At 39.9% G+C, this 61,957-nt stretch overlaps 3 protein-coding genes across 4 annotated transcripts; 2 read left to right on the forward strand and 1 right to left on the reverse strand.

Moving 5' to 3' along the window:
* Nucleotides 1-32,093: 32,093 nt before the first annotated feature.
* On the forward strand, nt 32,094-34,744 carry LOC110736244 (phospholipase A1-Igamma3, chloroplastic-like). The gene is made up of 2 exons (XM_021916416.1): nt 32,094-32,755; nt 33,233-34,744. The coding sequence occupies exons 1-2, from the start codon at nt 32,238-32,240 to the stop codon at nt 34,299-34,301; spliced, it is 1,587 nt and encodes a 528-aa protein (XP_021772108.1). The 5' UTR covers nt 32,094-32,237; the 3' UTR covers nt 34,302-34,744.
* A 7,111-nt stretch (nt 34,745-41,855) lies between these two features.
* On the forward strand, nt 41,856-46,928 carry LOC110736245 (protein RETICULATA-RELATED 4, chloroplastic-like). 2 transcript variants are annotated; one of them, XR_002514223.1, is made up of 9 exons: nt 41,856-42,484; nt 43,844-43,912; nt 44,652-44,783; nt 44,902-44,955; nt 45,086-45,130; nt 45,587-45,726; nt 46,006-46,131; nt 46,256-46,379; nt 46,478-46,928. XR_002514223.1 is itself a non-coding variant. In XM_021916417.1 (8 exons), the coding sequence occupies exons 1-8, from the start codon at nt 41,942-41,944 to the stop codon at nt 46,314-46,316; spliced, it is 1,170 nt and encodes a 389-aa protein (XP_021772109.1). In that variant the 5' UTR covers nt 41,856-41,941; the 3' UTR covers nt 46,317-46,928. The 2 variants fall into 2 exon arrangements, 1 of the variants encoding a protein (XP_021772109.1); XM_021916417.1 differs by having other exon boundaries at nt 46,256-46,928.
* An 869-nt stretch (nt 46,929-47,797) lies between these two features.
* On the reverse strand, nt 47,798-53,559 carry LOC110736246 (NAD(H) kinase 1-like). The gene is made up of 11 exons (XM_021916418.1): nt 53,226-53,559; nt 52,150-52,300; nt 51,920-52,039; nt 51,144-51,340; nt 50,822-50,935; nt 50,520-50,614; nt 50,240-50,346; nt 49,975-50,048; nt 49,247-49,325; nt 48,564-48,871; nt 47,798-48,351 (listed from the first exon to the last, which is right to left on the reverse strand). The coding sequence occupies exons 1-11, from the start codon at nt 53,241-53,243 to the stop codon at nt 48,040-48,042; spliced, it is 1,575 nt and encodes a 524-aa protein (XP_021772110.1). The 5' UTR covers nt 53,244-53,559; the 3' UTR covers nt 47,798-48,039.
* Between the last annotated feature and the right edge of the window lie 8,398 nt (nt 53,560-61,957).

A 61,957-nucleotide genomic window follows, 5' to 3' on the forward strand; every position in this document is an offset into this window, starting at 1 on the left:
AATTAGAAACATTCATAAATAGTAAATGAGACAAGTAATTTGAGATGGTGTGAACAATTTTTTTTTTAAATGCCCCTGGCCTATCATATGTATACTTGTATCTGTATCTATTTCAATAAATATATACGTAGTAGTATCCAATCCTAATGTGTAACCTTTTTGCTTATGATGTTTGTTGAAGGATTATAATGTTTGTTACACGCATTCAATTATTCAAGGACAAGGATCAGCCGAGCACAAGCGTAGTGCAGATTAAAGGCTTAAATCCTGCTAATATCAGGTGTTTGGGTCCAATTTAGTCCAAATTGGGCCTAAGCACTAAATGATCCAATTAAAAGCCCAAGGTCAAGGTTCAACTCTCCAATTGTGCAAAAGTCAAAGGTCAGCCCACAAAGCAAGCCAATTGGGCTAAGGCCCAACCTCTCCATGTATGATGAGGTATAAAAGCCATCATATTGACACATTCACACATTCACGTTCATATTCAGATTCTGATTCATATGCTCATTGAGATATTCTGATATATTCCATAAAAGCCTCAAGCTACAAACTCTCTTGCATAGTGTCTTCTTCTTACACATTGTACTGACTTTAGCATCGGAGGGGCCTTCCTCGGCAACACCCCCGAGGCTAGTTTACGTGTGTTTACTGTGCAGGAAACCTTCGGCCCAGCATAACTTGGACCGAATCCAGTCTTCTCCATCTCAGCGGACCTTCGGCAAGGTCCCATTGTTTTCACCCGAAACAATTTGGCGCCGTCTGTGGGGAAGACTTTCAAAAATCTTTAAGCCAAATTCCTAACCAAGATCATCTTGCAATTATCTTAGCAGCCATGGCTAAGAACCGCAAGAGCAAAAGCCTCCGTCAAGGAGCGGGCGAAAAGCCTAAAACCCCTGCACCATCGCCCTCGCCGGACCGGAACTCTCCCAAGGGTGCCGGCTCGGGGGGAGGATCATACAAGGAGGATTCCCTATCTCCCGTAATTCATGACTCTCAATATAGGCCGGACCACTCTCGGTCTAGCAGGGGTCAGTCTGATCATAGGACATATTCAGTGTCCCAAAGCCAACCATCGGCTGCGCGGCCTCATTCCCACACTCGGCCGAGGACCCCTTTGACGGGGCCCAGTTCGGAAGAGGTGGCAAGAGCGCTAGCAGTACTCATGGAGGCAATGAGGGCACAAAATATGCCACCGCCTCGTGATCGAACTCCTCCGCATACCCGGCATCAGCGGAGGAAGTTAGACCATGACGGTGGGAAGCTTCCTTCCTTCCGGGAACTGGAAGAGTGGGAGGAGGATTCTTGGAAAAATGAAAAACAGAGGAAAAAGAACCCTCAATTATTAAAAGGATCCTCATCCTCAAGACCAGAAGCGCATAAGAGCAGCAGCTCAGCTTCTCGGCCAGAATCTACTCACCGAGAACCTGAGACTGTTCGCAGAAGCGTCCTTGACCGACTCGGCGGCCAGGAACCGAGCGTGCGTAGTCGCCTCTCGTTCCCTGCAGCCGAGGCCCAGACTTCCCAGCCAGGGACGAAAACCACTCCTACCTCTCTAAGAGGGCGGAGCGCGGTCCCTTCGGCCAGGAACAAGGGCAAGGCCGTTATGCTACCCGCTAGTTCACCATTCGAGCAATGGATACTGGAAGAGCGCGTACCCACGGTTAAAATACCGTCGCATATCACATATGACGGGACCACGGATCCGAAGGACCACGTGGCCTCGTATGAGACTCATATGCATCTTTGCCCCAGATCCGAGGCGACTTGGTGCAAATATTTCCCAACCACTCTCAAGGGGGTCGCGCAAGCGTGGATCTCCAAGGGAGTAAGGCAAGGCTCCATAACAGGTTGGGATGATCTGTCCTCCAAGTTCAGGAGCAAGTTTTCCACGGCAAACCGCCGAGAGAAGACTACCGCAGAGCTCATGAGTCTGCAACAGGGGGAAACCGAAAGCCTCCGAGACTACCTGACCCGTTTCAGTAACGAGTCATCAAGCGTCTCCCAGCTGGACCAGGGGTTAGCCGTTTTTGCAATGCAGAATGGCCTTCAGCCAGGAAAGTTCCTAGACTTCATGGTCATGCATACCCCGCAGACCTTGGAGGAAGCTCTTAGTGCTTCGGATAAGTTCATCCGAGCCGAAGAATGGAATAAAGCAAAAACCCAACCTCAATCCGGGGGAGGGAAACAGAGGCAAATACCCTTGTCTGAAGGCCAAGGCCATAAGGCAAAGGGAAAATCAAAGGCCCCGGAGCAATCTTTGGCCAACGACCCAAAGAAGGACAGATTTGCCTCATACACAGGCAGATACGAGTCCTACACTCCGCTCTCTCTTCCACGCGCCAAAATTTACAGTGTGACGAAGGAAGAGCAGAATTACCGAAAGCCGCGACCACTCCCAGAGTGGTATCAGCGAAAAAATAAAAATCAGTGGTGTGAGTTCCACGAGTCTTCGGGCCACAACACTGAGGAGTGTATCCAACTGAAGGACCAGATAGAGGACATGGTCCGGAAGGGATACTTGAAAAAATACATCGCGGATCACCGCGAGAAAAAAGAATCCGAGAGGTCAGCAAAGGACCCTCGGCAGGACCTTGATTTCCCCCGGAAAAACAGTAAAAAGCCGGAGGGGAAATTCCCTCCGATCAATGTTATCTCGGGAGGAATATACTCGCGGAGGGAGCACAAGCGCCACCTTAGAGCTTTGACTCACCAGGTGAACAACGCTGACATTCAATCTCCCCAGTCGCCGGTGCCGAACATGACGTTCACAGCCGCCGACTGCCGGGGGATTACGTTCCCTCACGAGGATCCGTTGGTGATCATCGCCACGGTGGCCAACCACGACGTCAGTAAGGTCCTTGTTGACGGTGGCAGTGGAGCAAACATTCTGTTCCGAAAGGCCTACAATCAAATTAAGCTGAAGCCCAAGCACCTTACGCCGGTACCCTATCCGGTATCCGGGTTCAATGGGGCTTCAACTTATCCAGATGGGAAGGTGACACTTCCTGTCACCATCGGTTGCGATGAGGCAGCCCGGAACGTCATGATTGAATTTTTGGTCATCGACGCTCCTTCAGTGTACAACGTGATTTTGGGGAGACCCATAATTCACGAGATCCAAGGGGTCGTCTCAACTTATCATCAGCTGATGATTTACGTCTCAGACGCCGGCTTCCCCGAAAGGATACAGGGCAACCAAAAGGACGCCCGAAGGTGCAACTACCTCAAGCCATCCAGTAGTCGCCCAGATGACGACAAGGATGAGGAGGGGAAAGAAAAAGAAAGAGAGCCAAGCACAAAAAAGCCGAAAGGCCTAAGTGCTTCGGCCCAAGGATCCGTGCCCAGAGAAAAAGGGCCCGAAAGGGAAAAGGCTAGCTCTTCAGCTGAGCCGCAAGACTCAGAGAGCCAGCCGAAGAACACAAAGACTGGGACACCTGCTGACATTGGCAGCAGACCAGATTCTGAAGAGTCCAGTCCATCGGCAATGGACATGGACCAACAGACTGAAACAGTTGAGTTGGCCGAAGGAGACGCTGAGAAATGTGTAACAATCGGGATGGACCTTGATCCGAACACCCGTTGTGAACTTATTCAGCTCCTTCGGGATAACAGAGATGTGTTTGCTTTCTCGGCAGCTGATATGCCCGGGATAAGTTCAGACCTCATCTCCCATAAGCTTAATGTTGACCCAACGTGTCGACCAGTTAAGCAAAAGAAGCGGAATTACTCCGCCAATAAGAACCGAGACATCGCAGCCGAAGTCAAAAAATTATTGGAGGCAGGATTCATTGAACCTTTCCAATATCCAGAATGGCTGGCAAATGTGGTGATGGTTCAGAAGCCCAATGGTACCTGGAGGATGTGCGTTGACTTCACGGACCTAAATAAGGCTTGTCCAAAGGATTTCTATCCCTTGCCGAGAATCGATCAGCTAGTCGATTCGACAAGTGGCCATGCCTTGCTTAGCTTCATGGACGCATTCTCGGGGTATCATCAGATCTTTATGCACCCCGACGATCGAGCCAAGACAGCATTCGTCACGAACGCTGGGGTGTACAATTACAAAATGATGCCCTTCGGATTGAAAAATGCGGGGGCAACCTATCAAAGGCTGGTGGATCAAGTTTTCGCCGATCAAAAGGGCCGAAACATGGAAGTCTATGTTGACGATTCAATCGTCAAAAGCAAAAAACTAGAGGACCATGTAAAGGACCTGGCTGAAACTTTCGCCACCTTGAGAAAGCATCAAATGAAGCTGAATCCGAAGAAGTGTGTCTTCGGCGTGAAGTCAGGGAAATTCCTGGGGTTCATGGTCAGCAAAAGGGGGATTGATGCCAATCCCTCTAAAGTCAAAGCGGCGCTCGACCTTCCTGAGCCGAAAACGAAGCGGGATGTTCAGCGGCTCACCGGAAGAATGGCAGCCCTCTCGAGGTTCATTTCCAGAGCTTCGGATAAGGGGTTACCTTTCTTCAAAGCCCTGAAACTCCCGAAAACAAAAGAGCTTGTTTGGGAGGAAGAGCAAAAAGACGCCTTTCAACAGCTTCGGGAGCATCTGGCTCGACTCCCAACGCTGGCTAGCCCAGCTGAAGGAGAAACTTTATACCTATATGTGGCCGTTAGCCCGGCCACCATCAGCGCAGTATTGCTGAGGGAAGAGAGTAAGAGTCAACAACCGATCTATTTCGTCAGTCATACACTGACGGATGCCGAGACCCGCTATCCTCTACTCGAGAAAGTTGCTTTCGCGGTAGTAGTAGCTGCTCGGAAGCTGAGGCCCTATTTTGATTGCCATCAGATAGTGGTCTTAACTGATCAGCCGTTGGAAAAAGTTCTCGGCAAGGTTGAAAAATCCGGTAGGCTAGCCAAGTGGGCTTTTGAGCTCACCGAATTCAGCATCAGCTACCGTCCGAGGGCTGCCATTAAGGCTCAAGCCCTAGCGGATTTCTTGGCCGAATGCTCATACCAAGAAGCGCTGGACAGTGAAAAGAAAGTCTGGACCGTGTTTACGGATGGGTCTTCCACCGAAAACGGTTCGTGGGCAGGAGTAGTGATAACTTCTCCCGAAGGCAAATCCTTTGAGTATGCACTAAAATTTTCTTTTAAGGCCTCGAACAATGAAGCCGAATATGAGGCAGCAATCGCCGGCCTACAGTTATGCATCTCCTTGGAAGCCGATCATGTCTGCTTAAAAACAGACTCTCAGCTAGTTGCATATCAGATCAGTGGCAGCTACGAAGCCAAAGAGCCCTCCATGATAGCTTATCTTGCCAAGATCAAATCAGTCATTGCAGAGCTGAAAACTTTTGAGGTTCAGCTGATCCCAAGGGGTCAGAATACTCAAGCCGATGCACTCTCCAAACTTGCTAGTTCATCTTTTACCGAGCTGAACAGATCTGTATATGTAGAAGTGCGTCGAGAGAGAAGTGTCGACGAAGCACCTGAAGTGTGCTGCGCTGACCCAGAGCCTAGTTGGATGGACCCCATCCTAGCTTTCAAGCTTCGGGGAGAAACTCCTGAGGATAAAGCTTTGGCCTCCAAGATGAAGAGAACCAGTTCTAGGTTCATTGTCTTCAGGGGGGAACTTCTGAAAAAGTCCTTCTCAGCCCCATTGCTGAAATGCGTGGGACCAACAGATGCAGATTATATCCTGCGGGAGATTCACCTCGGCATCTGTGGGAACCACATTGGGGGAAGAACCTTAGCCCACAAGGCATTGAGGGCTGGATATTACTGGCCCACCATGATCGCAGATGCTAAGGAGCTGGTTCGGAAATGCGAAAAATGTCAAAAATATGCTCCAGTTATCCATCAGCCAGCAAGGGATCTTCAGCCGATCCTTAATCCACTCCCATTTGCCCAATGGGGACTGGATATACTGGGACCATTTCCAGAGGCTGTGTACCAGAAAAAATGGCTGATAGTTGGTGTCGACTACTTCAGTAAATGGATCGAGGCCGAAGCAGCCTCGAACATTACAGAGCAAACTGTCAGAAAATTTATCTGGCAGAATATCATCACTCGCTTTGGCATCCCGAGAGTATTTGTCTTCGATCATGGGAGGCAATTTGATAACTTACCGCTGAAGCGATATACAGATCAGTTCGGCATCAGACTGGCATATTCAGCGGTATGCCACCCGCAAAGTAACGGACAAGCCGAAGCAGCAAATAAACAGATCTTAAATGCCCTCAAGAAGAGGGTGGAAGATCAAAAGTCCAAATGGCTAGAGGAGCTCCCTGGAACCCTTTGGTCCCTTCGGACAACTGAAAAAGAGGCAACGGGCCACTCACCTTTTGAACTGGTGTATGGTGCCGAAGCCGTCCTTCCAGTGGAAATTGGCTCTGAGAGCCTTCGAGTGCACCATTTCTCGGCTGAGAATGAGCGACTGATGAGGGAATCTCTTGATTTCCTCGACGAAGTAAGAGACTCAGCCCGAGATAAAATGGCCGCCTATAAGTAGAGAGTCAGCAAATTTTATAACCGAAGGGTCCATGCAAGGCCTCTCAAAATTGGAGACCTTGTCCTTCGGAATGCTGCTGCAGTTCAGAAAGGCCGAATCCATGGGAAACTCTCAGCTGCATGGGAAGGACCTTATGAAATTTATGATGAGCTTCAGCCAGGGACATACCGACTTCGGCAGTTGGATGGAACTGAGTTGAAAAATCACTGGAACGCTGATGTACTGAAAAAATACCATGTGTAAACCCTTCGGGGCAGAACAATCTTTGTAAGTACATTTTGAACTAATGAAAGGCCTTGGAGCCGCCATTTATATAAATATTTACAACTTTTTATCCTTTCAAAATTTTCTTTGTTCTATCTACTCTTTAAGGGTTTTTTATTCAGCCTCGTCTGAAACCTTCGCCTTCAGGTAACTGGGTTTCAGATTGCTGACAAAACTCGTCTTTTTAAAGAACACTGGTCTTTCAGCTGAAGTCAAACTTCAGTAAGACTTGTTCTCCAAAGACATGAGTCCATGGACAATTCTGGGATATTGCCTTAACTGAGCCTTGTATCCCAGAGAGCCATTATCCGAAACATTGCCTTAAGTTGGCCCTGTGTTTCGGGTATCCATTTTTCAAAGATAGACAGAAAATCAAGGATAACAGCAACAGTTGAAAGTTTTTAAATCAGCCTCGTCTGAAACCTTCGCCTTCGGGTAACTGGGTTTCAGATGGCTGACAGAACTCGTCTTTTTAAAGAACACTGGTCTTTCAGCTGAAGTCAAACTTCAGTAAGACTTGTTCTCCAAAGACATGAGTCCATGGACAATTCTGGGATATTGCCTTAACTGAGCCTTGTATCCCAGAGAGCCATTATCCGAAACATTGCCTTAAGTTGGCCCTGTGTTTCGGGTATCCATTTTTCAAAGATAGACAGAAAATCAAGGATAACAGCAACAGTTGAAAGTTTTTAAATCAGCCTCGTCTGAAACCTTCGCCTTCGGGTAACTGGGTTTCAGATGGCTGACAGAACTCGTCTTTTTAAAGAACACTGGTCTTTCAGCTGAAGTCAAACTTCAGTAAGACCTGTTCTCCAAAGACATTAGTCCATGGACAACTCTGGGATATTGCCTTAACTGAGCCTTGTATCCCAGAAAGCCATTATTCGAAACATTGCCTTCAGTTGGCCCTGTGTTTCGGATATGCGTCTTCTTTAAGAACACTGGTCTTTCAGCTGAAGTCAAACTTCAGTAAGACTTGTTCCAAAGAGGTTAGTCCATGGACAATTCTGGGATATTGCCTTAACTGAGCCTTGTATCCCAGAAAGCTAATATCCAAAGCATTGCCTTCAGTTGGCCCTGTGTTTCGGATATCCAACTTTCAGATGAAGTCAATCTTCAGTAACACTTGTATCCCAGAAGCATTGCCTTCAGTTGGCCCTGTGTTTCGGATATCCAACTTTCGGACGAAGTCAATCTTCAGTAAGACTTGTATCCCAGAAGCATTGCCTTCAGTTGGCCCTGTGTTTCGGATACCCATTTTGAAGAAGTGAAGAAATTGCTTATTCAGCTGAAGTCATACTTCAATTTCTGGGGGGGCAAGAAGCACTCAGTGCAAGTATGTTCGGCAGAATTGAAGAAAAGAAACAGTAAAGCATTCAAAAATAAAGCAACTGAAGAAAAGAGCATCAGATTAATATTTCATGCTCAAAAATTGAGCTACAAGTTCAATAATTCAGTATCGGCAGCCGCCCACAAGCGGAAAATAACAGCTGCCGAAATACGTACATAAGCAAAAAAAAATAAAACTGTTGTACGACAAGGCAAGCTGAAGCAAAAAACAAGGCAAAAAACTCAGAAAGCGGCAAGTCTAAAGTTAAGCACATGATGAACCGCAAGATTCTGAAGACGACTGCCCGAGTTCCTATGCTTCAGCTTGAGGATCAGACTGATCAGCGTTGAGCCCCATGGTGGCCTCAGCCCCAGCAGCAGAAGAAGCGGGCTTTGCACTCTGCCGAGCCTCCCTTTCCCTCTGCTCAGCTTCCAACTCCAGTCTCTCAGCTTCCTCTTCGGCTTCCTCAGCCTTAAGAATTTCAGCTTCGGCTGGAGTTGCATACTTCATATGAGGGTCTTCGGGATTCTGGACCCACTCAGCACATTTAGACCAGTCCAGCTTCGGCTCAGCATGAAGGCAGACTCTTCGGCATACTCGGAACCCGTTTCTGAAACCCATCTCATATTCCTCTTGGGTATAGACACGGACTTTGAGTAAAGCCTCAGCATCAGCCAGCTTCTTCTGGGTCTCCTCCAAGTCTTCCTTGGATTTCTTCAGCTCATCAGCGAGCTTGGAGGAGGAACCTTTCAGCTCGTTCAGCTCCTGCTGAATTTGGGAAGCCTTTGTCTTGGCTTGGGCCACTTCAACTTTCTGGATCATCAGTTGATCCTCAGCCTCTTGGAATTTAGCTCTTTGGGCTTCAGCAGCAACAGCAGCCTCTGAGAGTTGGACATCTTTGGCCAGGAGCAGCTCTTCAGCAGCCATTCGGCTGGCTTCAAGAGCCTCTAGACGTTGCTGCACTTCAGCTTGTGCAGCAGTTCCTTCCTGAATTCGGCTCTCAACAGCAGCCTTGAATTTGGAGACGTCCACTCCCATGTGCTCCTGGAGGAATTTTTCCCCTTCCATCAGTGGGGGAAAAACTTCCTTCTCCATAGCATCGCAGAAGGTTTTGAGGGCTTCAGCAGCTCTTTTCTCATACTCCTCAACCTCCTGCTGCTTCTCTTCAGCTGCTACTTGCTTCAGCTTAGCAAGATTAACTTCCACTTCAGCCACCTTCTTGTCGTGCACAGCAGCGTCTACCCTATCTTGTAGGGTATCTATCAGCTCTACAGTGAGAGTCTGATTGTGCACGAACTGAAAGCAGGAAGACAAAAATAAATAAGTAAATAAAAAAAATATATATATAAAGAGTTGAATTTCAGAGGAAATGAAGACAAGGAAAATTACCTGCATCATCAGCAGTTGGTTAGACCTGGCTGGGTCAGGAACTGATCTGCTGGATTCGCCCATCCCAGCAGTGGCCTTCAGCGACCAGATCCTTGCCCTGTCTACTTCGGACATGCCAGCAAAATTGCCGAAGTAGGCTGCAGCTCCTTCTCGGTTCTGACCCCATATGAGGTCCCAGATGTGGTCTGGGATTGGAATTCGGGGGGCCGAGAAACCCATTTCTCCAGAATGCAGAGTCTGGAAAGAAGGGAAGGATGACGATGGAGCTTGATTAGCTTTGGTTGTCTCAGCATCATCCTTCTCAGAGGAGTCAATTACTATGACCTCCTCTTCTTCAGGGGTGAGGACGAAAGCCTCAACCTCTCTTGCGATGTCTGCCGTGAAGCCCTCAGCACTGGACATCACGGCATCCTTATTTTCGTGCTCAGCAGCACTCTTCTTGATTTCTTCTTGGACCCCTCCCTTAGGTTCGGGAGTTCTCTGATCCACCTCCGTCTCAGGAGGTGGCGGAGGGGTCTTTTGAGGTGATTGGGGTGGTGGCTGGGGAACCCTCGGCGATCCGTTGCCTTCCCCGGGTTCCCTTATTGCGACGCCGATGGTCATCGGCCTCCGCTGAAAGTCATGAGGGCCGATGATGGCCATCCTTCGGCGCCTTTTCAGAAGGGGCTGCTCGTCCATATCTGAGTCTGAAGACTCTTGTATTTGGTCTTCGGGACGAACAGGAGCTTTGCCTTCTCTGTGTCTGTTACTCTCTTCAGACTATAACAGACAGGGGGGAAGAAGAATGTGAGTAAAAAAAAAAAAAAAAAAAAAAAAAAAAAAAAAAAAGAAAAGAAAAAAGAAAAAGTTGTCTGAAAGCTCACCGAGGTCTTCAGCAAAGCCTCGTCTTCTTCAGCTGCTCTAGCTGCAGCTTCGGCTTCAGCAGCTCTGGAGGACCCTTCTCCTCCTTCGCAAGCTTCGAGTACCCGTGCAACCTCTTCGGCTGTGCGGGCAGCTTCAGCTTCTTCGTCCAGCAGCTGAAACCAAGGGTCTCTCTTCTTCCACCAAGGCTTCTGCCTCTGATACAGAGCAACAGCCTCAATTTGGAAGTGGGAAGAGTCTAGATGAACTTCCCTATGCCTCGGCTCAGTGATAGACGGGGCCCGTTCAGTTACAACTCGTTCTCGGTTGACACCAAGACGAGCGTAGTTAATGCCAACGTTGGTCTCGTCCCGCTCTGAAAAAAGGAAAGGGGAAAGGTTAGCTCAGATAGATCGGCACAGCATAAAAAAGCAAAGCGAGAGAAGAAAAAGAGGTAGTTAAAAAGCCTCGGCCCCAGCCGAAGAAGCTTACCATCCTTAAACTTTCGGCTGAGGCCAACAGCTGCTAGCATGTTCTCTTGGAAAACGTAATGCGTATCGGGGAGCCAAGTCTCCGGGATATGCTGCATTCGACCACTGCCCCCCCGGTTCGGCAGCTTGCCGAAGATATGTTGCTGATCCAGGTTCGGATCCGCCCCGTTATCTGCGGGGGGACCTAGACTTCCCATTTCGGGATCAGGCTCAACGAGGTACCGGGGAGCGCTGAAGACGCAAGGGTGGCCCGGATCTGTGGGTGCCCTAACCCAAATCCATTGACCTCTCCAGTCCTTGTCTGAAGAGTCATTTGGCCACATGGTCAGGTATTGGGGCCGGGACTCAATCCGGTACCACCCAGAACCATGGCTTCCGTGCCCACTTTGAATATTTGGCACTAGCCGATGGAGCTTTTTGAAGCAGTGCAGGTTCGGCACGTACTTGAAGAACTTGCAGACCCATAAGTACGTCATCACCCTTCAGATGCTGGTGGGGGTTAGCTGACATAGAGAGATGTTGTAATGGATCAGCAGGTCTCGGACGAATACGTCCAAAGGGAACCTCAGCCCGTACTGAAGCTGTCTCGTGTACACCCCCACATACCCCGGGGGTGGACGATGGATTCTATCGGATGTCGAGGGCATTCGGCACCAATACCCATCAGCTTCAAAAATGCCGTAATGCAACTCAATTTGCTCGGCAAATCGATATTGATCAGCGTTCTCTACCCACCATGAGTAGGGGCGGTTCTTTATCATGGCCGAAGCGACTTCGGCATTCTCCCATTCTGAAAACCCAGGGAGGATATCCCAAAGGACAGCGGGAACTTCATCATCCCGTCCAGAAGCGCTCGGCTCCTCCGTTCTTTGAGGAGGAGCCGAGGAAAGGGGAGTCGCCCTAATCCCTTCGGCAGGGTCAGACTCCGGCCTTTGACCATTCCAGGTCCCAATCCTGTTCCTAGGATCGGGAATCGGCCTTGCTCTTCTTGGAGCACGGGCTCTACCTCTAACTCCTCTTGCCATTGATTATTTCGAAGAGAAAAGTCGAAAGAAAAGGGGAAGGAGTTCGAATTCGAAGAAAAATAAACTGAAATCAAAGGAATTTACCTTAATCTGAAGCGAAAGTTGCCGATTTACGAGTTCGTAGTGGCAAGTCTCAGTTTCTAAGCTTAATGCTCGGGGAATTTGCGAAGTTTTGATGCGGGTTCTTGGTGTCTCTCTTGAGAATTCTGGGTTTGTGTTGGTGAATAAGTGAGGAGAATGACGCGCCTCTGTTTATATCTCCAGGTACGGGATACGAGGAGTCTGCGTTTTAATTTCTCTTAAATACCCACTAAGTAACCATTAAACACATGATCTTGCGATTAAACTGCCCATTATCCGTCCAACTTCCGCAATCATTAACCGTTGTTATCTCATTAATTACGGTTTAAATTCAAATTTTTGGATCAATTAAATCATTTACTTCCCTCCTTTTCTGAATTAAATCAAACCCGACCCGTCATCCTTCCAAATCGGGTCTGGGGGGCAAGTTGTTTGGGTCCAATTTAGTCCAAATTGGGCCTAAGCACTAAATGATCCAATTAAAAGCCCAAGGTCAAGGTTTAACTCTCCAATTGTGCAAAAGTCAAAGGTCAGCCCACAAAGCAAGCCAATTGGGCTAAGGCCCAACCTCTCCATGTATGATGAGGTATAAAAGCCATCATATTGACACATTCACACATTCACGTTCATATTCAGATTCTGATTCATATGCTCATTGAGATATTCTGATATATTCCATAAAAGCCTCAAGCTACAAACTCTCTTGCATAGTGTCTTCTTCTTACACATTGTACTGACTTTAGCATCGGAGGGGCCTTCCTCGGCAACACCCCCGAGGCTAGTTTACGTGTGTTTACTGTGCAGGAAACCTTCGGCCCAGCATAACTTGGACCGAATCCAGTCTTCTCCATCTCAGCGGACCTTCGGCAAGGTCCCATTGTTTTCACCCGAAACATCAGGTAAACATTTGTACCGTGGTCCTAGTGTTCGTCAATAGTTGGTGCTTGAGCTTCATATTTGGTTTGGATCTAGATACCAGGTAGAATTTTTGGGGATTGTAGTTTCTAGGATAAAATATGCTTCTTGTATTTTGTAAAACAGTTCACAGAAAATGTATTGTAGGCTTTGCACGTTGGGGAATTAGGATTGTCCTTTTGTGTCGAATGTCTTAGCTTGATAGTCTTTTACTTCGTATTTTAAATTCAAAAGCACAAACAAAGCAAACATGTACGTTTGGAGAAAAAATCCAATTTCTTTTGTCAAGGGGAGTGCTGTTGGTTCAATCCTGCAATTAGCACTGTCAAAAACCGAACCGAACCAGTGAAACCGAACCGATTCAAACCGATCCGAATGAGAACCGAACCGATTAAAAACCGATTTTTTGAAACCGAAAACCGACCCGAACCGCATTTTAGTAAACCCGAAACCGAACCGATCCGAATAACGTTAAACCGTTTAAGAACCGAACCAAATCTAAACCGAACCGGAAAGGAAACCGAACCGAAAATAAACCGAACCGTTTACAAACCGAAACCGTTTAAACCGTCATAAAAACCGTTATAAACCGAACCGTTATAAACCGAACCGTTTACAAACCGAACCGTTTACAAACCGAACTGTTTACAAACCGAACCGTTTATAAACCGAACTGCTTATAAACCGAACTGTTTATGAACCGAATTCTTATAAATCGAACCGTTTACAAACTACTTACTACTAAGAGTGGTTATTGGGCGTGTCAGTGTGGGTCGATGCAAATCATTTAAGGGGCGAGTCGGTTGCAGGTCAAGATGAATATTTAGCGGGACAGAAATAATAACCAATAATTCGAGACAAATAAGGAACAACATATCAATATGTAATGTGACTAAAACTATTAATACTTGTTCTATGAAATTAAAACATTTTAACAATGAAGCAACACAATATATATTAAACATCACTAGTTCACTACAATACAACATCACGTCTTCTTAATTAGATGCAACACTTTCATCTATCACTTGTTTACCAATTTCAAAGACGTCTTCTTCAATATCACAATCATAACCACGTAACCAGCAATCAACTCACCAGAGGTGGAAAAGGCAATAGAACATGCACAGCCAAACGTACAAATTTGGCACTGAGAGCTTCAAAATCCTTTCAATTGCATACAATAAGTTTGCTTTCAGAGGATGCTGTGAATTTTGTACAATTGGATTGATATACTACAAAAATAGCAACAACAAAAAACAAAAAACAAAATGTCAAGATAACGTCTGAGATAGGAAAGCAGGGGGATAACCTTAGGTTACAATAAGGGTTTGGTGGAATCTTAAGCTAAGAGTAATATGTTTGACTTATAATTTTTTATTAAAAAAGAAGTGCAATTTGTTTTGAAGTTATATATATTGTCATAATGAAATTTGAATGGATATCAGGCAATGTTGTAAAAGATAGTGGCAGTTTGATTCTGTGATGATCATACAACATCAGGGAAGCATGGCTTGAAATCTTCTCTGTTTTAAAAAGGTACGCTCCACTTGTTCTCTTTTTAATGCTTACAGACAAATTTTGACTCTTACTGGCAGAAAAAATTACAAATACACACACATGATAGTAGAGTAAGCTTGAAATCATCATTGTCCTCTGCTGACATTAGAACAGCAAATCCTTTTCAAGTTATGAACACATATCAAAAACTTATAACTTGGAAATGTTTTCTAACTATTTGTGAGTGGTTTTTTGTGGGGATTCTTGTTAGCGAATCTCAAATCTTTTGGGACTATGGCTTTGTTGTTGTATTATGGTAGGGTATTTACATAGTGAAAAGTGAAAGATGAGAAAACATTAGGTAGAATAATTAAAGTATTGCAATGCAAAGTATAGTAATTGAGAATACATAAGAATTTTATTAGCCAGTATTAGCCAAACTGAAGGTTGGTGGAAGAATATTGTAGTGTTACGATTAATGATAGCAATGCAACATGGTAGAAGTACAACCGTTGATGGAAGGTGGTCCGGATGGAAGCATTTTGCACCTATGTGTATGGTTTTAGCAATCATGAGATTGGTTGATTTTCTTTAGTGTTACCAAAGTATAGATAGAGATTTAGTGATCTTCCTTTATGGTGTTCTTTAGTGATTTTCTTTATAAGCATGGTTCAAATGCAAAGATATGAGCCAAAAAAAAATCTTTTTTTCATTTTTTTATTTTATTTTATTTTATTTTTTATTTTAATTTGGATTAATGCATTGCATAAAAAAGAATGTAGAGTAAAGGCCTTAATATCTTTAACTAAAGCAAAAACTTTTGTAAATATCTAAAGTCAAAAAGCTAGGTGTGCAGTCATTTCATTTGTGTGAAAATACACCACTACTCTTTTATGTTTATGTGGGATATAGAATAACACCCAAAAAAACCACCAATTTTGATAATAACACTACACACAAAAAAAAAATTTATTATAACACCACCAAAAATCCCAAAATTTTGGTTTCACCACCACTAACGGATTTTTGGATGGAAAACGTTAGTGGGGCCCACAACAGACACTTGTCAAGTGGATATTGGTTTAAATGAATAAACTAAAAAAATAAATAAATAAAATAAAATAAAAAATAAACCTAACCCCTAACCCAACCAGCCCCACTACCAGCACCACCTGCCCTAGCCACCGGAACCTCCTGCCCCCACAAAAACCGGCGAACCAGCCCAATTAACACCCTATAACCGCCGACTCCACCGCTTCCTCCCTTCCCCCTACCCGAAAACCACCCTAAGCCCATCAAACCACCGCAAAAACCAACCTGACCACCGCGCACCCCCCCTTTTCCTCCACCCTTGAAACGGCCCAATCGGCCATGGAAATCGACCATTCTGGGTTTCCATGCTCGATTTTGGTCGTTTGAGGGTGAAGGGTTCCCATGGTCCGTTTTCTTGGTCGTTTCCATGGTCGATTTCGGTGGTTTTCGATTGTTAGTTTGCGTGGTTTTCGGCCGTTGTCGGTTTTCGTTGGTGGATGGGTGGCGTGTTTCAAGTTTAGGGCTGGGTTTCGTTGGTGGTGGCGTGTTTCAAGGCTGGGCTGGATTTCGTTGGTGGTTGGGCGTGTTTCTGGCGGTGCCGACGGTCGGGATGGGAAAGGGGTTGTCGGCGGCGGGTGTTAGAGTTGTCGGCGGCAGCGGTTGCTGGGGCAGGTGGTGCCGGTGGGGTGGCTGGCTGGTTTAGGGGGTTAGGTTTTTTATTTTTATTTTTAATTTTTCTTTTTTTTAAACCAATAAACAACTGACACATGTACATAGCGTGCCCCACTAACGGTTTCCATTCAAAAATCCGTTAGTGGGTGGTGAAACCAAATTTTTGGGATTTTTGGTGGTGTTATAATAACTTTTTTTTTGTGTGGTGTTATTATCATAATCGGGGGGTTTTTTTGGTGTTATTTTTTAATTTGGGCTAATTCATATAAATTGGTAATAATACAAACAAGATTTGACTTTAAACCTTGGAAACCACTTAGATTTTACCAAGCAAGTTAGCACCCCCGCAAAAGAGTTATTTAGTGTTTTATCTGTATCGTCATTCCTTTTCACTTTTTTTTTCCCCTATTAACCAGTAATAGGCAATAGCTAGAGTTACATTCCCATTTTTAAGCTTGTCAAGAGAAAAGCTAAACTCCGTTGGCTGTTTGGAATCTTTGGTTGGATGATCATGAAATGCAACAAGGACTTCATAAAAAGTAATTGTTGGGGCCAACTAGATTGTAACTTGGTGAGAGACCTCTTCATTGCGTGTGAATTATGGATTGTCCAAATCTGAGCAGTGTACCATATGAAGTCTTACCATAAAATCTGACTTGTATGCTCAATTAATTTTAGCATGTGAAGTTTGATTTTCTTAGAATTAGAACGTCTCTTTTTTGGTATAGATAGTAGCATTTTTTTTTTTTTTTTTTTAAGATTGGAAATCGTTGTTTGGGTCAGTAACAAAACTTGCTGTAATCAAGAATAAATCCAAGATTCCAAAGAATCATTAAATGAAAACAAGTGTCAAAAATTCAAGATGCAAAGGCTTGATTATTACGTGAGAAACTTGTGCAATGTGAATGTTTCAAATCACCATAATATATTTTTGGAAGCTAAAAATAAACGAATTTCAAGAAGATTCAGTTTATTTCTTCACATTCAAAATTTTTTTGAGGCCATCTCATATAAGATGGTTTTCACATTAAATTTACCATGAAGTCCAGAACTCCGGATAACTTTTTTCCCCTTATTTTAAGGGCAACATTTTCCTTACATTAGATTGTTCTAAAATAACTTCTAAAATATTTCACTCAACAATATGACCCCAGTATAGTCCATTACATTAATTAGTGTTGGGGTTGTTCATTCGAAGTCTCACATGGAAAGAATAAGAAAGTGGAGCTCTTTATAAGTAAGTGCACATTCCATTAGTATGAGGCATTTAGGGAAGGTGCCAAGAACAAATCCGTACGGGGTTGGCCCAAAGCGGACAATATCACACGAGCGTTATGTATGTGGGACACTCCCTCAAATGTGGTCCCTCGCGATTGTTGGTGCCTTGCGTCGAAAGTCCTCTTGGTATTGTGGCTCAGGCGACGTGTCCCGTGGTGATAGCGGTAGTGCAAGGTCAGAGGGGAGGTGGCCTAAGGTGCCCAAAATCAAATTTGTGCGGGCTTGGCCCAAAGCGGATCATATCATACTAATGTGAAGTGAAGTGTGTGTGCAGCCCGACAAGGTGGGGTGCCCGGGCCCAACAATTAGATTGAGGCTTATATATTACGTCACTCTAAAATCCTGATATGAATCACACATAGTGACATAACACAAATTTCTCTAAAATAGGCATTTAAACAAAAATTTACTAATGCATATATTTAAAGGGGAATAGATGTGTTCATGCAATACAAAGTAATAGATTGTTTTTGCTGTTTGTATGCTTCTGTATTACGGTATCTATCAAGCTACATGATGTGTTTTGTGAGATATTATTATTTCTTATTGTACATGTTTGGGTCCAATTTAGTCCAATTGGGCCTAAGCACTAAATGATCCAATTAAAAGCCCAAGGTCAAGGTTCAACTCTCCAATTGTGCAAAAGTCAAAGGTCAGCCCACAAAGCAAGCCAATTGGGCTAAGGCCCAACCTCTCCATATATGATGAGGTATAAAAGCCATCATATATACACATTCATATTCATATTCTGAATAGATTCATACATTCTGATATATTCCATAAAAGCCTCAAGCTACAAACTCTCTTGCATAGTGTCTTCTTCTTACACATTGTACTGACTTTAGCATCGGAGGGGCCTTCCTCGGCAACACCCCCGAGGCTAGTTTACGTGTGTTTACTGTGCAGGAAACCTTCGGCCCAACACAACTTGGACAGAATCCAGTCTTCTCCATTTCAGCGGACCTTCGGCAAGGTCCCATTGTTTTCACCCGAAACAATTTGGCGCCGTCTGTGGGGAAGACTTTCAAAAAATCTTTAAGCCAAATTCCTAACCAAGATCATCTTGCAATTATCTTAGCAGCAATGGCTAAGAACCGCAAGAGCAAAAGCCTCCGTCAAGGAGCGGGCGAAAAGCCAAAAACCCCTACACCATCGCCCTCGCCGGACCGGAACTCTCCCAAGGGTGCCGGCTCGGAGGGAGGATCATACAAGGAGGATTCCCTATCTCCCGTAATTCATGACTCTCAATATAGGCCGGGCCACTCTCGGTCTAGCAGGGGTCAGTCCGATCATATGACATATTCAGTGTCCCAAAGCCAACCATCGGCTGCGCGGCCTCATTCCCACACTCGGCCGAGGACCCCTTTGACGGGTCCCAGTTCGGAAGAGGTGGCAAGAGCGCTGGCAGTACTCATGGAGGCGATGAGGGCACAAAATATGCCACCACCTCGTGATCGAACTCCTCCGCATACCCGGCATCAGCGGAGGAAGTTAGACCATGATGGTGGGAAGCTTCCTTCCTTCCGGGAACTGGAAGAGTGGGAGGAGGATTCTTGGAAAAATGAAAAACAGAGGAAAAAGAACCCTCAATTATTAAAAGGATCCTCATCCTCAAGACCAGAAGCGCATAAGAGCAGCAGCTCAGCTTCTCGGCCAGAATCTACTCACCGAGAACCTGAGACTGTTCGCAGAAGCGTCCTTGACCGACTCGGCGGCCAGGAACCGAGCGTGCGTAGTCGCCTCTCGTTCCCTGCAGCCGAGGCCCAGACTTCCCAGCCAGGGACGAAAACCACTCCTACCTCTCTAAGAGGGCGGAGCGCGGTCCCTTCGGCCGGGAACAAGGGCAAGGCCGTTATGCTACCCGCTAGTTCACCATTCGAGCAATGGATACTGGAAGAGCGCGTACCCACGGTTAAAATACCGTCGCATATCACATATGACGGGACCACGGATCCGAAGGACCACGTGGCCTCGTATGAGACTCATATGCATCTTTGCCCCAGATCCGAGGCGACTTGGTGCAAATATTTCCCAACCACTCTCAAGGGGGTCGCGCAAGCGTGGATCTCCAAGGGAGTAAGGCAAGGCTCCGTAACAGGGTGGGATGATCTGTCCTCCAAGTTCAGGAGCAAGTTTTCCACGGCAAACCGCCGAGAGAAGACTACCGCAGAGCTCATGAGTCTGCAACAGGGGGAAACCGAAAGCCTTCGAGACTACCTGACCCGTTTCAGTAACGATTCATCAAGCGTCTCCCAGCTGGACCAGGGGCTAGCCGTTTTCGCAATGCAGAATGGCCTTCAGCCAGGAAAGTTCCTAGACTTCATGGTCATGCATACCCCGCAGACCTTGGAGGAAGCTCTTAGTGCTTCGGATAAGTTCATCCGAGCCGAAGAATGGAACAAAGCGAAAACCCAACCTCAATCCGGGGGAGGGAAACAGAGGCAAATACCCTTGTCTGAAGGCCAAGGCCATAAGGCAAAGTCAAAGGCCCCGGAGCAATCTTTGGCCAACGACCCAAAGAAGGAAAGATTTGCCTCATACACAGGCAGATACGAGTCCTACACTCCGCTCTCTCTTCCACGCGCCAAAATTTACAGTGTGACGAAGGAGGAGCAGAGTTACCGAAAGCCGAGACCACTCCCAGAGTGGTATCAGCGAAAAAATAAAAATCAGTGGTGTGAGTTCCACGAGTCTTCGGGCCACAACACTGAGGAGTGTATCCAACTGAAGGACCAGATAGAGGACATGGTCCGGAAGGGATACTTGAAAAAATACATCGCGGATCACCGCGAGAAAAAAGAATCCGAGAGGTCAGCAAAGGACCCTCGGCAGGACCTTGATTTCCCCCGGAAAAACAGTAAAAAGCCGGAGGGGAAATTCCCTCCGATCAATGTTATCTCGGGAGGAATATACTCTCGGAGGGAGCACAAGCGCCACCTTAGAGCTTTGTCTCACCAGGTGAACAACGCTGACATTCAATCTCCCCAATCGCCGGTGCCGAACATGACGTTCACAGCCGCCGACTGCCGGGGGATTACGTTCCCTCACGAGGATCCGTTGGTGATCATCGCCACGGTGGCCAACCACGACGTCAGTAAGGTCCTTGTTGACGGTGGCAGTGGAGCAAACATTCTGTTCCGAAAGGCCTACAATCAAATTAAGCTGAAGCCCAAGCACCTTACGCCGGTACCCTATCCGGTATCCGGGTTCAATGGGGCTTCAACTTATCCAGATGGGAAGGTGACACTTCCTGTCACCATCGGTTGCGATGAGGCAGCCCGGAACGTCATGATTGAATTTTTGGTCATCGACGCTCCTTCAGTGTACAACGTGATTTTGGGGAGACCCATAATTCACGAGATCCAAGGGGTCGTCTCAACTTATCATCAGCTGATGATTTACGTCTCAGACGCCGGCTTCCCCGAAAGGATACAGGGCAACCAAAAGGACGCCCGAAGGTGCAACTACCTCAAGCCATCCAGTAGTCGCCCAGATGACGACAAGGATGAGGAAGAGAAAGAAAAAGAAAGAGAGCCAAGCACAAAAAAGCCGAAAGGCCTAAGTGCTTCGGCCCAAGGATCCGTGCCCAGAGAAAAAGGGCCCGAAAGGGAAAAGGCTAGCTCTTCAGCTGAGCCGCAAGACTCAGAGAGCCAGCCGAAGAACACAAAGACTTGGACACCTGCTGACATTGGCAGCAGACCAGATTCTGAAGAGTCCAGTCCATCGGCAATGGACATGGACCAACAGACTGAAACAGTTGAGTTGGCCGAAGGAGACGCTGAGAAATGTGTAACAATCGGGATGGACCTTGATCCGAACACCCGTTGCGAACTTATTCAGCTCCTTCGGGATAACAGAGATGTGTTTGCTTTCTCGGCAGCTGATATGCCCGGGATAAGTTCAGACCTCATCTCCCATAAGCTTAATGTTGACCCAACGTGTCGACCAGTTAAGCAAAAGAAGCGGAATTACTCCGCCAATAAGAACCGAGACATCGCAGCCGAGGTCAAAAAATTATTGGAGGCAGGATTCATTGAACCTTGCCAATATCCAGAATGGTTGGCAAATGTGGTGATGGTTCAGAAGCCCAATGGTACCTGGAGGATGTGCGTTGACTTCACGGACCTAAATAAGGCTTGTCCAATGGATTTCTATCCCTTGCCGAGAATCGATCAGCTAGTCGATTCGACAGGTGGCCATGCCTTGCTTAGCTTCATGGACGCATTCTCGGGGTATCATCAGATCTTTATGCACCCCGACGATCGAGCCAAGACAGCATTCGTCACGAACGCTGGGGTGTACAATTACAAAATGATGCCCTTCGGATTGAAAAATGCGGGGGCAACCTATCAAAGGCTGGTGGATCAAGTTTTCGCCGATCAAAAGGGCCGAAACATGGAAGTCTATGTTGACGATTCAATCGTCAAAAGCAAAAAACTAGAGGACCATGTAAAGGACCTGGCTGAAACTTTCGCCACCTTGAGAAAGCATCAAATGAAGCTGAATCCGAAGAAGTGTGTCTTCGGCGTGAAGTCAGGGAAATTCCTGGGGTTCATGGTCAGCAAAAGGGGGATTGATGCCAATCCCTCCAAAGTCAAAGCGGCGCTCGACCTTCCTGAGCCGAAAACGAAGCGGGATGTTCAGCGGCTCACCGGAAGAATGGCAGCCCTCTCGAGGTTCATTTCCAGAGCTTCGGATAAGGGGTTACCTTTCTTCAAAGCCCTGAAACTCCCGAAAACAAAAGAGCTTGTTTGGGAGGAAGAGCAAAAAGACGCCTTTCAACAGCTTCGGGAGCATCTGGCTCGACTCCCAACGCTGGCTAGCCCAGCTGAAGGAGAAACTTTATACCTATATGTGGCTGTTAGCCCGGCCACCATCAGCGCAGTATTGCTGAGGGAAGAGAGTAAGAGTCAGCAACCGATCTACTTCGTCAGTCATACACTGACGGATGCCGAGACTCGCTACCCTCTACTCGAGAAAGTTGCTTTCGCGGTAGTAGTAGCTGCTCGGAAGCTGAGGCCCTATTTTGATTGCCATCAGATAGTGGTCTTAACTGATCAGCCGTTGGAAAAAGTTCTCGGCAAGGTTGAAAAATCCAGTAGGCTAGCCAAGTGGGCTTTTGAGCTCACCGAATTCAGCATCAGCTACCGTCCGAGGGCTGCCATTAAGGCTCAAGCCCTAGCGGATTTCTTGGCCGAATGCTCATACCAAGAAGCGCTAGACAGTGAAAAGAAAGTCTGGACCGTGTTTACGGATGGGTCTTCCACCGAAAACGGTTCGGGGGCTGGAGTAGTGATAACTTCTCCCGAAGGCAAATCCTTTGAGTATGCACTAAAGTTTTCTTTTAAGGCCTCGAACAATGAAGTCGAGTATGAGGCAGCAATCGCCGGCCTACAATTATGCATCTCCTTGGAAGCCGATCATGTCTGCTTAAAAACAGACTCTCAGCTAGTTGCATATTAGATCAGTGGCAGCTACGAGGCCAAAGAGCCCTCCATGATAGCTTATCTTGCCAAGATCAAATCAGTCATTGCAGAGCTGAAAACTTTTGAGGTTCAGCTGATCCCAAGGGGTCAGAATACTCAAGCCGATGCACTCTCCAAACTTGCTAGTTCATCTTTTACCGAGCTGAACAGATCTGTATATGTAGAAGTGCGTCGAGAGAGAAGTGTCGACGAAGCACCTGAAGTGTGCTGCGCTGACCCAGAGCCTAGTTGGATGGACCCCATCCTAGCTTTCAAGCTTCGGGGAGAAACTCCTGAGGATAAAGCTTTGGCCTCCAAGATGAAGAGAACCAGTTCTAGGTTCATTGTCTTCAGGGGGGAACTTCTGAAAAAGTCCTTCTCAGCCCCATTGCTGAAATGCGTGGGACCAACAGATGCAGATTATATCCTGCGGGAGATTCACCTCGACATCTGTGGGAACCACATTGGGGGAAGAACCTTAGCCCACAAGGCATTGAGGGCTGGATATTACTGGCCCACCATGATCGCAGATGCTAAGGAGCTGGTTCGGAAATGCGAAAAATGTCAAAAATATGCTCCAGTTATCCATCAGCCAGCAAGGGATCTTCAGCCGATCCTTAATCCACTCCCATTTGCCCAATGAGGACTGGATATACTAAGACCATTTCCAGAGGCTGTGTACCAGAAAAAATGGCTGATAGTTGGTGTCGACTACTTCAGTAAATGGATCGAGGCCGAAGCAGCCTCGAACATTACAGAGCAAACTGTCAGAAAATTTATCTGGCAGAATATCATCACTCGCTTTGGCATCCCGAGAGTATTTGTCTTCGATCATGGGAGGCAATTTGATAACTTACCGCTGAAGCGATATACAGATCAGTTCGGCATCAGACTGGCATATTCAGCGGTATGCCACCCGCAAAGTAACGGACAAGCCGAAGCAGCAAATAAACAGATCTTAAATGCCCTCAAGAAGAGGGTGGAAGATCAAAAGTCCAAATGGCTAGAGGAGCTCCCTGGAACCCTTTGGTCCCTTCGGACAACTGAAAAAGAGGCAACGGGCCACTCACCTTTTGAACTGGTGTATGGTGCCGAAGCCGTCCTTCCAGTGGAAATTGGCTCTGAGAGCCTTCGAGTGCACCATTTCTCGGCTGAGAATGAGCGACTGATGAGGGAATCTCTTGATTTCCTCGACGAAGTAAGAGACTCAGCCCGAGATAAAATGGCCGCCTATAAGTAGAGAGTCAGCAAATTTTATAACCGAAGGGTCCATGCAAGGCCTCTCAAAATTGGAGACCTTGTCCTTCGGAATGCTGCTGCAGTTCAGAAAGGCCGAATCCATGGGAAACTCTCAGCTGCATGGGAAGGACCTTATGAAATTTATGATGAGCTTCAGCCAGGGACATACCGACTTCGGCAGTTGGATGGAACTGAGTTGAAAAATCACTGGAACGCTGATGTACTGAAAAAATACCATGTGTAAACCCTTCGGGGCAGAACAATCTTTGTAAGTACATTTTGAACTAACGAAAGGCCTTGGAGCCGCCATTTATATAAATGTTTGCAACTTTTTATCCTTTCAAAATTTTCTTTGTTCTATCTACTCTTTAAGGGTTTTTTATTCAGCCTCGTCTGAAACCTTCGCCTTCGGGTAACTGGGTTTCAGATTGCTGACAAAACTCGTCTTTTTAAAGAACACTGGTCTTTCAGCTGAAGTCAAACTTCAGTAAGACTTGTTCTCCAAAGACATGAGTCCATGGACAATTCTGGGATATTGCCTTAACTGAGCCTTGTATCCCAGAGAGCCATTATCCGAAACATTGCCTTAAGTTGGCCCTGTGTTTCGGGTATCCATTTTTCAAAGATAGACAGAAAATCAAGGATAACAGCAACAGTTGAAAATTTTTAAATCAGCCTCGTCTGAAACCTTCGCCTTCGGGTAACTGGGTTTCAGATGGCTGACAGAACTCGTCTTTTTAAAGAACACTGGTCTTTCAGCTGAAGTCAAACTTCAGTAAGACCTGTTCTCCAAAGACATTAATCCATGGACAATTCTGGGATATTGCCTTAACTGAGCCTTGTATCCCAGAAAGCCATTATTCGAAACATTGCCTTTAGTTGGCCATGTGTTTCGGATATGCGTCTTCTTTAAGAACACTGGTCTTTCAGCTGAAGTCAAACTTCAGTAAGACTTATTCCAAAGAGGTTAGTCCATGGACAATTCTGGGATATTGCCTTAACTGAGCCTTGTATCCCAGAAAGCTAATATCCAAAGCATTGCCTTCAGTTGGCCCTGTGTTTCGGATATCCAACTTTCAGATGAAGTCAATCTTCAGTAAGACTTGTATCCCAGAAGCATTGCCTTCAGTTGGCCCTGTGTTTCGGATACCCATTTTGAAGAAGTGAAGAAATTGCTTATTCAGCTGAAGTCATACTTCAATTTTTGGGGGGCAAGAAGCACTCTCAGTGCAAGTATGTACGGCAGAATTGAAGAAACAGAAACAGTAAAGCATTCAAAAACAAAGCAACTGAAGAAAAGAGCATCAGATATATAATTCATGCTCAAAAATTGAGCTACAAGTTCAATTTAACAGTATCGGCAGCCGCCCACAAGCGGAAAATAACAGCTGCCGAAATACGTACATAAGCAAAAAAAAATAAAACTGCTGTACGACAAGGCAAGCTGAAGCAAAAAACAAGGCAAAAAACTTAGAAAGCGGCAAGTCTAAAGTTAAGCACATGATGAACCGCAAGATTCTGAAGACGACTGCCCGAGTTCCTATGCTTCAGCCTGAGGATCAGACTGATCAGCGTTGAGCCCCATGGTGGCCTCAGCCCCAGCAGCAGAAGAAGCGGGCTTTGCACTCTGCCGAGCCTCCCTTTCCCTCTGTTCAGCTTCCAACTCCATTCTCTCAGCTTCCTCTTCGGCTTCCTCAGCCTTAAGGATTTCAGCTTCGGCTGGAGTTGCATACTTCATATGAGGGTCTTCGGGATTCTGGACCCACTCAGCACATTTAGACCAGTCCAGCTTCGGCTCAGCATGAAGGCAGACTCTTCGGCATACTCGGAACCCGTTTTTGAAACCCATCTCATATTCCTCTTGGGTATAGACACGGACTTTGACCAGATCCTGCATCATCAGCAGTTGGTTAGACCTGGCTGGGTCAGGAACTGATCTGCTGGATTCGCCCATCCCAGCAGTGGCCTTCAGCGACCAGATCCTTGCCCTGTCTACTTCGGACATGCCAACAAAATCGCCGAAGTAGGCTGCAGCTCCTTTTCGGTTCTGACCCCATATGAGGTCCCAGATGTGGTCTGGGATTGGAATTCGGGGGGCCGAGAAACCCATTTCTCCAGAATGCAGAGTCTGGAAAGAAGGGAAGGATGACGATGGAGCTTGATTAGCTTTGGTTGTCTCAGCATCATCCTTCTCAGAGGAGTCAATTACTATGACCTCCTCTTCTTCAGGGGTGAGGACGAAAGCCTCAACCTCTCTTGCGATGTCTGCCGTGAAGCCCTCAGCACTGGACATCACGGCATCCTTGTTTTGGTGCTCAGCAGCACTCTTCTTGATTTCTTCTTGGACCCCTCCCTTAGATTCGGGAGTTCTCTGATCCACCTCCATCTCAGGAGGTGGCGGAGGGGTCTTTTGAGGTGATTGGGGTGGTGGCTGGGGAACCCTCGGCGATCCGTTGCCTTCCTCGGGTTCCCTTATTGCGACGCCGATGGTCATCGGCCTCCGCTGAAAGTCATGAGGGCCGATGATGGCCATCCTTCGGCGCCTTTTCAGAAGGGGCTGCTCGTCCATATCTGAGTCTGAAGACTCTTGTATTTGGTCTTCGGGACGAACAGGAGCTTTGCCTTTTCTGTGTCTGTTACTCTCTTCAGACTGTAACAGACGGGGGAAGAAGAATGTGAGTAAAAAAAAAAAAAAAAAAAAAAAAGAAAAGAAAAAAGAAAAAGTTGTCTGAAAGCTCACCGAGGTCTTCAGCAAAGCCTCGTCTTCTTCAGCTGCTCTAGCTGCAGCTTCGGCTTCAGCAGCTCTGGAGGACCCTTCTCCTCCTTCGCAAGCTTCGAGAACCCGTGCAACCTCTTCGGCTGTGCGGGCAGCTTCAGCTTCTTCGTCCAGCAGCTGAAACCAGGGGTCTCTCTTCTTCCACCAAGGCTTCTGCCTCTGATATAGAGCAACAGCCTCAATTTGGAAGTGGGAAGAGTCTAGATGAACTTCCCTATGCCTCGGCTCAGTGATAGACGGGGCCCGTTCAGTTACAACTCGTTCTCGGTTGACACCAAGACGAGCGTAGTTAATGCCAACGTTGGTCTCGTCCCGCTCTGAAAAAAGGAAAAGGGAAAGATTAGCTCAGATAGGTTGGCACAGCATAAAAAAGCAAAGCGAGAGAAGAAAAAGAGGTAGTTAAAAAGCCTCGGCCCCAGCCGAAGAAGCTTACCATCCTTAAACTTTCGGCTGAGGCCAACAGCTGCTAGCATGTTCTCTTGGAAAACGTAATGCGTATCGGGGAGCCAAGTCTCCGGGATATGCTGCATTCGGCCACTGCCCCCCCGGTTCGGCAGCTTGCCGAAGATATGTTGCTGATCCAGGTTCGGATCCGCCCCGTTATCTGCGGGGGGACCTAAACTTCCCATTTCGGGATCAGGCTCAGCGAGGTACCGGGGAGCGCTGAAGACGCAAGGGTGGCCCGGATCTGTGGGTGCCCTAACCCAAATCCATTGACCTCTCCAGTCCTTGTCTGAAGAGTCGTTTGGCCACATGGTTAGGTATTGGGGCCGGGACTCAATCCGGTACCACCCAGAACCATGGCTTCCGTGCCCACTTTGAATATTTGGCACTAGCCGATGGAGCTTTTTGAAGCAGTGCAGGTTCGGCACGTACTTGAAGAACTTGCAGACCCATAAGTATGTCATCACCCTTCGGATGCTGGTGGGAGTTAACTGACATAGAGAGATGTTGTAATGGATCAGCAAGTCTCGGACGAATACGTCCAAAGGGAACCTCAGCCCGTACTGAAGCTGTCTCGTGTACACCCCCACATACCCCGGGGGTGGACGATGGATTCTATCGGATGCCGAGGGCATTCGGCACCAATACCCATCAGCTTCAAAAATGCCGTAATGCAACTCAATTTGCTCGGCAAATCGATATTGATCGGCATTCTCCACCCACCATGAGTAGGGGCGGTTCTTTATCATGGCCGAAGCAACTTCGGCATTCTCCCATTCTGAAAACCCGGGGAGGATATCCCAAAGGACAGCGGGAACTTCATCATCCCGTCCAGAAGCGCTCGGCTCCTCCGTTCTCTGAGGAGGAGCCGAGGAAAGGGGAGTCGCCCTAATCCCTTCAGCAGGGTCAGACTCCGGCCTTTGACCATTCCAGGTCCCAATCCTGTTCCTAGGATCGGGAATCGGCCTTGCTCTTCTTGGAGCACGGGCTCTACCTCTAACTCCTCTTGCCATTGATTATTTCGAAGAGAAAAGTCGAAAGAAAAGGGGAAGGAGTTTGAATTCGAAGAAAAATAAACTGAAATCAAAGGAATTTACCTTAATCTGAAGCGAAAGTTGCCGATTTACGAGTTCGTAGTGGCAAGTCTCAGTTTCTAAGCTTAATGCTCGGGGAATTTGCGAAGTTTTGATGCGGGTTCTTGGTTTCTCTCTCGAGAATTCTGGGTTTGTGTTGGTGAATAAGTGAGGAGAAATGACGCGCCTCTGTTTATATCTCCAGGTACGGGATACGAGGAGTCTGCGTTTTAATTTCTCTTAAGTACTCCACTAAGTAACCGTTAAACACATGATCTTGTGATTAAACTGCCCATTATCCGTCCAACTTCCACAATCATTAACCGTTGTTATCTCATTAATTACGGTTTAAATTCAAATTTTTGGATTAATTAAATCATTTACTTCCCTCCTTTTCTGAATTAAATCAAACCCGACCCGTCATCCTTCCAAATCGGGTCTGGGGGGCAAGTTGTTTGGGTCCAATTTAGTCCAATTGGGCCTAAGCACTAAATGATCCAATTAAAAGCCCAAGGTCAAGGTTCAACTCTCCAATTGTGCAAAAGTCAAAGGTCAGCCCACAAAGCAAGCCAATTGGGCTAAGGCCCAACCTCTCCATATATGATGAGGTATAAAAGCCATCATATATACACATTCATATTCATATTCTGAATAGATTCATACATTCTGATATATTCCATAAAAGTCTCAAGCTACAAACTCTCTTGCATAGTGTCTTCTTCTTACACATTGTACTGACTTTAGCATCGGAGGGGCCTTCCTCGGCAACACCCCCGAGGCTAGTTTACGTGTGTTTACTGTGCAGGAAACCTTCGGCCCAACACAACTTGGACCGAATCCAGTCTTCTCCATTTCAGCGGACCTTCGGCAAGGTCCCATTGTTTTCACCCGAAACAGTACACATATATATATACTCCTTGTACAGTACATATCACTTGTAACATTTTACATATATCTTCAATAATAGATTTTCCCTTTTTTCTCTGTTTTCTCTCGTTCCTTCTTTTCTTCTTCTAAAGTTCATATGGTATCAGAGATTGCGATTTTTTGGTTTCGATCAATTGATTTCGTTAGATTCTTGCCCCAATTCTCAATTTAAGGAGTAGTCCATTGTTTTTTGCAGTTTGCTATCATTAAACGTGAAGAATTATTAAACTACATGTTTTTGTGTTGTTAACATCGACGACCATGTCTATGTTAACTTTGATTGTTACTTTAAAATTGGGAAAGATGAAAAACATATAGCCACTCATTTTTTGGATAATAACTTACTTAATATATAGAGTATGAAGTATAGTTTATCTAAATTTATTCATATTTTACCATGGTTGAAATAAGAGGAATTGAATACTGTCTTTTTGTGGTATAGTAACCAATTCCTAGTCTCCTACCATCTTACTTGAATTGTGTGAAGCTTCAATAATGGATGTACCTTATACATATATGCCAGACCAAGTGAAGACAACCTAAGAGTTGGCATTCATTGTATCTGGTTGTTTGGGTACTCCTAAGTCCTAACTAAATGAAATTGGACCATTTTCCTTGTTCACATGACCATCCCTCCTATTAGTGACAGTTTGACTTTTCATACGTTTTCATTCTAGCCTTCATAATCTAGAATATGATATGATCTTAAATTATACTGCGTAGATGTGCTAATATGATTTTCTGTAATTTCAATTTATTTAAAACGTGATATTTAGAAAAATAGTATAGTAAATTGTTACTTCTTTCGCTCCTAAGTTTCGTTTGGCTTAATTTTTGGCTTAATTTTAATCATTTCTGGACTATTCCGTAGCTTTTACATACTCTGTATGATTTTAATCAATCAAACCTCATTATTTTATTTTTTATTGTATTCATCTTTAATCAACCAGGCCAAACTCTACTTTCTTCTTTTTTGATTCATCTTTAATCAATTAAACTTAATTACTCTGTATCTTTTTTTGTTTTTAATTCACTTATCTACAAATGTTTATTTTTTTTTTATTTGCCTATCTAAAAATGTGTAAACATGACTTATATTTGAAGAAAGATGATATATTATTTTAGAAAATCTAGCAAACTTTTGAAAGTTTATAGAATGATATATGTGACAATTGTTCGCTACCAAAGGAGCAAGTGTTTATTAATACACGGATGGATTCATAAGCTTTGTTTTACTGTAGTTGTTAAGCATTACTTCCTTTGCCTCTTTTTGAAGGGGACACCCCACAATAATATACGTGACAATCTTTAAGAGAGATGATCGATTTTATGTTTTTTAAATTTTGAGGATCTCAGTTAAACAGTATTACCAAGTACCAGGCTGAACCGGCAAAATCTCTGTCCCAAACTCCGAGTCATAAACTGACACATTTAACATGAGGATCACATTTTCATGTACGTAGGTAAATTTCTAAGTGATGTAATATTTTGAGCAGGTAAAATAATGAAAGGAAAACGAAATAATTATGTTACAGTAATAGATTACAGATGATTTTTTTTTTGCAAGAATCAGGTGAAAATCATCTTAGAAAATTAGCTTCGCCAATTTAAGAACTATGCAGGACGTTATATTAAACATCTATTATTCAACAGTGGACTGGTTTATGTAGGTAAGGCTTGATATATAGCAATTTTATCTGTCTACATAGAGATGATTACTGATTAATACTCATAACTCTTTCTCATAAGTTTTGTGCATAGTGCATTAGTGCATACCTCGTCATGTACTAGGCAATGTGTTGTTTGGCTGAATGATTGAGCCTTTTTGTGTAGCCTGGCCAAAAAGCACTTGCCCAACTTTTTTAGTCTTTGGTCTGCTCGGCCTACCAGATCGTTTTATTTAGATGTGTTCCGACCCATAATCAACTCTACATAGTTATCACTCTCTTCGTATATGGTTTCAAACTTTAAAGACGTAATTGAATTTTTCAGGGAATGTCAGTTAGACTAGGATGTGCGCCTTTTTATATTATTTTTCTTGTATTGTTGGCTATGAATCCTATGATGCCTCTGAATCTCTGATTTATGAGACGGTTATTCCACTCTCCAAAACAATATTGAATTTCAACAAAAATGTTACAAACTTGACACTTCTTGGAAATGGACTTGACTAAAATGTGATGGCATTTGAAGATTAAGATGTTATAGTTAGACAAAAGTTTGTTTTATCTTTGTATATTTTATTGTGCCTTGAAGAACTAATATAGTATTTAGTTACTTCAAAAAAATACAGTATTTGGTATTTCACTTCTTTAGAGAATTACCCTAATAATCATCCAAAGTACCATCACAATTACTTTTGTCTGTGATTAATCAAATTAGATATCATCTTCACAATTCCAGATGCCATCATGGGTAAATAAATTTCTACTCCATATTGTTTGGCAACATTCTAGAAAAGGAGAAAAATCAAAGGATAGTGAAAAAATCCTCTGACAAGACATTACTATTATGGGTAGTAGTTTTTTTTTCCTTTCTATTTTTGGGATATCCTTATCTCATTGAGTGGCTAGTTTTTAAGGACTTTTCACAAAATTCAGCTTGAATCATTTACATATGCAACCCTACCCTGCTAAAGTTTTCTTCAAGAAATTTCTTCAACTCATTATGAAATTATTTTGTACATCTTATATGTTGTCCTTTTTTATTTCGATATTTACCTTAATAATAATGGCGTGAAATTTTTGACAGTGTGAGATATTATTATGTTGCTTGTGAATAATTTCTATATTCCATGTTGCTATTAATGTTGGACCACTTTTTCTAGACCTAAAATATGTGGCACTCTTTCGGTCTATCCTCTCCATCTTATATAATAGGCCAAAATATTCATAAATTAATGTTAAGAGATCCAATTAAGCTACACTGTATAATATTTGTACAACATTATTAGAGCTCTTAGTTGTTATAAAACACTTGTTTAAGCTAGTATAAACTCACATATTTTCCTATTCTTTAGCTATATTTTATCCTTTCATGGCTTGTCTAATATCCTCTCCTAACCTTGTTCAAGGCATGCTAGTAGAACAACCTTCCCACAATCAATCATTCTCTCATGCATGGAACCTAAACAAAACCTCAAATCATGCCTTGTTTTCTAAAAGATGCCGCTTAACAAAAAACCGTTCCTTCAAGTCTAGTAGAACGGTAAGAAGTGCATTAGTCGAAAGGTTACAAGGATCGTCGTCTGTAGAGGAAGAAATAGAGAGTGAGTTTATTCGCGAGCTGAAGCAAGACCTTCAAGCAGAGGAAGGTCCAAGGTTTTTGCGAGAAATATGGAGGGAAGTTCAAGGACTCAACGATTGGGAGGGGCTACTAGACCCCTTGAACTCCCATCTGCGGCAAGAGATACTTCGATATGGGGAGTTTGCTCAATCTTCCTATGACTCCTTCGACTTCGACCCTCACTCAAAGTATTGTGGGTCTTGCAAGTATGGACGTGCAGAGCTCTTTGAGAGGATGGACATGGCACATTATGGCTATCACATCTGCCGGTATGTGTAGTAATAGAATCTTTTTGACATAAACAGGTAAAAATTGTTTTATTTTAGTACTTGTATTAAACTAAAAATCATCTTAAGAATGTTTTGCACATAAATATGGCTTAATTCTTTGCCTGCATCAATCTTTCAAATTATTACTGTATCAGTAAAAATATATCCCAAATATATTTAAAACTCTTTTTCCTTGAGATGTTGGTTGTCCATCAATTGAAATATAAAAGGGTTGAATTATTCTTGTATGAAATTATAATTGTAGGGTTGAAATTATTCTTGGAAGTTTGTATGAAATGATTATTGTAGGATGTCTAAAGGGCCAATTATAATGTGTAGAAGGTGGTTGTAACTTAATTATCCTAGCTAAGCATGTTGATTAATATGTTGGTTTCTGTTTCATCTTGTTTACATATGAATAAAATGATTTTGTGGATGTCATATAGTTCTAACCTCTAACTTATTTGCAACAAACAGATACCTTTACGCAACCTCAAACATCAACTTAGAGAAATTTTTCCGGAAATCATCAAGCATCAGGAGCATATGGAGCCCCCATGCAAATTGGATGGGGTATGTTGCAGTCACCAGTGATGAAGAGGAGATCGAGAGGCTTGGGCGCCGAGACATACTCATCGTGTGGCGGGGCACAGTCACGTATTTAGAGTGGATCCATGATCTTAAGAACATACTCCGCCCTGCCCACTTTAGAGATAACCCACTTGTCCAAATTGAATCAGGGTTTAATGATCTATACACCACCAAGGAAGAAAACTGCAAATTTTGCTCATTTTCAGCTCGTGAGCAAGTCCTTGCAGAGGTAAAACGGCTTGTAGAGCGATTCAAAGGTGAGAAGCTCAGCATAACAGTGACAGGGCACAGCTTAGGGGGAGCTCTCGCGCTACTAAGTGCATATGACATAGCCGAGATGAGGCTCAACATCGTTCGAGATGAGAAGAAAAAAACTAAGAAAATACCAGTCACGGTATATTCCTTTGCAAGCCCTAGAGTCGGAAACCTTAAGTTCAAGGAAAGGTGTGATGAGCTAGAAGTTAAACAGTTGAGAGTCGTCAATGTCCATGATAAAGTCCCTACTATGCCTGGCCTCATTGCCAATGAGAAGAACAAGCTACAAAAGTATCTCGAGGACACGGTCCATTTCCCTTGGAGCTATGCTCATGTTGGGACCGAGTTCGCATTGGACCAAACCCATTCACCTTTCCTCAAGCCCTCCGCAGACCTAAGTTGCGCCCACAACCTTGAGGCGCACTTGCACCTTGTCGATGGCTACCGTGGAAAGGGAAGGAAATTTAGTCTGGCCAACAAGAGGGATATTGCCCTTGTTAACAAAGATTCCGACTTCTTAAAGAGTGAGTATGGCATCCCACCTAGATGGAGGCAAGATCACAACAAGGGAATGGTGAGGAACAGTGAAGGCCGGTGGGTAGTGCCGGATCGAGCCAGGGTCGAGCACCACCCACCCGATACAGCCCATCACTTTGCCCTTGCCATGAAGGTTGCCCATGACCCACAATTCAACGTCTAAGGGGCCTACAATATGGTGTATAATGCATGCTAATTTGGTGTTACACCGTTACGTATACCTTAATTATGGTTTGTGGTTCTTATTATAGGGACAATATTACATTGATGATGGACATGGACATGCACATGCTACCTACTGAATGAAATACTGACAAACTATGGCTTCGGAATTTCTGATGTATAGATAATAATAAAACTAATAACGTTGTCAAATGTCAAGTTGTATTAGGTTGATGGTCCTTAATTTTGAAATGTTGTCTGTTGTCAAGCTTTGGAACTGTGCATATGTATGTAATGTAAAACGTAGAGATTCCTCAGCTTCCTACTCAATTGGACGCAGATGCTGAAAATAACAATTTGATGTGAATAATTAAATGTATTTAGGTACGTATAGACGTACAGTTGTATATTCCATCCGTCCTTAAAAGATTGTCTTATTTTTTATTTGTGGATGTTTTCTTAAGTTTCCTCATATTATTACCAGTAATAAATATAAGAAACCACTGCTTTACTCTCACAAACTTTGTTCTAGTCCCATTAATCTTCTCACCCAATTCACATGCTTCAACTTTGTCGTGCATATGTCCTCTTAAAAAAGTGAACATAGGGTGGCTATGCGGCAATCTTTGAAGACAGAGGGAGTACATAGAAGTATAGAACATTGTCACTACTTATTGCTATGCTTACGTCAATGACCATTACGATGATGTGTACAAATAGACGTGAGCTATCTTTCAAAAATTCTAAAAATAAGTTGCAATGAGCAATCAATTCGACATGAACAGGATATAACAATGTTAATTTTGTCTCATCTTTTGGTTGATGATAGCTTGCTTTTGTTAACACCATCTCTCTTATGGTTCATACTCCATGATGATAACACTTAGAACCTTAGCTTGAACGTAAGGTAGTGGTGATCAATGATAAACCACTGAGCTTTTAGTGCTTGAAATTAAAATGCTACCATAGATTTTTTTTTTTCGTCTTTTTTATTTTTCAATCTCGTCCGAGTCATATTCATTTGGCTTTTTTAGATGCATCATGTTTTTATATCTCTCTATTGCTTGTGAAATTATTACCCATTTGTCATAACTAACTTTTCCAATTTCTTAAATCATTCTTCCTTTGATCCTCGCTACACTTTTTAAACTACATCTACAGCCTAAACCAAATGTAGGCAAAATTACACTCTTGATATTAATTTTAGAGTATGCAGCATATATTGACACGAACTTATATCACTAACTAAATTGACAATACACTTGCTGAAAAAAGAATAAAATTGGCATAAAAGCACTAAAGAGTCAAGCTAACTCCACATCAATATATTATCTTTTTATTTTTCCAACACAATAAGAACTTTTGCAAGCAAATGAATGTTGGAAAAGAATTTTATATTATTATGAGGGTTTAAAGTAAAATATATTTGGTTACTCAGTGTCATTTGCGTCAATTTAGTTATTTTTGTAGTAAGTTGGTGTTAATCCAATAAGTGATACATGTTGATATCAATAATTGCAAAACACCACAAAGTTAGTGTCAATGAGATTAATTTTTCAATATATATATATATATATATATATATATATATATATATATACCAAAAATTGTCTAAAAGTGAGGGATCTAATAAAAACAGATAAAGTATAACTTAAATGTGGTCAAGCAAAAATTGTCTGATATATGGCTATGATGTAGGTTTACGATCCCATGAAGTAGAGTTCGATTGCTTATTGTTGGTGATGATGCTAATAGGGCAGAAGATGGAGAGAGAAATCTTGTGCGCAACGAAAGTGGATGACATTTTGCTCATGCTTCGTCTTTTCCCTACTTCCATTGAACTTCTCCGAATGTCCGTTTGGTAGCCGATAATAAATTGTAGTAATAATAATTGATTTTAGGATATTTTAGTTTTTAACACCAGACAAAAGCATGAAAATGGTTTTTGACACCTCCCAAAAAAAAAGTTTTATTTTAACACCAGATAAAAAATTAAAACTTTGAAATTACCACCATTTAACGGAAAACGTGACGGAAAAATGAGGTGGGTCCCACAATTTTGTTTTTCCTCCAATTTTCACCTCCTTCATTCAATTCTTAAATATTACACAATTCTTCCTCCTCCTTCATTCAATTCTTACCTCCTTCATTCAATTCTTAAATATTACACAATTCTTCCTCCTCCTTCATTCAATCTCAATTATTATACAATTTTAGGACCACCACCAATCAACAAATTGATGCCCCAAAAATTGAATAAAATAAAAAAAGGAAAATAAAAAATCTGTCTAATTTAATGCCAAAGGTACTACATACTGCAATGTTGATGATTCAAAGATACATTTTCGGTTGCAAAAAAGGCAAGATGAAAAAAAAATAAATTATTCCACCGTTCTTCCAGGGGCAAGGAGGATGCATTGAAGTGTTTTTGGTGAAATCACTAAGCATCAAGAAGCATCAAACACGTACAACCCCCTCTGGAATTTGTGATTCTTCGTCTTCATTCGTCGGTGAATTTGGGGGAACTTCTTCAATTTTAGGGTTTGATTCTTCATTGTAATTATTTTGATTTTGATTCTGATTAATTAATAAACTCATAAATTTCTGCCCAAATCGCCATCTTCAATAAGGTTTCTTCATCATCAACAAATTCATAGTCGACATCTTCGTCTTCTTCCTCGCCTTCGCCTTTCTGCCCAAATCACCGGATTTCTACCCAAATCATCGGATTTCTACCCATATCACTGGCGTCCAATGACCCTAACCCTAACTCCCGGATTTCTGCCCAAATCACCGGATTTTACTGCCGGAACTTGGTCGGTTTTTGCCTGCAAAGTCACCGGGATCTGGGTGCGAATTCGACGGACTTTGAGCAGCGAAACTCGTCAAATTCCAGCCTAAAATTGCTGAATCTTCATCTAATAACACAGTTGGATCTTTACCCTCGAATTGCGTGTTTCTTGGCCTTCGAATTGCTAGTTCCAGGCCTTCAAATTATTGCTGGTTTTTCGCTGTTTAATTCGTCGGGCATTGTTGGGAAGAGAGAATGAAGGAGAAAGAGAGGAGAGAGAAAAAATAAGAGAAAATGTCGTGTGAAAATTGGAGGAAAAACAAAATTGTGAAACCCACCTCATTTTTCCGTTAAATGGTGGTAATTTCAAAGTTTTAATTTTTTATCTGGTGTTAAAATAAAACTTTTTTTTGGGAGGTGTTAAAAAACCATTTTTATGCTTTTGTCTGGTGTTAAAAACTAAAATATCCTTGATTTTATTTGTAATTTAGTATGTAAAAAACCTATTATCTTCATCGGAACACAATCTCATCCCCAAACATGTGTTTTCTTCATGTTTTCTATTACCATCCATGATTGGATATTAGGACATGGATTCTTTTCAAATTATACAAGTACTCTGTATATAAATTTATTTCCATTATCATTATTTATAACCAGTTATCAAACAAGACGTTAGTGCGTTACATATCTTGACTCTTGGAATGGATGGGTCAACAAGTGATTATTGATAGAAATGATAGCCCATTAATTTTATAGTGTTGGCATGGTGTACAACTGAAGTGCGAATATCCTTGACTTGAACCACTATGTGACTCATTGTAATAGTGGGTTTGTGTTATGTGATAGGTGTGTCGCGTACCTAACAAAAATAACCTAACAAGACCACTACTATGTAGATAGGCAAGTAAGGATCGAATCCCAAGAGACTATGGTTTGACTAATTAAACAGACTTAAATTAATAAATACTAAGCAAGTAACCAAAGTAATAGTGAGAATTAATAACTACAGAACTAAATAGAGCAATTAAATCTAAGTAATATAATAAATCAAATGCTAAAAACATCCAAGATCAAGCATCACCACGAATACAATTAATGCAATAGTCGTTCTACCCCTAACATATAATTCAATTGATTAACGAGAAAAAGTAGTCCCTAAATGGTACCAATGGTCTCTCCCGAGTTATCAACGGCTTCCCTAATCACAATCAAGCCTACTTCCGTGGAATCATGTAAATTAAAGACTTTGAGCACATTACTCTAACTTCCTAATCATCCATTCAACTACTCACATGATGAACTTCAAACCCTTAATTGATTTATCCAAACCCGTTAAAACCCAACTCTCGTTGCGATTAAAAAAAAACGGTTAATAACAATACTAATTATCCCTAATCTAGTATTGGCATGAGCATAATCAATTAAGCATATCAATTACAATTATCATTAGAGAATTTAAAGAATTAAATCATGCATTAACCATATTCGGGTTCCGCTAGATCTTGGAATAAAGAAACTACTCACACATAGTCATGAAATCAAGAATGATATTCAATAAAGAAATCATAATTAACAATAATAAAAAAGAGAATTAAGAGAAGAAATCAATACTTGGAATTAATTATGAAATCTTGAATCTTGAAAGTAAAACCCTAGAAAATATTGTAGAAGAACATCATACCAAAACTCTAAAATAATGTATGCAAATGATAAATAAAAGACTATTTAAAACTTATTTATATCCTAGCATAAAACTAGATATTTCTATCTTAATAGGACTCCTATATGCAGCCAAAACGAGCTGCCACAGGTGGGTTGTGGCACGGACGAAACCGCCACAACCAGGCTGTGGAGCAACCTGTTTTCAACTTTCCTTTGCGCCAATAATAAACGCCCACAACCAAGTTGTGAAGTAAGCTTCTATGACGCTTCTTGGATGCTTAAAACACTCCATTAAAAAAAATCTCGCGACCAAAACAAATTCCAAGCAAATCGAGCCCTATTCCTACTAATACAAAAACAAACAAATCGAGAAGAGCAATATCGAAATAGGAAGAATAATAGCTCCAAAAGATCAGGAGAATGAAGAAAACACTATAAAATATGATCAAATATAACATATAAATCGTGTATAATATCATGTTATCATTATGTTTTTATATCTTGGTGGGTGAGTGTGTTGTCAACATGATATTTATTTATTTATTTATTTTTATTTTTTTTGACAGGAAAAGGAGAATAGGGCCCAAAGGGAGAGGTGGGTGTTTAGAGTGGTGGACATTTTTCTTTAAAAGGTCTCAATTATCAATTAACTCAGGATAGTCTTAAATTGGGGAAGAGGGGTTCCATCTTAAAATAGTTCCTAGCTTATTATGATGGGTAAATCGGTTAAAATTAGGGATTTGTTAAACATCTCCCGCAAATCTCCACATAAAGCCCACAAATTAGACATGGTTTGACAATTTTGCCCATTTCTAAAATCGTACCCAAAGTGAACAAATCTCGATCTAACAAATGTGGAGTCGTACTGGGTTGCCCAGGGAGGCCGGAGAGGCGAGGGTCGCCGGAGATACGTCGTCTTCGACGGAAAACGAGGTGGCGCCTAGTTTGGACGCCGGAACCATGGCAAGGACGTCCAGGCAAGGCGCCACAACCAGTGCACTGGCGTCCAGGCCAGACGCCACAACCAGTGCACTGGCGTCTAGCCCAGGCGCCTCAACCAGTGCACTGGCGTCCAGGCCAGGCGCCACCACCAGTGCACTGGCGTCTGGTTTGGACGCCGCCCTTACTTTTTAATTTTTTTATTTTTTTTGCCTTTTTTTTTAAAAAAAAAAATTATGTTTATTAAATTTATTTTTTGATTTAGGATGTGGAAATTTATGTTTTTTATTTGATTTTATAAAAAATATATATACTAGACTTATAAAAAATAACACATAAAATTAATAATTATTAAAAAAAAATCAAACACATTAAAAAAAAAATTAGAAAAATTTTCTGATTTTCCAAAAAAAAAAAAAAAAAAATTAAAAAAAAAAATTTAAGGCAGCTGGGGCGCCTGGCCAGGACGACCCGTGGCTGGTGGTGGCGCCAGGTCCGGCAGCCACGTCCACCGGCCTGGCGTCTGGGCAGGACGCCCAGCCAGTGACTGGCGCCTGTCCCAAACGCCACTCACCGTGGCTAGGCGTCCTGCCCAGACGCCAGGCCGATGGACGTGGCTGCCGGACCTGGCGCCACCACCACCTTGCCGCCACGAGCCACCACTACCTTGCCGCCACGAGCCAACCACCTTGCCGCCACGAGCCTCGACATCCCCGTACTTTGATTTTTATTGAGGTTGTGTTTTTTTTTTAAGGTCAAGGGCAATATTGTAACTTCAATATAAGTTTGTGGGCTTTATGTGGAGATTTGCGGGCGATGTTTAGCAATCCACTAAAATTATCACGTATTGAATTTTTAGTGGTTTGTTTTACTAAATATTATTGTTATAAGGTGACGAGAACTGGACCTAAAGAGAGGGGTGGGTGTTTAGAATGGTGAAGGATTATTTTCTTTTTAAACTTGAACCTTTTAAAGAAGACCGACAATCTTGCGTCAATTTTTCCAAAACTATTTAGGGGGCGTTTGGTTCGCAGAGTGGTATGAGTTTGGAATTAAGAATGGAATTAAGGTGGTATTGGGTTGGAACTTGATACCTAATACCATGTGTTAGGTTCAATTCTGGAATGGTCTCACTATTCCCTCCTTTTATTTGATACCTAAGGGAATGGAATGAGCCAAACCCACCTCCCCCCAAAGTTTCTAAACCCCATACCTTATGGGTTTGAGGTGTGGGTTTAAAATTCATACTTTTGACAACCAAACATATGATATAGGTTTTAGTCATTCTAAACTCATACCTCATACCTATATTCTGTGAATCAAATACCCCCTTAGATTGTGGATTGGATAGGGCTAATCTAGCGATTGAAAAATTGGGCCTAAAATGCTCTTGGACTTGCTGTGGTAAATGTGGACCATATTCATCATACTACTTAGGAGGTCCTTTTAATTATGCTACGAGCCCATAGACCCAGACACACACACACCCAAAAAGAAAAAAAAAATCTTTCTAAAATAAAAGGACTAATATTTTTTTGTGTTAGAATTTGCAAGAAACTTTAGATTTAGACAAGTCACAAGCTATAAATTATGTCTGTACTCCCTCCATTCTCCTAATATTACAAAAAGGGGGGGAAGACACGGAATTTAAGATAAGGAGAGAGATAGAAAGAAATTAAGATAGGGATCCATGTGATGAGGAGGAAAAAATCACGTGCATATATGGTAATGTAGTAATATTTGTGAAACTTCATTAAATGGTAATTATTGCAATATTATTGAAACGAAGGAAGTATTTCGTCTACTTTTTCGATAACCTTTACTTTAAAATAATTCTGATATCTAAAATTGCTTTTGCTGCAAAGAATATACGAAATACTTCATAACTCATACATAAACTCTGGCACATTATATGAACTATAAAAAGTTAGACAAAATGGACGAAGGGATGAGCTAACTAGTAACTACTACTACTAATTTCTTAAACTCTTAAACAATTAATGAGAGTCTCACCTAATAACACACTTAATTTAGAGGAACTTTAATTCTATACTTTAAAACGACCATCAAAATAGTAAGTGCGTTAAGTTAATCACACGACTTAAAAATCCTCAAAGTTAGACAAAGTTTGACTTTTTTTTTTCTTTCCCATTAAAATTGGAGCTAAAATTTTAGACCTAAAAAACAAACAAAACCACCTTTCGTTTTCTCTCTCCAAAATTCAAAAACCTTGAAAAAACTCAACAATGGCGATCGCCGCCATGTCGTTTTCCCTCTCCTCTTCACCTTCCAACCTCAACCTTCACCATCGCCGGAATCTCTCTCCTCCGCTTCTTCCTTCGCCATTAACGCTTTCTTTCTCCTCCAAACAACTCACTCCTCTTTCCGTCTCCTCTAACCTCCTCCGTCGTTCTCCTTCTCACATTCGCCGACTTCTCCCTCTCAGTTACTCCGGCGGTGATTCCGGAGACGGCGGAATCTCCGGAGGCGGCGGTGGTGGTGGTGGAGGTGGTGATGACGATGATTCTGGTGATAGTAAGAACAAGAAGGATGCATTTTTGGTGTTATCGGAGATCGGACGATCGGTTGATAGTTTGCCGAAGGATTTGGCGACTGCGATTGAAGAAGGTAGGATTCCGGTGGAGATTGTGAGGAAGTATCTAGAACTCGAGAAATCGGCGTTTTTGCGATGGTTGCTTCAATTCGGAGGGTTTAGAGAAAGATTGTTGGCTGATGATCTGTTTTTGGCCAAAGTTGGTATGGAATGTGGTGTTGGTGTCTTCACTAAGGTTTGTTCTTCTTCAATTTGATTTATTCAACAATTCTTAATTTGTTTTATATTTGATATAATTTTAATTTTGTTTTTGGGGTGAAATTTTATACTTTTGAATAAATTTGATGACAATGTACTACGTATAATGTTATCCTCTGATATTTCTAATTTAGATACAATATAGAATTGTTAGAAATATGGCATTGATCATTATGTAATGCTGAATGTTTTGATAGTAATTACTTTGTTGATGGATTATCTTCGGGAGCCCCACCTTATTATTTTACTTTTATCATTTAAAAAATAAAAGAAAATGATTAGATTGTAAGAGGAGATATATTCACATATTTATCTTTGAGTGAAACTTGAATTTACCCTTATCTTTGTTGTGTTTCGCGGTGTTTGAAGCTGTTCTTCTACAACAGAGCTGAATGCTGGGGAATATATTCATTTAGAGTGTTGTAATATACTTTTGAGAGTGTGGAAGTGTACTTTTATGATTGTGGAGGTATACTTTTTTTAGTGTGATGATATCTTTTTGGGAATATATTCATTTAGAGCGTGGAAATTACGAACTTGGACAGTTTTGGTGAGGAAGGAGGTGCTTTAGCCTTTAGGTATCTAAATATGGTATGAGGAGATCAAGCGCACTTTTTTATTTAAGGTGGTGTATGGTGTATGGGGATGAGTGTATTTGAAAACGAGGACTCGAGGAGTATATCAAATTATCAATGGCGTAAATAAGGAAGCATCTTTAGTGTTTGAGTCCATATTGGTATCACTTTAAGGAGAAAATTGTGCTAAGCTCTTGAGATTAGTAATCCCAGAAATGTCTGGTCAATTTATAATATTGATGCCATTTGCACTGTTATGAAGTGGGATAAGCGGGGTAATATGTTGCATCGGAAAATTTGAGTAGTTCGATAATTGTAATTGGAGCCCAGCCAGTGTCTGCTATACTAATTTCATAATTTGCAACCCACCAATGGTTTTGACAAAAACAGAGGATATCAGTTTTCCTTAATAGAATGCTTTTTCATTCTCGGTAATGTATTTATGTGGCTGTAAAGTTCTATCGATGTTTGAATTTATCATTTTCTTGTGTCCTGCTTTAATCACAATAAATTATGCTGGACTTTTTAATCCTAGATTCCTAATATTATACTACTAAGTAAAGAGGTCATTCCTTGTTTATAAATGCTTCCTGGTTCCTGTGATCTTCTTTGTTGTTATAGATCACTTCTCTCTTCATCTTCTTCTTTGGTCTCTATGTTTCGACTTTCGAGTCCCTTCCCTTGTTAACTACCATGTGACACATTTGAACAATTAATAATTGTTTTTGATCGACATGATTTTTTTTTTTTTTTGGGTTCAGACTGCTGCAGAATATGAGAAGAGAAAGGAGAATTTCTTCAACGAATTGGAAGTTGTTTTTGCAGATGTGGTATGTTAATTGCAGTATGCTACAATTGATTGCATTCACTGTTACTTGTCATCCAGCCATTGGTTTGACTTGATGTATCATGCTCATCTCTATTGTTTCTTGCTTCTTCTTTCTCATGTGATTACCTGATAGTATATCTAGAAAATGGGATGTGTAATCGAGATACCCTGGCTTCTTCCATTTGTATACATTGATGGAATTGTATAAAATGATCCTACTAAGTCAGTAGTCTCATTGCTAATCTCATCTTGTACTCCATATTTTTTTATGTCTGAACATTGGAATAACCTTTGAGAACAGCTGATCAAGCTATTTGCTAGTGTAAATCAAGTTATTTACCAGTCTATCAGCTAGGTTAGTAACAAGTGCCTCTCACCCTACTAAGTGAAGTGCCAAGGCTGGGGTTATAGTCAGGATAGGTTATGAATGGCAGATGAGCTCTCAATCAATCAATCAAAGCCTTAATCCCATAAGTGGGGTCTGCTACATGAACCAAAAGTGATTATTCCGTATAATCATCCACAAAAATCTTCCTCCTCCATCCCTTATGATCGAATACCTCATTCTCATGCAAATCTACTTGCTTCATATCCTTCCTAACTACCAAGTCATTTTCGGTCTCTTCAAATTGTGGTTAGCTAATTGAATACTCATAGTCATCATGAACTCACAGTTTTGAATTTGCATGCAAGTGTTTTATTGATACTACTTTTTGATAACTTTATTGCTTCTATAAAAGGTTATGGCCGTCATTGCGGATTTCATGCTCGTCTATCTTCCTGCTCCAACTGTAGCCCTCCGGCAACCTCTTGCATTGAATGCTGGAGCTATTACGAAGTTCTTCCACAGCTGTCCTGATAATGCTTTCCAGGTCTTTAGTTGGTGCAAAATTACTTGTGTTTGATTATTTTACTATGTGTCAGATTTGATGTATGCTATATATACAAGCCCTAATTCTCTTATACTGTCTCTATTTGGACTATTTCTAGATTGCTCTTGGTGGTGCTTCGTATTCATTTATACAAAGGATGGGGGCTATTGTGGTAAGTTCATTGGTTATGGTTCCATGGGTTGTTTTAACTTACTTTAACTTTTCAAGCATTGAATTATGTTGACAAAAGAGTTTCATTCTGAAGCTATAATTGATACAATCTGATGTATTTCTTTTTGCAGCGTAATGGGGCAAAGCTTTTTGCTGTCGGCACTACATCCTCTTTGGTATGCTATTGATTTCTGTGCTTATTCTGATAAACCTAGCACGTTCTCTAACTTTAAAAATATTGCTTGGATTTTATATTTGGCAATATATATCTAAATCATTGGTAACTTAAGATCATTCTCAACTATGTACTCATCTTCTTTTTAGGAAGTATGGGATTTGGGCTATGGTTTATATTTTATATCTAAGCTTTTTTGTCACCATTGAAACTTTTCATTTAACTTTTTTGAAGGGATAAAACTGCAATTTTCACCATTCTCGACTTTCACATGTCATTCTTTATAAAGCATGCTGTTGTATAGTCTATAATAGATGATGCTGCGTGTTATATGTCCTCTCATAAATCCTCTCCAATGCCCCTACATGTTATTGTTCAGATTGGTGATATTTATTGCCTTACAGAGATTACTGAATGTCCGAAGCTATAAGCATGATGATGGGTTTAATTTTTACAGGTTGGTACAACCATAACGAATGCAGTGATCAACGCACGTAAAGCTGTTGATAAGTCAGCTGCTGATGAAGTAGAGACTGTTCCTATACTATCCACCAGTGTGGGTTATGGTGTGTATATGGCAGTTTCAAGCAACCTGAGGTACGTTTAAGTATTGGTTAGAATTTTTTTTTCTTTTTTTGCTGTGAATTTTTTTGTCTGTTTACATCTGGCAGAACAAGGAAGGGGGGGCTGCTGCACACACAAAATATTATACTCTGTAGTCCTTGTAGTTTTAGCTGGACATATCAGTTTCTATTAACTTAATGATTAATTGATTATGTATTGATGTGGGTACCACAAATTCATATACTCCGTAGGTTTAACTGGTGATATTTTTAATCAGCTGTTGCGCCTGTTACTGATGTTTCTTTTATGCAGGTATCAATTTTTAGCTGGTATTGTTGAACAACGGATACTGGAACCCATGTTCCACAACCAGAAACTTGTGCTAAGTGCTCTTTGTTTTGCTGTACGAACTGGCAACACATTCTTGGGTTCATTATTGTAAGTGTACCCTATGCTTTCATGAATATATTATATCCTCCTTTTCACTTCACATCCCTGCTCCATATTTCATCTTGCCTTATCTGGCTGCCTCATTTTCTGCAATGTTTACTGTATTCGTTAGGTGGGTTGACTATGCACGCTGGATTGGAATTCAGAAAGCTCATGATGAAAATCATGCTTAGGAGTAGATTCGCTTTGTATTTCCATCACACAGAACGTAGATCAACTGATTTGTCATACAAGAGGTTGGTGCCTAATGTTACAATGTTGGGTTTAATCTGCATACGGGAATGGAGCTAGTTGCATATGTTGATATACCCTTTTTGTTGTCCTCTCTATGTAGTTGTATTTTTCCACATTGATGGCTTGAAAGTGAGGTTCTCTAGAAGACTATATATATTTATAAGGTAGGTCGAATGGCAATTGCTGTTACATTTTCATTTCGGGGCCAGGAAGGGAGATCTTTCCTTTTGCTTCGCGCTAGATGGTTCATTGGGACTTGACAAGAATCACCAACAGTGTTCAAAGCTGCCTCTTGATTCAAAAATTAATTCAGTTATGCGTTTGATTTGAGCTGTGAGCAATTTCAACAGACTTTGAAGATGCCTTTTAGTTTATTATGTCAATTATGCATTAGCTGAGCAATTTTCTCCTTTCTATTTTCTGTTTAAGGGAGGGGAATACCTAAATGCAATTGTGTTATATATGATGATGATATGTTAATATTCAAAATTTGCCAATAATGTTCAGGATGTTTATGATATTTTTGTGATATGGATGTGTTTTGAGGATCATTTTAACTGTTGGTGGGCGTTTCTACTTTAGAATTGAGATGTGTGACGTGTCGTTCAATTTATTGTACAGAGAAATTTAGGGAGCACTTGAACTACTCTATGCATCTGTTCATATTGGTTTCTTTTTTATTCAAAATTTCCATTGCTTGAAATCGGTGTAATGTGGTAATTTCGGTCTATTAGTTTTTCCTATCTTGCCTCCTTTAAAGTCGTCTCCAAAGCCCTTTAATGAGTGAAGAGGGAATTTTACGGCAATCCCTAGGAATGTTTATGGTGTTGAAGATCATCTCTTCACTACTTCAATCTATAACTTTGTAACACGCTATTAGGATTATTAGGGTATCATGCCATGTTGTTGGGTGTTATTAGGGTATCTTTGAGTCACATTATGGATAATAAGGGTCGTTGTTTAAAAAAAGGTTCACGGAAACTATTTGCTAGACAACTGCAATTGAAACTATTTGCTAGACAACTGCAATTGAGCCAAAGGCGGTATATTCACACCATGTGGCCTAGGGTTAAACACTATACAATTTTTGTTGGTAGGTACTTTGTAACTAACAGGTTGAACCGTGGTTTGGGACTTTAAACCAAATGAGGTTGTACAGAGGTATGGATTAGCAGATTTGCTACTTTTGCTTGGATTTATTATTCGACGGGAAAGATATAACCTTTGGACTCGGGCGCAGTTTTCATTACAATATAAGGTCTGACAAATAAGCTATATTACTCTTTGGTTGACATACATATATCCTGTGAGAACTTAAGGGTTAGAGGTTAGTGGGTGGGGAAGATGCTGCTGTCTGCTGAGACAAGGAAGTGTTGTTAGGTTTACATATACCACAACAAAAAGTACTATACAATATGAGTAGTAAATGTTGTATTTGCACTTTATGCAATGGTATACATCATACTTGTAAGATTAATACATTCTATGGCTGGTCTATTTTTCACGATCATTAAATCTAGATTACATTAGTGCTCACCGACAATACATAAGCATGAAGAAAAATTAAACCAGCCATTCATGTTGATGAATCTCCCATGAATCTATGAAATGAAAAAACGCATATATGGTAAGCTAAACACTTGCAGACTATTATGTTGAGTATTATGTGCTAGAACTAGGGCCATCAGAGTTCTGTATTTTTCTCAGATTCCAGTGCAGTCCCTCGTGGATGCTGCGCAAGAAATCGCTGGTGGAATCAACTTGACATGCAGTAGGCACAGGCCAAGGAGCCATGCTGCATATAAGTGCATCCCCAGGACCCAACATTTTTCTGTCTTTCCCGTCGAATGATGCATATGCAGGACTTCTGCTGTTATATGGTACTTGCACTCTCACTGTTACATGCTCTGGCAATATAAGGGGTCGAAAGGACAATGAGTGGGGGCAGATTGGTGTGAATAAAATGCCAGGAACCTGTCAATAAAATCATAGTCAGAAAGCTGTGGAGTGTAGCTATCAACATTTGCGTTCAACAATTCAACTTTATATTTTTCTATATTATCATCGTCATAGATACCCTTAATTAAGATTTCCAATGAAACATTTATGTGGTGTTGTAAAAGTTAAAACTGAATGATAGTAAAACTGTGTAAAATACTTTTAGGCATTTAGCTGTAAGATCAAACCTGTGGATGAACCATAGATCCTCCAGCTGCCAATGAATATGCAGTACTTCCAGATGTGGTGGATAAAATTAATCCATCTCCTTGAACACACGTCACGAAAGTGTTGTCACAGTAGCATTCAAGATTTGTGAGATATGAGGATATCCCGCGATCAATAGTAACCTCATTCAAAACAAGAATGGGCTCCTCTGCATCGAACTCGTGTTTTGCTGTCTCTCGAATGACATGGCACATCAACCTATGCCGTAATGTGATGCAAACAGGACCTCGAAGCACCGAATCAAGTGATTCCTTGTATTGCTCACTATCTAAGGGGTGTTAAAGAACAACTTTAAAATAGAAGAAAAATTCTTATTAGGGTTCTGCATGTTGATCAACGTAAGTTACCATACCTGTTCAAAATTCAGGTTATTTAAGTGTCTAGCACACCAATTGCACAAGTTATGGCTAGCCCTTAGACAAACTTCATGAGAGAATAGAGGAACTGAGGAAAACCTTATAATTGCACAAGTTTAGAGAGAGAATTAGCCATTAAACTTTTTTATATATTAAGTTAAACTTGTTGAAAACACATAAAATACTTCTTTGGTTTCCTAAAACTCGTACGTGAAAACAAATACTTGAATGACTTGTATGTATGAGCCAAGAGCCCAAAAGAGCAATTTGGAAAGCACAAAGGATACGAAATGCAGTCATGAAGCCCAGAGATCCCATAGAAAGTGGAACTACAGGAGGAACTGGTCCTTTGAACAATGAAGCAGCCTGCAGCAAGAAGTAGAAATTAGGCTAGGATTGCAAGAAATGAGTAATAGTAAAACGATAGCCAGCTGCTAGCATTTACGAGTATATGACTTCCTAAAAGATATATGCCAATAACCTAACCTAAGCGAGCCCTGCCAATGGCTGAGTTAGGGGAGGTCATGATGTATAGTTGTATATATCTAAATCAAACAAAACAAAAGTAGCAAACAGGCTAATTCTGAAAGATTCAAAGACCTGAATATTCTGAACTTTGGAAGGGAATAGGAGAAAGAACCACTGTAACAGCCTCATGTTTCTAAGCTGTTAAGAGCTCTTTCGTGTAAATGACTAAATGATTCTTCATTTATTTGATAGTCATGAATTTCATTATTGAATTTGGTCAACTCTATCATAGAATTCAATATTCTCAAGACAGAAATTTCTGGAGATTAAACAACTTTGGCATGTATAAACAGGAGAACAATCGTAAAGCATCAGAGTCTGGTATGAGCAATTAGGTGTATGAATTGTTTTGTTTTGTTTTTTTGAAGAAAAGGTGTATGAATTGTTTCAGTGCAGATCAAGCTAACCCTTCTCATGTATCTAATATTTCGTATCTTTTTGTCATTTGCAGTCCAATAAATAAAAAAGAAAAGGAAATGAAACATACCCAAAGTACAGTTCCATCCCCACCAAGAGTCACGACCAGATCAACTTTTGTATGCAAGTGCAAGACCTCCTTATCTGTCAATTAAATACAAAAAAAGAAATAAATCAAAAAATTTAAAAAGATAATAAAGCATTGCCTGTGTGAATTGTGTTCCTCATCATCCATAAAATAACTCACATAAAAAACAAAAGCTAAAGAATGTCAAAGCTGCTATGAGGTAATCAAAATTTTACAAACTACATAAAGTACCATCGTTCAATCTTACCATCCTCCCAGGTCTGGACAAAGTTGAAGGAAGATGATTCCTTTAAGAGATCAGATCGAACTCGTGGTTCCACATAAATGTTTAGCTTCTTCTCTTCCTTCAACCATCTGCAAAAATTGAAGTTATATCTAGGGTTACTTAAACCTACAGTAGCTACTCAGATTGATGGCACAAACAACTTGATTGAAGGATTTAAATAGAATACAGGCATTGGATCCAAAAAAGAACATCACCAGAGCAGCATTGATATACTGGCACATTAATAGTTAGCATTGGTTACCTGACTAGTTCGGAGCATAGAAGTTTAACAGAATCTGAATTTGGCTTGGTCAAAATAAGAACAGTTTGGGGATTACTGTCCCACTTGAGATATATCTGAAACATGGACACAACAATCACTCAATTGAGACAAATAGGGGCTAAATATAGAAGAACACAATTTCTTAGCCACTGGAAAACCTTAGCATTGAGTTCTATGCATGCAACAAGCAATCATTCGTGAAAGACGAGTTATTCGATGCAGACATAGTAACTGTGATCCACTAACTATTAGCAGCAAGCAGCAGTGTTGTGCATGTATACCTGTTTGCTACTGCGCTCTTTAGTTTTTATGTTTCCACTGTCAAAAGAGACTACATCATGCTTATATCGATTTCCCTTTGAACGGTTTCTATTCCATGAAAGTTTGAATGATGCCTGCATAAAAAACAAACAAGTAATTGGAGAGGGTACCACTAGCAAGGGAATTTCAATGCCCAACATAATGAGGAAAGAATTTTAATATTGATGGTCAATAAATTTGAAATGGATATTACGAATGCGAAGAATGGGTCTCACTTTCAGATCATTTTGATAAGAAATTGCAAGCTAAATCACATCCAAAGACGGTATCATTAACTATTACCTTCTTCACTATCATTTTGTCCACAGACTCAGAATCTGATGTTGGTTCCCCATCAAGCACCTCGTGATTGCAGATTCCATTTGCTCCACAGCAATGCCCATTTTTCCCATTTTCTGAGAGACACTTTTCTGGTTGGTCAGGCAAGTCAGCTGGTCTCTTATTAGGGAGATCACAACAAGAATTAACAGATGATGATGCTGCAATGAAAGATCAACTCATCACAACACTTCTATGACACCACAGATTTAATCCTTTTAAAGGCTAATCATTAACAGCAATGTTTGGAGCCTCTGGCAGAGTGGCAGACGTATTAATAGAGGAAATACAATCTGAACATAATGAAGCATTTGACAAGGAATAACAAAATCTGCCAAACAGAAGACCTTCATCACAACCATAGGATCTTCATCTTAGACCACCCAGCATAACTAATAAATTTTTTGAGCACTTCAAATGTCTGAAGGTCCATCAGTTCCTTCAACCTAGTCATTGAAAAGTGTTTGGGGTTTCTGAAACTACGTTTTCCCTACATTTAGTTCATTACGCGTTTAAACGTGAATGCAAACTTCTATTACGTTAATGATTGAACTACAGAAAGGGACTGCAAAAGAATTCATTCTATGTATATAATTATATACATTAATGAATGAACTACGGAAAGTACTGCAAGAAATCATTCTATAATTAATATAACTCAGTACACCCAACCACAGCTGCAAGCAAAGAAAGTCAAGATAAGCAAAAAAATATAAGTTGTCCATGTATATATAGGAGACCTTTGCGTTCTAATTGGAGAGTCTTTGCCTTCTCTAGCTCAAACATTCGCTTCCATTCCGCTGCCTCAGCTTGAGCAGAAGTTTTTCCTTCTGCAGCACGCCTCAGTGCCTTTGCAACAGCTAAAGCAGCAGATAAATCCATAAGCATTTTATCACAGGTTGAACATAAAAATACTGAAAAATAAGACTACTATAAACTAGATATACTACCAGGATTTGACTAATCTTACTTCTCATAGCTTCAGAAAACTCTACAAGATTATTGTCTAATCCTTCAAGAGGTAGCTGAAGCATCTCTTGTACTGCCTTTTCCGAATAAGCCAGGGGAACCATTTCTGAAGTTGCATTTTCATGATATGAACTAGAAACCCTTCCATTTTCCTACATGCAAGGAACAAGTATGGTTAGTGTAGCCCAAGCTTTAATCAGGCCAAAAATCACTGTCTACATCAAATCAAAAATTATAGCGAAGCCTAGATGACGAAAAACCCCACTTTCCAAACCAATTTATTCAACAAAACAATCAGAAATGTTCCAAATAAAACAGGGAAAAACAAATTTAATAACTTTAGAGACTACATTTGAAATTTTTATCCTCTTAAGTAAATCTATCTAATATTAAGGCATCATCTGATATTTCTACTCCTTTTTCTAAATGGGGATCTCCTGCCGCTCCAATTTTATACAGGTCTAGCCTGGTCAAACCTAAGCACCCTAAGCCAAGACACCGAAGCATAAGCCTTAAGTCCATCAGACAATCACCACAGAATTCCTAAAGCACTGATCATAGCGGTCACCGAGGTTCGGATTCTTTCGGAACTTGGTCTTAATTATGGAATGCCTAGAATCACCTACTTAACTAAGTTGGGTTACACCAAAATTTAGTACTTATTTTCATGAGAATGCTAATCAGCTATCTTGCCAGCTTTTAACATAAACCTAACTAATAATTCCCATTTTAACACAGCATTCAAGCTAAGCATTCATTACCATTTTAAAATAAACCCAACTGATAACTCTCATTTCAAACATTAATATAAAATTAATTGCTTTAAATTCAATCAATATCTCCCAATTCAGCAAACCTTCTAAAACCAAATCAGCATTCACGATCACAAATTGTAAACAATAAAAAAAATTAACTTTAAAGACGCGAACTTGCAGCTTAACCCACAATTCTAACAGCAAACTGAAGTAAAGTAAAATAATAGCAAAAAAAATCAAACAGAAACCCTAAATCCCAACTAAATTGTGCAAAAAAATCCAAACTTTGAACTATAAAATAGTAAGAGATGATTAAAATTACCAGTCCAGGAGACATCATGGTCAAATGCAACCCAAAAATCCAATCAAATTGAAAGAAGAAGAGAGAAAACGTGAAGTAATTAGGGTGAAACTCAACTGCAACTTGAACTTTCTCTCTGTATGATCAGAAATCACTCAATCAGCAAGAAATAAATATAAGAGTTGGTAAGTTCTTCAATATTTGTTGGAGGGTAGAAAGAAAGTGGGGTTTTCTTGGTTTATTTATAACGAACGAGATTTTGACGACTCTCAAGACTAGAGTAAAGAGATTAGGGGGTCCCCACTGTGGGGCGTGGAGACTTTTGAGCAATTCTTTGGAAGAGAAGAGTAGATGAGATCATGATTTCGGACGACGAGATTTGTTGACTCTGCTCTGTGTTAGCGACCTTCACATTGTGACTTAGGCCCTATTCTTTTGAGTGGCTCTGTTTTATTCTGTTTTGCTCTGTTTGGTTGAAATGTGCTATATTCTACTGAAATTTGTCATGCTCTATTCTGTTATGCTGAAATCTGCTCTACTCTGCTGAAATCTGCTCTATTTGTCCAGAAGCTTAAAAGATCAGGGACACTCTACTATGAAGTGGAAGAATAAAAAGACTAGGTGAATGCCCTCATGCGTTAAATAAGAATTTAAAATATTTCTTAAAGTGGAATTAATTTTAGAATATACTCCATATGTAAAGATTACACATCGATCAGTGTAATCAATGTTTATGTCAATTTAATATGATTTATCTACTTTTTAGTTATCTTATTCAACGCCTCCGGAATGTTTGTGAACTTTTGCGTTTTAAGTTTTAACATAGAAATGTATTAATGGGATGTTGGTGCAGTGGTGATTGAGGCTGCATTTTGTAGAGATGACCGTGTGTTCTCTTAGATATTATGCAAAAATGAGATAGAAAGTAATTTTTTGGAAAAAAAAAAAGAAAGAGAGATAGATTTGTGTAACTGTGTTGTTATGAAGAGAGAATGAGGGAACTAAGTTGAATTAGATGATGTTCCAATTATTTAGAAACTTTAATTTTTAAAAAAAAAATATTTTGGAATGCTTATAAATTTGACATTATTATATTACAAAGTAATTTATTAATGAGTTGTAATTTTATAGTCATTATCCAAACTTGACTAATAATATAGAATTACTTTGTATTTTTTATATGACTATAATATATTATAGCAAACTACATATGAGGTGTATTGATAATTTATTATTTTTTGAAATAAAAAAAAATAATATATATATATATACACACCAAGTTAAGGAAAGTCTTAGGTGCATTGATGTTTTCTTATTAGCTACCTTGCCATAAGGCTTCCCCTGGAAGAAAAATCTCCGCATTTTTATGTCTCTTATTCGATTCAAACCCATTGAGTAACATTGATATCATTAATTTAGAAATGATTTGTTTTCTTAATATATTTGTAATTACCTAAGATCTAATCGGTAGAAATCAATCAACTGTGTCGCAAGTACATATATACAATGCTGTTAGTTGTGTACTTGCGTTAAAATAATTACATGATTAATGGTAGTGGTAAAAATAATGATTGAAATCAAACTATGTATTGTCAAGATGTGAGTCGTTCATTAAAATGTTTTGGTCTAAGATTTTAATTGGAATCTTACTTGCAAATGATAGTACTTTGTTCTAGACGACGACACAACAAATGTAATTTTCCTCTCTTTTCTTTATTTGATTTGACTTAATTACAAGAAAACAAAAAATAAATACGAAGTATATTTTAACTCCACAAAATAAAATTAAAGAATTTTAAAAGATTTGCAAAGAGGTATGAAAACGATAGGAAAGATACCTCCGCGTAAGACGACTAATAGTTTGGGAGTTGGTACTTTGATAGCCATGTTGGTGGAACTTTTTTTTTTGGGGTGGACATTGATTGAACAAAAAAAACTCAATTAAGGCGGTTTGTGTTAATTTTATTGTAAGATGCTTAATATAAGGGTAATTCTAACAGTTTTTATGGTAATCTTTATTCCTTTAACTGTGATTTTAAATTTCTAATGAATTTAAATGTATTTTAATCTATAATTTGTGTTGACCACCGAATTGTCACCTGCTAAGGTGACAAAATATTTGCACATCTCCTTTATAAAAATTAATTATTTTCACATTATCACCTTACAAAATGTTGATCATTTGATTCTTATTTTATCATATATTCTCATGTATGATAACCTTGTTTCGGTTCTCTAAATAACAAAGTTTCAATGCGACGTGTCATATAAGGCTGCAAACGATCTGAGTCGAGCTGAGTTTAAGTCTGTTCAGACAAAGCTTGATAAGAATTTTTAGTGTTCGAGCTATCTCGAGCTTTTAAAAATCTTGTTCGAACTTGGCTCGTTAAGGATTTGGCTTGTTCGAGCTTTGTTCACAAACGTGCTCATTTATATTTCGAGTTTAAGGTTGAGCTTGAATAACGAGCTTTATTAGATAAACGAGTGCTGATATATCGTGAAACTTTTAAATTCTAGTGCATCTACGTAGTATTATATGAGAAATTTCCATTCTTTCTATAGATAAAGGTAACCCTATATAGGATGTAATAGTTCGTAGTTTTTTCAAATAGATTTGAGTAATATACTAAAGTAGTTTTAATATAATAAAGATTTTTCGAGCTTGAGTGAGCTTTGACTGTTATAATTGAGCGTGAACAAACTTATGAATGTGCATTATCGAGTCGAACATGATATTGTTCGAGCTTTGTTCATTTATTTGACAAGCTTTAAATTATTGTTCAAGCTTGTTTGTTATACTTAATAAACGAGTTTTGACCAAACTTTGACCGAATTTGTTCGCGAGTAGTTCATGAACGTATCAGCTCATTTACAGCCCTCTATCACATCTATAAACTATATTTTTAAGCTTTACTAATGTTGTAGGAAACAATGACTTTATATCAAAGTTTTTTAAAAAAGTTTGACTGATACCGTATAAAGCAATGATTTATCATACACAACCAATATAAGCCTTTAGTTTTTACCATAAGACCAAACCTCATTAATATCTGATATCAAAGATTAACTAAAAGACAAAGCTAATATTTGTAATAGTTATGCTCACAAATGACCAACATCATCTAACAATATATTCCATCTATATCAACAAAATTCCTTTCATCACTTGCATTATTCCATGTATATATATCAATTCCTTTCACTCATCATTCCATCTATACATAAGAAAATAAGAGATGTCGTCATTATATTTTTATATCTTTTAAATCTATACCTTTGTTGCTATAAAATCATCATATATTAATCAATCAAATGTAATACGAATACATGACAAACCATCAATTTGGGAATTTTATTGGTATGTTCCATGCCATGATGCCAATTTTCACTACTATTCTATAATTATTGGAATAAAATTTATTATTTTTAAAAAAGTTTTATATTACCTCAGTTAGCTAGCATGTTAAAAGAAACTATACGAGTTACATTTATTAACTATTACTGAAACAAAACATTGCTGACATCATCTCTCCTCAAAGTGTATACGTGTCGTTTTCTTATAAAAAATTTCCCCGCCTAAAACCATTGATAATGTCATTTTTTTGTGATAGTTTTTTTTTATTATTATTTTTTTTTCTTTTGTGTGATATTTCGTAAACAAGCCAAGTAAGTTCTTTCAACAACTTTAATCTAGAAAACTGAGGTATAGTAAATTGAATAGCAACTGTATTCCTTTCTTTTGATTTAAAGATTTATCATTCATTCTCCTCAATTCCTTAAAACTAATATTCAAACGTCTAGAAATTTCCTAAAATATTCAAACTTTATTTCTTTTAAGAAATCTCCTTCCAATGAATTTATGACAAAATTGAAAAGATTCATTGTATATACGAGTTCTATACTATAAATTTTTTATTAAAATCGTGCATCGCACGGGGATGATCTAGTTATTTAATATGACACTCAAACTACAAAAGAAAGGTTTTTTTTTTTTTTTTTTTTTGACAATATACCAACATATTAAAAAAATAGGAATGATTTTGATTAAGGCAAAATTTTTTATTTCCCTCCACGTCTTTATGATTTTAACATAATCAAGATCATTAAATTTAAGAATTTATTTTTTGTTTTTTTATTCCACTTGGTATATCGAGAGTATATTCTAGAAGTTCAATCAATATACCATGGAGTATTTTTTTTTCAATTTTACTACTTGTATTAAAATAAGAGAATTTTACATGACACCTTATAATTTTATTAATTTGACAGATTCAGCCCCTTAGTATCTATTAACTATTACTAAAACAAAACGTTGACATCATCATTGTCCACATGTCACTCTAATAATAAAAATTTTCCCGCCTAAATGCAAGGATGATGCCATTTTTTTTTTTTTTTGGGTGTTGTGGAGCTATCATATTTAATAATTTTGAAATTTGAATATTAAAAGCTTCTACATTACAACTACAACCTATCAATTTATCCTTAAAAATGAAATAATTTTAAGTAGCACACTAATAAATAGACTCCTACATTGAAATATGGATTAGGCGACATTGAACAAGTATTATATCATAATTTTGATAAAAATCTAAATTTTTTAAAAATGCAGATTTTTTTGTACAAGGTGCATAATTCTTATTTATATTTATCCATTTTTTTTAAAAAAATGTACAAATTATAAAAATAGATTCTATATAAACCGTAACCTACTATTATATAAATACAAAGCATATTACTTGTATTTACAAATTCAACTCTTCCCTCAAAAAAATAAAATAAAATAAAATAAAATAAATAATAAATAACAAATAAAAAAAGAAAAAGAAATCAACTCTAAATCTCTAATACGACGTTTGTTCCCCCACCAAACTCCAATTATTGACCGGAGAATTGTTTTGACTTTTCTCGCATAAACAAAAGAGACTCCACAATTGACTTGCCTCCAAATTTCCTAAAAATAAATAAATCAAACAAAAACGACTATTGAAATTGACCCTTTCAATTATTCAACACCATACACTAAACACATTCTTAGTAAAATGGTGGTTTCCAACTAAATGACTGGAACCGAAAGTAAAACTCCTAAAAATAGAAAAAGACTTGCAAAGTGAATAAACCAAAATGTTGACATAAAAACCACTTAATTTCGGACAAGATATCAAGGAAGGTATTCCTCTGTTTTTGTATCTTTTTAAATAAGTGCTCCAAACTACATATTCAGAGAAGTGAAGCACTCTTTGAAATTCGGAGAGAGTAAAGGCATCACTTGTATTTACACATAATTTTAGGAGAGTATTTATTTTAACACGAAGTATTATATTGTGCAAGTAGAAAAGTTGATGAGTAATTTTTTTATTTTTTGTTTGAAGAATGATGATTAATTTATTTGAATAATACAATAGGAACTATTAAAGAGATATAGGCAGGATGTAAGAGAGTAGTTTTTTTCTTTTTTCTTTTTATTTTAATTATTTAAGTGGGTACCCTAAAATAATAGAGAAAAATGATAAATTTTGAGTGGAGCTTTAAGTTAAGGAAGACGGAAATAATAAAATATGGTAAAAAATAAATTTACCAAATATTAAAGTAATGCATTTTTTCAAAAATTTGCTCATAAATGACTTTTAAAAAAACAAAGAGGGATCGAGTATATACACTAAAGTATAATGGGAGAAAGTGAAAAACTAGTTATAACTATGATTATATTTTTCAATGTACAAACTGTATTTAGGGGTTTATCTTAACCCTATATATATGGCAAGAAGTCAACAGCTCAACAAGTTGTATTGACTATAAATAAAGGCAAAATATGGGAGAAAGTGAAAACCAATAAAATTAGTAATATTTAAAGGATTGAGATTAAAAATCAATTATAGTAGCCGGTTATATTTTTTTTGTTATCCATATACGTGTACATTGAAAAGTATAATCTGTTTAATCACAGAAGATCGATCAAGCTCAATTTTAAGCAATAAATAATTTCGCACATTAGACAAAATTCTTTGTTGCCAATAATGACTTTTTTTATATTAAAGATGATCAAAACTTCACTTGTAAATTAAAAACCTTAATACATAATATTGTACGAACGTACCATAAAACAAGCTAATAAGATATCTAATTTAAGAAAAATAGAGAGATAAGTTGGACAACATTACATACATTGAAAATAACTAACCCTGAGATCCATTAATTAAAACATACTCAAAGATAAACCCAACATACCCAAAGCAATATCATCATCAGAATCAGAGATATATTTAGATTCCTTCCTCGTGGGTGGCGGAGGCGGTTTTTGGTAAGGGGTCACGTTAATCCTGGTGTTGATCCACCCACCATGCACCAGTCCGGCCTCGGCCTTATTAGCCTTAGCCTTAGCTGCAGGGCGTTTAACTTCAAGGTTGCGAACGTAACCTGCAGGTTGTTCATCATCGGGTATTGCCTGAACTTCCAAGGAGGTTGTACCAATGAGGCGGTTTCTCATCATTAACCCTACTGCAGCAGAATATATTTCTATGTTTATCTTATACTTTTTCATCTGCTTCTTCACTCTATAGCGGAACTTGCAGTTCCATTTTGGGTTTGAACCACCATGCTTGTCAATCCGGGTGAACTGCTTTCGAGCCGGGTCTTTCCACACCACGGCGTATGTCCGCATTCGCCGACCAAGTCTTAGCCTTCGGGATCTAGGTGGAGGTTCTAGGTCTTTGCCTGACTCCAAGGTTAACTCTATAACCCAACTTTGGGTCTTTGTTTTGGTTGATGACTCTACTGCCATAATGTTGTAGTTTCACAAAAAAAAATTTACTTTATTTTCTTTTGTGAAGGAGTGTATTTCATTGATTATTATAGATTTATAAAGGTTACAAAGATAGTTCTAGTTGTGTTAGGAAATCAGAAATAACAAGGATATATTTACATAAAATCTAATCTAATGAATATTATCTTATATAATTAAGTATTTACATAATAAGGATTTTAGCCAACAATGAAAAAAGAGATTTGCTAATTTTTTAAGAATAAAAAAATTTACCCAAAATTTTATATGTGATTACTTGGTTAGGGTTTACTTGGTCCATCAGGAATTATTATATATATCGGTCAGCGGTTACCCGATCAGTGTTTTGATGTGTGTCAGCCGACCGCACAGAAAACGCGCTGAAAATTTAATTCGTTTTAAAAAATTGATAGTTTAAATTAATTATAAAAATAAATATAATCTTTTTCAATAGATAAAGTTATACAACCTATAGAAAATTAGTGGGAAGCCGAGATACAATAGAAAGCCTATCCTAGTAAAAATATGAGCAACAGTACTAGTCCCAATATCCATGTATATTATGTATTTATATTTTTTTTAGAATATTAGATAAAAAAAAAATTAATGATACTTGGCCATATTTATAATTTGCAGTTATTCATATAGGAGTAAAATTCTATTGTTAATTGAATGTTCATATTAATTATAATATATGCTTTAACTAAAATTCTATTGTCAATAAAAAGATAATTTTTTTATTTCAAAAGAATTATAAATCATTTTATGTATACTTTTTTTATCCTAAACAAATCTATCCAATCTAATCTAATGTGGCATATAATCTAATTACAATAATACCTATTTGTCGCCTACGTGGCTCGACACTTGGCGAAAAACTGGAATGTCAAGTGTCGCTGTCTCGTGGTCTGGCTGCGTGACCGACTTTATTTATTAGTGATATGATATTGGTAAAAAAAATTATCTAGTTTTTTGTGCGGGCAATGCCCAAATAGTTGATAAAATTTTAGGATAAACTTTTTGGCTTGAATATTTATTAATTCGCTCATGTAATCCCTTTTGATAATGCAGGATATTTAGACATACGATATCCTATCGCTTATTTATAGAATAGTGTACTTTTTGTAATTTTATTTGTAAATAGATATCTATATAATTATTGACTTGAAATTATTGTTATTGAACTTAAATTATTTTACAAATTCTTAAATGGATCTGGTTCACACAAATTTATTGTGGACCACTAATATTAGAGATACTATGATTGTTTTATTAATAATAAAAAAAAAGGTCACTACATTAAAATAAAGGTTATTATGTTGACATTATAAAAGCTATAAGAGGTTAAGTTTTTGGGATGTAAACAGAAATAACATTAAAGGTCACACAAGTTTTAATAAAGGTTACTATGCTAAAAAATAAGGATACTATGTTAAAATTATGGTCACTAAGTTCCAAATAACATTAGTTCTACGTGTATATAAATCTCAGGTCCACAATAATATTATTGTGAACCAGGTCCACGCAAGAATTTCTGAAATTATTTTTACTGAACTGAAAGTATTTTTATCTAACCAAAATTATTTTTAGTGGTTAAAACTTATTTTTGTTGATTCTCTATTATTTTTTTTTACTAAATTAAATATATTATAAATTGATCTTATTTTAAAGAACTTTTTGAAGCGAATTTTATGATGGAAATAAAACCGAGTTATAGGATATTTATTAAAAGTTATGATTAATTTTGTATATATGAAATATTAGAAGTATAGTGATAATAAAACTCTATACAACATTTTTATCTTAAAAAATCAATCCAAAAATCGCTTACTTAGCATCATATGTGTTACAATAATACTTATTTGTCGCCTACGCGACACTTGGCGAAAAACTAGAATGCCAAGTGTCATTGTCTCGTGGTATGGCTGCAAGACCGGCTTTATTTATTAGTGATATATATGATAACAATATA

The sequence above is a fragment of the Chenopodium quinoa genome, unplaced genomic scaffold, assembly GCF_001683475.1.
Source record: "Chenopodium quinoa cultivar QQ74 unplaced genomic scaffold, ASM168347v1, whole genome shotgun sequence".
Taxonomy (NCBI): Eukaryota; Viridiplantae; Streptophyta; class Magnoliopsida; order Caryophyllales; family Amaranthaceae; genus Chenopodium; species Chenopodium quinoa.

Excerpts from the sequence above, each read along its gene's own strand:
- LOC110736244 (XM_021916416.1), top strand. The coding sequence starts at position 32,238 with ATGGCTTGTCTAATATCCTCTCCTAACCTTGTTCAAGGCATGCTAGTA. Across the intron at positions 32,756-33,232 it reads TATGGCTATCACATCTGCCG|ATACCTTTACGCAACCTCAA; the intron begins GTATGTGTAGTA and ends TGCAACAAACAG.
- LOC110736245 (XM_021916417.1), top strand. The coding sequence starts at position 41,942 with ATGGCGATCGCCGCCATGTCGTTTTCCCTCTCCTCTTCACCTTCCAAC. Across the intron at positions 42,485-43,843 it reads GTGTTGGTGTCTTCACTAAG|ACTGCTGCAGAATATGAGAA; the intron begins GTTTGTTCTTCT and ends TTTTGGGTTCAG. Across the intron at positions 43,913-44,651 it reads AAGTTGTTTTTGCAGATGTG|GTTATGGCCGTCATTGCGGA; the intron begins GTATGTTAATTG and ends CTTCTATAAAAG.
- LOC110736246 (XM_021916418.1), bottom strand. Across the intron at positions 49,326-49,974 it reads GGGATGGAACTGTACTTTGG|GCTGCTTCATTGTTCAAAGG; the intron begins GTATGTTTCATT and ends TTCTTGCTGCAG. Across the intron at positions 48,872-49,246 it reads GGGCTTCATGACTGCATTTC|ATAGTGAGCAATACAAGGAA; the intron begins GTATCCTTTGTG and ends AACACCCCTTAG.